This window comes from Heterocephalus glaber, unplaced genomic scaffold (genome assembly GCF_053883595.1).
Source record: "Heterocephalus glaber isolate CG9 unplaced genomic scaffold, H.glaber_assembly_v1.0 deba00001461, whole genome shotgun sequence".
In the NCBI taxonomy this organism is placed as follows: Eukaryota; Metazoa; Chordata; class Mammalia; order Rodentia; family Bathyergidae; genus Heterocephalus; species Heterocephalus glaber.
In genome coordinates this window covers 7,943,513-8,015,601 of record NW_028258308.1, presented here as the reverse complement: position 1 = coordinate 8,015,601, position 72,089 = coordinate 7,943,513, and the positions used below count along the sequence as shown (strand labels likewise).

At 43.4% G+C, this 72,089-nt stretch overlaps 1 protein-coding gene and 1 long non-coding RNA gene across 5 annotated transcripts; one reads left to right on the top strand and one right to left on the bottom strand.

The window, feature by feature from the left end:
- Positions 1–33,600: 33,600 nt before the first annotated feature.
- Positions 33,601–42,154, bottom strand: LOC101706762 (uncharacterized). Of its 4 annotated transcripts, none has more exons than XR_002397645.2 (4): positions 42,007–42,154; positions 41,476–41,587; positions 35,642–35,763; positions 33,601–34,587 (listed from the first exon to the last, which is right to left on the bottom strand). It is a non-coding gene; the product is annotated as an uncharacterized LOC101706762 (long non-coding RNA). The 4 variants fall into 4 exon arrangements; XR_015453426.1 differs by lacking the exon at positions 42,007–42,154 and adding an exon at positions 41,778–41,921; XR_015453428.1 differs by lacking the exon at positions 42,007–42,154 and adding an exon at positions 41,889–41,913.
- Positions 42,155–43,170: 1,016 nt separating this feature from the next.
- Hand2 (heart and neural crest derivatives expressed 2) lies at positions 43,171–62,775 on the top strand. Its single transcript, XM_004852942.4, has 3 exons — positions 43,171–43,817; positions 45,075–47,181; positions 62,159–62,775. The coding sequence occupies exons 1-2, from the start codon at positions 43,263–43,265 to the stop codon at positions 45,171–45,173; spliced, it is 654 nt and encodes a 217-aa protein (XP_004852999.1). The 5' UTR covers positions 43,171–43,262; the 3' UTR covers positions 45,174–47,181; positions 62,159–62,775.
- Positions 62,776–72,089: the final 9,314 nt, after the last annotated feature.

Sequence of the window (72,089 nt, the reverse complement as noted above, 5' to 3'; positions counted from 1 at the left end):
CATGCAATTCTGAAGCTCTTCCAATCCTTACTAAACTCATCTTCATCATCATTGGTTGTAATAAGTACGTATTTGAGCACCTACAATGTGCTGAGTACAGTGCACACAGCATCTCGTCTCACTTGCTGCTCACATAGCTGCATAAGGTTGATATACCATGCCTATTTTAAATAATGAACGTAAGACCAAAAGCCCCTAGATTTAATGAGGATTATGCGATTCCAGACACCTCCTTCTCAACAATGAGTAAATGGAATGACTTGCAGAGAAGGAAAAGGCAAAAAGATCTCCAGAGCATGAGGAATGAGGGTGGAAAATAGCAAAGTACGTTATGTACAGGTACAAAAATGCCAGAAGATACCCACTGTCATGCATAATATGAACTAATAAAAAATCTCAAGGTCACAAATTTCATTTGATACAACACTGCTCAGTATGAACAGAAGTAGCATGATATGCCTCAAGGGCTTATAGCACTGAAGATCTCAGCCTGCCTTAAGACACCTAGGTAGGCAAGGTGTGCCAGGGCAAACGTCCAACCTCCTCCTAATGAGAGCAGGGTCTATCCTTGGCAAAGCCCTTTCCTTTTTGGAGCTTTGGGTGTACCACTGGAGTGATTTTTCAATAGAAGGTGGAGCCTTTCCTACGAGGAGATGTGAGAGGAGGTCAGGTGACCAATGCTGTGAGCCTCTAAGCCCCTCTGAGGGGAGTGGTAGAAAATAGCAGCCCAAGTGAACAGAGGAAAGCAGTCACTTCTGTGCTCCAGTCCTTTCTGTCTCCAAGGCCTCTGAGAATTACTGTAATTTTAGAAAGGAAATGAACTTTTAGTTGTCCTGGGGATTGTGGGTTTGTGAATAGTGTGGGAAGCTACATGAGGCCTCCGAGAATCCACAATAAAAACATTTCAGAATTTTTTGTATCATTCTCTTAGTCTCCATTGCATTGATTTCTCCACTGATCTTTATAATTTCCTCCCTTGTATGAGCTTTGGGGTGGTCCTGCTCTTCTTTTTCTAGAAGTTTGAGGTTCAGCATCAGGTTGTTTAATTGGGCTCGTTCTGTTTTCCTAATATGCATATTCACTGCTATGAATTTCCCTCGAAGACAGACTTCATTGTGTCTCATAGATTCCGATATGTTGTATTGTCATTGTCATTTAATTGAAGGAACTGTGTGATTTCTTCTTTAATTTCCTCTGTGACCCACTGGTTATTCAGAAGTGTGTTGTTCAATTTACATGTGTTTATGAAATTTTTTGAGTTTCTTTTGCTATGGATCTCCAATTTCATCGCACTATGGTCTGATAATGTACAGGGGATAACTTCAGTTCCTTTGCACTTACAAGCCAAGAGTTGGTTCTTCGAAAGAATCAACAAAATTGACAAACCCTTAGCCAACCTGGTCAGAAAAATGAAAGAAAAGGCCCAAATCCATGCAATTAGGAATGAAAAGGGTGAAATTACAACAGACCCAGTGGAAATACAGAGGATCGTCAATACCTACTTCCAGAACCTATACACCAATAAGATGGACAACACAGAAGAAATGGACAGATTCCTAGATACATATGAATTACCAAAGTTGAACCAAGAAGATCTAAAAATTCTGAACAACCCAATATCAACCAATGAAATTGAAAATGTAATTAAAAACTTATCCACTAAGAAAAGCCCGGGCCCTGATGGCCTCACTGCTGAATTCTACAAGACATTTAGAGAGGAACTGCTGCCACTACTGTTTAAACTCTTCAATGAAATTGAAAGGGAAGCAATACACTCGAATTCATTCCTGGAAGCAAGCATCACCTTGATCCCCAAACCAGAGAAAGACCCAACTGAAAAAGAGAACTATAGGCCAATCTCACTAATGAACATAGATGCAAAAGTCCTTAATAAGATACTGGCAAACAGAATGCAGAAGGTCATCAAGAAGATCATATACCCTGATCAAGTGACATTCATCCCAGGGATCCAGGGATGGTCCAATATACGAAAATCGATTAATGTAATACACTATATCAATAGAGCCAAGGACAAAAACCATATGATTATCTCCATAGATGCAGAAAAAGCATTTGACAAAATCCAACATGCATTTATGATAAAAACCCTACAAAAAATTGGAATAGATGGTCTCTACCTCAAACTGAAAGAAGCCATCTATGAAAATCCAACAGCCAATATCATACTAAATGGTCAAAAACTGAAATCCTTCACACTAAAATCAGGAACAAGACAAGGATGTCCACTATCACCACTCTTGTTCAATAGAGTTCTGGAAACATTAGCCACAGCAATTAGACAAGAGAAAGAAATAAAAGGAATAAAGATAGGAAATGAAGAAGTCAAATTGCCATTATTTGCAGATGACATGATACTCTATATAGAAGACCCCAAGAACTCCACCAAAAGTCTTCTAGACATAATAACCACATTCAGTCAAGTAGCTGGTTACAAGGTCAATACACAAAAATCAATAGGTTTCCTCTACACCAATGACAGACTCACTGAGAGAGAAATAGGGCAAATAATTCCTTTCACAATAGCATCCAAAACACTGGAATACCTAGGAATCAACCTAATGAAAGAAATCAAAGACCTCTTCTCTGAAAACTGTGGCACTCTGAAAAGAGAGATTGAAGATGATATCAGAAAATGGACAGACATCCCCTGCTCCTGGGTAGGAAGGAGTAATATAGTGAAAATGGCCATACTTCCAAAACTGCTATATAGATTTAATGCAATTCCAATTGAGATCCCAGTAGCATACTTCATAGACCTCGAGAAAACAATCCAAAAATTCACTTGGAGCAAGAAGAGACCCAGAATAGCAAAAGCAATTCTAGGTACCAGAGACATGGCAGGGGGTATCACAATCCCCAACCTGCAACTCTACTACAAAGCTACTGTGATAAAAACAGCATGGTACTGGCAAAGAAACAGACTTGAGGACCAGTGGAACAGATTAGAAGATGCAGAAGCAATGCCAGACACACTCAGCCATCTCATCTTCAACAAAGGAGCCAAACACACTCACTGGAGAAAAGATAGCCTCTTTAATAAATGGTGCTGGAAAAATTGGGCTTCAACTTGCCAAAGATTAAAACTAGACCTGTATCTCTCACCATGCACTAAACTAAAATCAAAATGGATTAAAGATCTAAATATTAAAATAGAAACTCTGAACCAGTTGGAACAGAGGTTAGGTAGAACCCTTGAAGACATCGGTGTAGGAAAAGATTTTATGAACAAAACCTCAGTGGTCCGTGAACTAGCACAAACAATCAACAAATGGGATCTCTTCTTATTAAAAGGCTTCTGCACAGCAAGAGAAACCACCAGCAGTGTGAAGAGACAACCCACAATGTGGGAAAAATTCTTCACCTGCTCTTCCTCAGACAAAGGTCTACTATCTCAAATCTATAAAGAACTTAAAAAAGATCAGACCTCCGAAATTTAAAGACCCAATCCAAAAATGGGCATCTGAAATGAACAGATATTTCTCAGACAAAGAAGTAGAAATAGCAAATAAATACATGAAAAAATGTTCAACATCACTGGTCATTTGAGATGCAAATGAAAACAACGCTGAGATTCCACTTCACTCCACAAAGAATGGCTGCTATCATGAAATCAACCAATAACAAATGCTGGTGGGGCTGTGGGGAAAGGAGAACTCTGCTCCACTGCTGGTGGGATTGTAGACTGGTGCAAGCACTGTGGAAATCAGTATGGAGATACCTCAAAGAACTAGGACTGGAAGTCCCATTTGACCCTGCTATTCCACTGCTGGGGATCTTCCCCAAAGAATTAAAAGAATCAGACCACAGTGATATATGTGCACCCATCTTCATAGCAGTGCAGTTTGTAATAGCTAAAACTTGGAAACAGCCCAAATGTCCATCAATTGGAGACTGGATCAAGAAAATGTGTTTTTTTTATAAAATGGAGTACTACTCAGCCCCAAAGAACAAGAAACTAGAAACATTTATAGCTAAATGGATGCATATCAAGGCCATACTCTTAAGTGAAATAAATAGGACACACATGTGTAAATACCAAATAGTTTCTCTGGTGTGAGAAACTGAAAATGTAAATAAGGACTAAATGTATAATAGGTAATGTGAAATAGGAAGAAAAGGGGCAAAGGGGAAGGAAGTGGGAGGGCTAGGGGAAAGGATAGAAGGGAATGGGATTAATATGAGAAAATGGAAAAATAGGAACAAAATCTTTGTAAATAGGGAGGAATGGAGGGGTTGAAGGGAGGGCTGGACAAGGGTGAAAAATAAGAACCATGAGAGACTATGTAAAGGTGCAAATTTCCAGTGATGAATGTCATTATATTGGATACCTAAAATGTACCAATGATTAGAATGAATAATTGATAACGTAAAATAGGAAGAAAAGGTCCAAAGGGGTAGGGGTAGTGGGAGGGGCAGGGGAAAGGAAAGAAGGGAATGGAAAAAATGCTGAGAAATGGAAAAAATGGAAATAAAGTCTTTGTAAATAGGGAAGGGTGGAGGGCGTGAAGGGAGGGCTAGGAATGGGGAAAAAATAAGAACCAAGATGCATTATGTAAAGGTACAATTCCCAATGAGAGATGTAATTGTGTTGTATACCTACAATGTACCAATAAAAGAACTTAATACAAAAAGAAATATTTCAGAAAATAGCCATTGCACAGTAATTAAGTTATTACACCTATTAAGTTCTCTGGAAAGAGAACACTCGGGACAGCCAGGCCCTTCACCACTAAGATTTAGGAGTGGGCACTGTCTGTTCTTCTTTTCCTCTTCTGAGTTTGATCACAAAACACAATAACATAAGTATCTGATCTTGGGCCACATGGATAGCTACTGAGATAATGCAAAAGAAAAGATAGCCAAGTGTTTAATGAATGATAACTCATTCTTTTTTTGCTGTAGACACAAAATATGCTGCATAACTACATCCTAGGAATTATTAAGCGCTTTCACAAATTTAATTTTTTGTCCTCAAATAGTCTATGAGAGATGATAGTATTAATCCCTTAGACAGAAGAAACATGTCAGAAAGAAGCTATGTGACTTTCCCCAAGTTCCCAGAGATAAAAGACTGAACTGAGGTTTTATTTTTGTTTTTTGCTTTTGTAGTACTAGGGATTGAATCCAGGGCCTCAGGCATGCTAGGCAAGTGCTCTAACACTGAATTATATATCCAGCTCTCTTTATTTCTTTATTTTGAAACAGAGTCTCGTTAAGATAGCCACACCTGCCTCAACCTTGGGATCTTCCTGCTTCAACTTCCTAAGTAACTGGAATTGCAAGTGTGCACAGATGGAACTGAGTCTTCTGATTTTAAAACTCTTATTCTTTTTACTTCAGCATCATGACAGTTCTGCAAAACAAATAGTTCACAGGAACTTTGCAAAGAATTTTATAGAAAAGGTCATTATCAGGCATGGGCTTGATTCTGACAAAACCTCTAAGTAGGTACAGGTTGCTAACATTAGTAACACCCACTGCCTTTAGGCCACATGGATGTAAAGATGTATCTTCATTTTTTTCTTCTTTGTTTTTTTTGGTACCGGGGATCGAACACATTTCCTTGCACTTGCACAGCAGGGTTCGAAACCACTGAGCTAAATCCCCAGCTCCTATCTTCATATTTTTAAAAATTGTTGTTGAACAAACTGGAATATGCTATAAAGATCAACTGTCGAGTCATTCTATATAGTCCAAATTTACCTGATAATTTGGCCTTATTCCCTATGGTCATTTGTTTTAATAAAGTCTCTTGTTTTCAATAGTTCATGAATACACACAAACCATACAAACACAACACACATACAAGTACACATTAACTAATTGGATTTGAGCAAGAGGAAGGAAGAACAGTAGGATTCAAGGCCAACTCTTGTTTTGTATTCTTAAGGTTGGAATTAATTCAGACTAATTTTTAAAATTAGTTTCCAAGTTTAAGTAAACTTTGAACCTCCTCTGCTAAAAAATTTATACAAAGAAAAGCAACAATGACAGCAATAACACACAGCCCCCAGAGATGACTGTGGAAAAAAATTAAACATCCTTTGATCTACATTTTTGTATTAACTACACACATGTAAAAAGAAGCTGGGCCAGAGATTTAGCTCAGTGGCCCCAGGGCGTGCCTCACAAGTGCAAGGTCCTGAGTTTGATACCCAGTACCAAAAAAAAAAGTTGGTGTATATTATCATCTGAATTGATTTTTCAGGGAAAAATATAAAAATCTTTTTGATGAGGAGTTAAAATTTATGTTGCAAGTGACCAGGCGTTTAGCCTGATGTCTATACCAGAAGATTTTATGCCTATATCACTCTCCTTTGCTAGCATATTAAACATGTAAACCCTCAAAAAGCGTTTGGAGAACAATTGGTCCTAAAGAGTGAATGTACGCTATCTGACAGAGTAGCAGCTTTATTGGTGAGAACCAGAAAGAAAAGAACTGGCAGAGGGTCCCTTTTGAGGGTAGGGGGCACAAATGGAGTGCTGGTAAGGAGAAAGAGAGTCCAGGGGAAAACATGTTCTTGAGCTACAAAAAGGCTTTTCAATTTCTAACAAAAATCCAATTCAAGTTACAAGTTAACCTTTTCTTAGTTCACTAATAGTCTGAAAATAATGTCTACATTAAGCTAAAAAATAAAACCATTCAATTAAGAAATTAAAAATATCAACTTTTAATGAACTAAAAACTTTCTGATGGTAAATGTATAATAGCTCTTTTGTGAGTTTGTAAAAATAAGTCCAGGAAATATTTTGATAGATTAATACTCAAATGAGCAGCAAGTTAAATTTTTTCCCGCAGAGTAGTACAATCTGCTTTATTGAGCACGAAACAGAAAGTCTCAAAAAATATTCACTAGACAACAATCTCTACACTGTTAAATTTTAGCAGGTGGAATTTCAGCTTGCCAAAGACTCAAAATTAGGAAACTGCTCTTCCAGCCATCTCCAGACTGCTCACTCTTTATTTGGTGAACTGAAAACTGTAGGAAGATTGTCCTTAAGTATGTGATCAGATCTTGAAACAATCTTTTGTCTTCTACTACCTTCCAAAGAAGTCTTTATGGAAGGCAAATAACTCTAGAGTGCATTATAAAATGGATAAAGGAGGACTGACAGAATGTCAGAAAATGTTAATCATGAGATTTATGAAAGCTGAATCTTGCTTCTTCATATTCATCTAGTTTACCCAAAAGACAATAATGAAAATTACTAGACACATCAAAGAAAGGAGGCCCCTATATTGGAGAGAATAAAATACAATAAATAAGCTATATATGTAGGTTTGCTTTACTATAGTTATTCTCTTCTATAATGTTGTAAATATTACATGCCATTAAACAACATAAAGAATTTTTTACTCCTCTTGGACACAAAAAAATAGCCATAAATGTTATATTAACTCAGTGAGCCATGAAGAGATGAGCTGTAAAACATTTAATATAGGACCACAGTTGTTATTCACAACTGAATAATGAATTGCATGTCACACAATGCATGATAGTTATCTGTGTTGCTGAAGTTATAGCTGAGGAATTATTGGTCTCCCTTATCTGAAAGACCAAATGTAGTGTGAGATCAAAGGAGGCAATAATTGTACAGGAAACAAAATCTTTAAAAAAATTCCTCTGAGGATGAGAAACTGATTTATAAAGTTCAAGATTAGTAAGTACTGAGTATCATTTCATGTTACTCAAGTTGGATCAAATTTTTGGCAATATTTCTGTAAGTATTTGCAGCAGAAATAAACACTTTTTAAAAATTACCAAATTGCCAAACCACTGATTCCTTCTTGAAACTGAACAAAACAGAGCAAAAAGGCATATGAAGTTGTTCTCAGCCATTTCCAAGCCATAGGGAAAGGAGTCCATACAATAAGTATAGTATGAGCACATAGATTTATTTCATTGAAAAGAGAAGATGACCCATGAAATTTATCCCAGAAGCCACACAAACCAAATTAGATCTCCACAAGCAAAGTTAATAACAGGGGAGTTCAGGCCCCTGCCCTTTAATGACACCCAGTATTTCCTGAATCAACAGATCTGGCAACTCATAAGTGTAGGCACAAAAAGCCCTTGAAGCAGATTGATGTACAGATCAGCAGCTACTAGCTGAATAAGGTACCAAGCTAGACTATTTCCCCTCCTTACCAAAGCATGCCAACAAAGAAAACTTGGAATTCATTAACAACTGATTTCAAGACATAATTTACTACCATGCTTAAAGACCTTTGGAGGCAGAAAATACTCCATGGCTTTTCCATCCTGCATGGGCTCCTCCAGCAGAAAAAAATTCTCTCAAAAAATTCCTCATTCAAGATTCAATTAAAGACATGCAAAATGCTATCATACAAAGCTCTAGAGACCAATATTAACTATCTAGACATTTAAAGCAGTGTTTGCAAAGAAGAAAAAAATAACTCTGTGTAGGATTAAAAGGGATTTGGGGGTTTTCTTTATCTTCTCTTTATTTTTCTAGATGAACATGTTACATTTTCTGATTATAAAATCAGAAAAGCAAGAAGTTCTAGGAAGCATCCACAAAGAGGATTTGAAGTGTAGATTATAAAGGACTTTTTATTTCTCATTTTACTTATATTTATGTCTTCTTTACCAAACACAATCATGTTTTTTAATACTATTTCTCTCTGTTGGCTCTTTTGAATCTTCTAGAAGCACCTGGGTCTCATTTGCTTTACCTATAATATAATAGGTATTATAATGTAATAGAAAAATATCTCTGAAGATGTTGTCATCCAATACTAGGTTAAGATTTAAGTAAGCCAAGTGAGAATTTCATCTCCCAGCTATACCTACTAATGTTCCAGTTATACCTCCCAGCTAATGTTATAGTAACCATTACTTTTCTCCTGGTTTATATGTAATCTAATTTAATCATTTAGCCTTCTGTTATCTAACAATACAACTTTAATATTAAGTAATTTTATGCAATTACCATCCTACAGGAAAGGAAAAAAATCCTGAAACAGACTACTTTTTTTTTTTTTTTTTTTTTTTTTTGGTACTGGAGATTGAACTCAGGGCTTTTATTCTGGGCTACATTCCCAGTCTTCTTTTTTTTTTTTCAGACAGAGTCCCACCAAGTTTCTCAGTTGTCCAGGCTATGATCCTCCTGCCTCATCCTCCCAGAGTGTCAGATTGTGGCACAAGAATGCAAAACCAACTATGGAGCAGAAGCTTGCTTTATCCTAACCACTGACAAGTTTGAATGACATTGATATCATCTTTACCTTCTGTGTTAGACATTTTAATAAGTATGGGTTAAAGCTTGTCTTATCCCTGAAGCTCTCCCTGATACTCACTCACAGGTCTTTCTAAATACCTTTATCCCTGCTTGGGGTTTGCTTATCTGTTCCATGTGGACTATCTTCTACCTTGTACCAGGTATGTATGTTATACTGGCATAACCTGAGAGAGATCATGGTGCAATCAAAAGCCTTCGAAGCTTGGAGTCAGGACATCCAAAACCAGGTTGCAACTCTGTTTCTCAATGCCCATGTCCCCTTGGACAAGGTATTTCACCATCTGGGCTTCAGCTTACTCATTTGTAAAATCACAGTGCCAGAGGAAGTAAACTTTAAAGCTCTGCTCCAGCTCTTAAATGCTACTACTCTGTGTGTTCAAAACCTTGCTTAGAGCTGTACTGTTTAAGACATCAGCCACTAGCTCACATGGGGCTGTTTAAACTCAAAGCTCTAAAATTAAACAAAACTTAAAATTTAGCTTATCCACTGCATTAGCTCCATCCCAAATACTCAATATGACTGCTGTAGTGGCTACTGTATTGGACAACAGATACAGAAACTATCTATCCTTGACAAAAGTGTAATTGGACAGTCCTGGCTACAGTGGTATCTTAAATATCATAGTTGTTCTCCCACTGGTATGCAACAGATCAAATCAACTTTACTTAAGCATATTATTCTCATTGCATTGCCAATTTTAATTCTCATAATTCACATATGACAAACACAACATGTATTTTAAATGATATTCAGTTATTTACAAATACTCCTCTTGCTTGGGAGAAAAAACATAACAAGTCCTATTTCAGCAGCAAGCTGGAAACCTGAAGCTTGTAACCCACGTCTACCATGCACATTGCCTAGTTCTTCTGCACTAAGCTCTGTCTCCCCACTCCTCACACTTGGCAATTTCCTATTTGTATCACTTTGCTTGTCCTGTTCCTTCCTCTTAGAAAGATTTCTCTTTCTTCCCATGCCCCTCCTGAGGTCCAAATTTACCAAGATCTTTCCATAACTGGGCTGTTGCAAAACTAGGAAGAACCGCATCTGAATGCAGCTATGATGGTTTAGAAATGGGAGGTCACCATGGAAAGTTTAAAGAAATCACATAAGAAAAATGCCTAGGCACTGTGCTGCCTTGCCTCAACTTGCAATCAAATATTCTAAAGCTACCTGATGAATTCATGGAGTGTGACACCTGAGAAAGTCCTCGCTCCACTCACTAAAATATACACTGATGAGGGTGTAACATAAACTATGAAAGAAAGATCCTTTGAGCCATTAACAAAGCAGAGGCCACCTGCTGTTCATGTACATCTGGGAAAACACCAAAATCCTCTGCCCAGTGGCCCACCAGCCCCAGTTGACAACATGGAACCAGACTGGAAAGTGTGTAAAGTTGTTAATTCTGGTCCCAAGGAACAGTGAGCAGCTGGTGAGGTGGTGGTTCCTTCATCAGGCTCTGAGCGAGAGTTTCCACTTGCAAACTGCTAATGTAGCCCCATAGTAAACCACTACATTGGGTGTAAATCTGTTATGTTGTTTTTGTTCTCCAGTTGTTTCATACTCCAAGATAAATGCCACCATCTCCTACCTATGAAAAGGGCCGGGGATTTAGCTCAGTGGTTTCACTGCCTGCTGTGCAAGTGCAAGGACTGGAGTTCAATCCCTGGTACCAAAAGAAAAAACAAAAAACGTAGTCCTACCTATAAAAAGTGCTATCTTCCTCCATGGAACTGTCATAGTAGTTTATATCAAGCTTGACTATTCACTGCGCACTCCTACTGTATCCTGCCCATTGCTTACTTCCCTTTCAGCACTTTAGCACAATAAATAGCGTACTACTAACCAAATAGATAAGAAATTTAACAAAGAATAGATGAGTCAATGAAATGAATGAATGGATTTATGAATGAATGAATACTCTATAGTGTGTCTGATTGGTATAGGCCCAAAGTAACACAGGTTATAGTGTCCCACCTTTCCCCAGTTTTTCATTCATGACTTTCTTAAATCCTCTTTCTTTAAAGGGAAGTAATAGGAATGGATAAAGAAGATGTGTTTTTTTATATACAATAGAGTACTATTCAGCCATAAAGAAGGATGAGTTTCAGACATTTATAGCTAAATGGATGGACCTTGAGACCATCCTCTTAAGTGAAATAATTTGAACACACATGTTTAAATACCACATTGTTTCTCTGGTGTGAGAAACTGAAAGTGGAAATAAGGACTAAAATGTACAGTAGATATCGGGAAATGTTCAAATGGGAAGAAGAACAAGGAAGGAGGGAGGGAGGAGAAAAGCAAAGAACAAGAAAAAAAGTGAAAATAGAAGGAAAAAATGGAAACAGCTTTTGTACATAGGGAAGGGAGAAGACTTAAGGGGGAGGGGGAAGGGGAAAAAAGAGGTGGGATATACCATGTACAGGTACAAATTCCTTATGATGAGTGCTATCATTATGTATGCCTAAAGTACACCAATAAATGTTTTACTATATTTTTTAAAAATAAGTAAATAAAGGGAAGTCATAATGTTCATAGGTAACAGTAAATATCTAGCAACAATATTGACTGCAAGGACATGTGCATACATACAGCATATTGAGAGCTACCAAGCAGTGATGTTTTTGGTCGCATTCCCTGAATTGTACCTCCTTTTCTATTTACTGATTCTTCATTTAAAATAATTGTTATGATTCTTGATATCTTAGTTGGGTTCAAATTTATCCAAATGTAGTACTTTTTAAAATTGTACATGCCAATATTAATTATTAGTAGCACTAACTTATTTTCTCATACGATTTCTAATTTAGTAACAGAAAAGTTTTTCCCTACTTTTTCCAAAGTTAATATTAAACATATCCAAAATTTATCTATAAGGGCAAGAGATTTAGCTCAGTGGTTCTGTCACCTGCCTCAAAAGCGCAAGGACCCGAGTTCAATCCCCAGTACCAAAAAAAAATAACACAATTTATCTATAACTGAAAAATATTATTTATATACAATTATTTCACTGAAATACTTATCATGGACTCATGGATTTTTTGAGTTCTTTTTTTTGTTTGTTTTGAGTACTGGAGATTGAACCCAGGGTTCATGCACTTGGCTACACCCCTAGTCTTCTCTTTTTTCTCTTTTTTTTGAAAGAGGATTTCACTAAGTCACTAAACTGCCCAAGTTGGGCTCAAGCCTGCCAGAGTGCCATACCCAGCTATGGACTCATACTTCTCATCTAATTCATTTTTTATCCTTGTAAGTAGCTTACACAGACTTCTCTAATTTTAAATTTGTTTATGGCACTGATATTACCTAAAGGACAATTATAGCCTTCTGTCATAATCCACTGAAGTTTCTTGTTGTATTTCTCATACCTTTTAAATTTTTATTATAGCTCAAGTACTCATACCTGTCGAATGTTTATATTATGATGTCAAGGGAAAAAAAGCAAAATAATTTCTATTCCACAACCAGAATAAAAACATTTAGAGACAGTGGGAGCTTATAAATGAAAATGTTTAATGTGATAAATGTTTGACAACTTATGTTATTAATATTTCTATTTTTATTTTCAAATCCAACATTAAGGAATTGAGGCTATACATTTACTTGCACATATGAAAGATAATACATATATAAGGATATTGATTAGGGTATTGTCTATAAATATAAATGATTGGAAACATAATGTCCATCAATAGGGGACAAGGTAAGTAAATTATGATAGCCTTTCAAAGGAATGATATGCAAATGTTAAAAAAGAATGAGGATGCTTTCTACTTCCTGCATTCCAAAGTAATTCATTACATTGTTGTTTATAGTAGAAAATATTACCAAATATACCAAGGCCCATCATTAGGAAACTAGATAAATTATAGTCCATCAACTTAGTAGAATAGTATGCAACCATGAAAAAAGTGAAACTACTCTTTTTAGATGAAAACACCTTCAAGATTAATTTTCAATAGAAAAAGTAAGATTCAGAAAGATATTTGTAGTGCAAACTTTTGATTAAAAGAGGGGAGAACTTATGACATTTTAGCATAAAGAAGTCCTGGAAGAATACACAAGAGACTAATAAAAATGACTAAACAAAGGAGGTAGAATTGGATATTTAGGGGACACAAGAGGCAGTAAAGCTTTTCATTAACATCATTTTATCTTTTTAGTTTTACTCTTATGAATATATTGCCTATTGAATAAATTTTAAAATATATATTTCCATTATCATGGCTATAATGTTTGTTTATTAAATATATTTTAAAAGAATTCCAAGTATATCATTCTCTTGCCAAATGTCCCTTCTGTTCTCCATCATTCCCCCTCTACATCAAATGACTTCTTCCACACTAAAAAAGGCCCAGCTGAGGGAAACAGCCAAGGAAGAGCACTTCAGAATGGAGTTGGTTTTAATCCAATTTGAAATCTAACAAGACCTGATGCTAAATAATGAAGTAGTTTAGAAAACATGTCTTAGCTGAGGTTACAAAAAAATTTTTCAGGTAACAGAATTAATTGTACCTTCTTCCTAACATTTAACGGTGTAATTATCAGAAAGTTTCATTAAAATGTTTTCACTCTTGGGCTGATGATTGGGCTTAGTGGTACGGCTAGCATGTGTGAGGGACTGGGTTTGATCCCTAGCATAGGAAGGAAAGACAAGAAAGAAAGAAAGAAAGAAAGAAAGAAAGAAAGAAAGAAAGAAAGAAAGAAAGAAAGAAAGAAAGAAAGAAAAAAGAAAGAAAGAAAGAAAGAAAGAAAGGGGAAGGGAAGGAAGGAAGGGAAGAAAGAAAGAGAAGGAAGAAAGAAAGAGAGGAAAGAAAAGAGAGAAAATGTTTTGTTCTTGAATGAAAGCAGTGATTATCAACCTCTGAAGAGCTAGTAAATTTTTCATCTCACTAGTCTAAACATATTTTAAGAAAAAGGTAGGTTAACTGAATAGATATATTGAACTGTCTCTTTTAACATTAAACCAACTTCTGGTACAAACACCCAATGATAAATGTAAATGTATTTTATACCTAAAATGTACCAATAAATATATATATTTTAAAAACATTAAACCAACTTTTGAAATATTAAAGCCATTAATCAGGGAAACTGAAATCATCTGAAGTCTTGTATGACCTTTCATTTATTAGAAATGAATTCACACAGCTGGGTGTGTGATGCAAGCATGAAATCCTAACACTCTGGGAGGTTAAGGCAAAAATTTCAAGTTTTAGACTACACTGGGCAAATGAGCAACTTAGTGAGAACATGTCTCAAAATAAAAAAGAAAAGTGTAAAAAATGGGGGTAGTAGGTAGGTATATAGCTCAATGTGAAGGCCCTGGGTTCAATTCCCAGCAGTGCAAATGAGAAAAAGAAAAGAAATTCATACTCAAAAATCAACAATATTTAAATTTGATGTTCAAAAAACCCTCTCAGCAAAAGGTAATAAAATGTCAACCTCATTTAAATGTGACATTATTGACCCCCATTAGTAAGACATGAGCTTAGCTTGGCTTTTTCTAATGGTGGTGATGGATTTGCTCTTGTCCATCCACACACTCCTGCCCTGTCCTCATATGACCCAGGGCAGACATATGCTAGACAGCTGGCTGGACCAGGTCTGTAACCACTGAACAAAGCAAATCTTGCTAGCCCACACAAAGACTGAACCTGTGACCTTGTACTCATTAGCTCAATGCCCTAACCACCTGAGCTAAGCAGCTACAAAAAAAAAAAATTCAACTCTGTGTAGATAGATGTCTGTGTGTGTGTGTCAAAGCCAAGTATAAAATAATATATGACAACAGGCCAAAAAAAGCTAATACTAAAGTATTAGATGAAAGTATTATATCCTTCTATGAGTTATATATCTTGTACCCCATACCCCAGTAGCATTTTTTAAGCTAACAACCAAAATATGATCACCTTAAAAAGAATTTGATTTCAATTCTGAAATACAACTCAATATGTTACCAACTCAGAAATAAAGAAATTTACATTGAAATTAGTAATTAGCCAGCATGTATTTGGAGGCCATTATTTGATCTGAGTTCTAATAAGCTTCGGTCTAAAAGGAAAAGTAGAGATAAGAATAGCAGTTGATAGAAAAAGAATTAAAAACAAGAGCCAAAGTTTGTGAGCAGATGACAACAGAAGCTGCTTGCCCAAGCAAAGATTAATGAAAAAATATCTTTGCTGAGTCAGTCAACCTAGAACTTCTAGTGAGTATGCAGTGTGTTTTGTGTGTCTCTGGACCTGTGGTTACAGAGTTCTACAGACAGGGAGGGACTCCTTCCTGAAAGAACACACAATCATGGAGATAGTCACTGCCATTCAGTTTCTCTGGTGCCAATTTCTAAGGTCACTAAGACTGTGGGCAGAATGCATACTCAGTACATATGGGAAATCTAAGATCAGACAAGAAATTTAAGCACAAGGGCAGTATGAATAGTTTCAAAATGAATATTTTCACTTCAAATGAGATAAAGCTCACCTTTAAGCCCCTCTCCTTCCTCATCTGAATAGACTGCCTGTCATAGAAATGAGCTGTAACAGAATCCTGGTCACAGCCTTCAACCTGTAGGAGACAGCAACTGTTTTTGTATCTTGGGTGGCAAGAATTATGTATATTCTATGTTAACCATCCAAAAATAATCACTGTCAAGCTCCTCCCCTCTTGAAAGATAGACTTCTCCTGAGGATAAAGTTCCAGTTTCTTACCTTGACATATAACAGAAATTCAGGACAAAATCTTTGTCTTTGCAGCTCCGTGGCTACAAGATTCCCACATAAAAGAGCTCAATAAATTATTAAATGTGGAAACAAGTGAATGACTGAATCCAAACTTAATTGATCTTTCCATGTTATCTCACTCCACCTCTCTTACTTAATCCTTCCCTCCATTCATAATCTTCTTCTCAGTGTTCCATAAACATGGCGGCCCTCTCCTCCCTCCATGCTTATTCAAGATCTTTTCTCCAAGTGAAGAAATTACCATTTATTGACTATATATAAAATATCCATTTTATATCCACTATTATATCCATTTTACAGATGTTCAGAAAAACTGAGAAATTTCTCTAGATTATAGGGCTAGAGAGCAATGAAGCCATTAGAACCCAGGTCAATGTGAATCCAAAACTTACCTTAGAATTTTCCCTACATGTCTCCAAATTCCACCTTTCCAAAATTGTCTGTCCTCAAGTTCTAGTGCACGCTTCAAGAAGATGAATCCCTTCCAATTTACTCTATCTCATAGTGTTTTTTCATTTTTTAACATAGCAATATCAACTCAATGTATCAGATAACTATCAATCCTGACCTGCCTCAACACTCTATCTACTGTTCCTTTCTTATGTTCTAGCTTTTCAGTAATCTTTTCCTTCTCAGCCTAACTAAACTGTAAGCTCACTAAGGGTGAATTCTTCAGGGTCCAAATTGCATCCTGAAACTTCTGAATATAGTGAGCAATTTCTGGGTATAGTAAACACTCATCAAATCCACATGGAGACATCAGATCTTCCCACTTGAAATTTTTGTGCCAGTTCCAACTGTTATAAAGTAATACTCTATAAAGTATTATTGTAGTAAAGAGAGAGACTGAAAAGATTGAAATTTAACACATTTTTTTAAGTATTTTAAAGTTTGGGGGTTGGAGGTGTAGCCCAGTGGTAGTTTGTCTAGCATGTACAAAGCCTTGGGTTTCAACCCCCAACACCAATATCTATCTATCTATCTATCTATCTATCTATCTATCTATCTAACTATATGCAGGTAAGATAGAGATTTCAAAGACTTTAATTATTAAATTTCTAGAACACCTCTGCTTCTAAGAAGTCTATCACACCAGTGTTAGTGAAATCATCTTGTTAAGAATTCCCTTGTTACTTCAAATACCTCATTTTCAAAGGTTAATTACATGGTTGTAAAAGTGACTCTAGAATGTAATTTAATCCATGAGTTCTCCATCTTGGGATAAATATGCTTAGCTGTTCTTTTTTAAAAAATAAAATACCATCTGTTTAACCAATTTAAATACATATTTACAGAAGAATGAAATAATGGGAATACAGAGGTTCATGGACTTTAAGCACTTTTTAGTATTTCTGAGACACATTATGACTTTGATGCTTGGAAAAAATATGAAGTGGTGCTTTCAGTTATAAATCAGCACCAGTAACTAAAGCTGGGCTGGGAGTAGGGACAGGTTTAGGACAAAATTTTTTGATCATCCAAAATGTTGATTATTTGTGGCCCATAGAACAGGAGGATTTATTATTTTTGTATGGCTCAATTTCTTAGGGAGATAAAGAACACATAATTTGAGAGAACATCAAACAGAATGTGGTTTTTATTAATATCACATAACCTTTTCTACAAAATTTTTCCCTTCTCCAGTGTAGCTTGCATTAGAACCAAACCAAACATGTTGACAGCTACAAGTTAGGAAGGTGTTAGGCCAATGGTCTCTCCTTTTGAGAAACTAAATCATTAATTCAGTATCATTTTAGTAGTTTTCCTCATGAGCCAAATACCTGGGGACAGAATCTATTCAGTAGAGCTTAATCACACACAAGTGATAAAACCCACCAAACACAGCTCCTAATCAGTTGGACCTTCAACCTTGGGCTCACTCTATGCACATTGTCATGCCCATTATCATGAGTATGAATTAAGCTTTGACATTTGCACATTCAAATGAGGCTGGATCTCAATGTTCATTGTTTGAGATGGTCTCATAAAAATTATATTGTCTCATTATCAAATGTGTTTATACCTATTACTGTGTTTTAGAATCGAATGTTCTCCTCCAGAGCAGAACAAATCATGAAATCTTTCCTGAACAATCTTCAAATAACACTTTTCTGTCCCTACACTAAAAAGGAAAATCCTAAATTCCCCTCCTGAGATCATTCTTGAGTTAGTGAACCTAGAGGCATATTCCAGAGTTGAACACCAGATATGCAAACAAAACAAAGTTGAGTTAATACAAACAGTGCATTCTAAGATCACCCACCCCCAACTCCCAGAGCTAGTGCCACTGCTACTGTGTACAGCAGTATAGTGTGCCTGAATGCAGCAAGTTCTTTGTACAGTGAGCCATTAGCTTTTGCCCAATAAGCGGTAGGCTCAAAGAAGGCAGAGCCATCTCCCTGTATTCACCTAAGTTCTGCCTGCCTAAATACAATGCCTTTCATATGCTAGATGCTCAGTTAAAATGGGATGGAGGAGTAAATGAGAGCACATTAAGGAGCCGGTCTGTATGGGTTTCATTCTTGCCTGTATTACACTGTAACCTCTTCACTAATCAGTTCTTCATTTGTTAAATACGAATAATAATACTAGTTTAATGAGTTTAAAAAATAATGAGTTAACAAAGAACTAGAACTACAGGTCCCATTTGATCCAGCTATTCCCCTATTGGGTATCTTCTCAAGAATTAAAAGAATCATACCACAGCAATATATGTGTACCCATGTTTATAGCGGCACAGTTTATAATATCTAAAGCTTGGAAACAGCCCAAGTGCCCAACAACTGGAAACTGGATAAAGAAGATGTGGGGGTTGTTTTATAAAATGGAGTACTACTCAGTCATAAAGAATGAGAAATTAGAGACATTTATAGCTAAATGGATGCATATTGAGGCCACACTCTTAAGTGAAATAAATAGGACACATGTGTAAATACCAAATAGTTTGTCTGGTGTGAGAAACTGAAAGTGTAAATAAGGATTCAAATGATTACAATGAATGGTTGATAATTTGAAATACGAAGAAAAGGTCCAAAGGGGTAGGGGAAGTGGGAGGGAAAGGGGAAAGGAAAGAAGGGAAAGGAAAAAATGGAAACAAAGTCTTTGTAAATAGGGAAGGATGGAGGGGGTAAAGGGTGCACAGGGAATGGGGAAAAAATAAGAACCAAGATACATCATGTACAGGTACAGGCACCCAATGATAAATGTAAACGTATTGTATACCTAAAATGTACTAATAAAAGAATTTAAGCAAAAAAAAGTAATAATAATAATGAGTTAATATGAGAGTCACGTTTAGATCAGGGCTTGGCACATAGTAAATGCCAGTATCGTTATTATCACTTCTATTACCTGTAATTTCTGTGCAGGGTGGGCAGGCTTTAGCCAACTTCCAGAATATCATGCAATCCCACAGATGCTCACTGCCCTGTGAGAACCTTCACCTCTACAGTAAATCATCCTCCTTTGGTGAATGAAAAACGTTCACCCTTTGATACAATGAATTCTCCAACAGGCCTTATGTTTTGTGGTGTTCAAAAAGATTCTTCAGAATGAGAAGCTGAGCCACTCTTGCCATAGCTCTAAAAAAAAAGGTTGTATCTAATTTACAACCTCAAACCTACTGCTATTGCTATTAAATATAAAAATTAACTTCCCTGCACATAAAGTTTGTACTAAATGCCATCGGTGCTTTTACTACACTGATGTAACTTGACAGGTACATAGAGACTCCCAATATTGCTAATTCTTCACTGGGCTTAACCTCAGATGATAGCTCAGCTAAATGCTATATTGGATTTCAGCATCTCCCATCCCCTGCCTGTGCCATAACTCTGACGGTTTACGGCTATCCCGAGTGACCCATGTGCCTGGGTGTGCACACCTGGGTCATTCTGAGAGCTGTGTGAGTGCAACAGGAACAAGGCCATCTTAAAACAAAACAGCTGCATCAGAAGTGGGTAAGACTCAGCTGTAATATGATAGCTGCTATTAAATCTGCCTTTGAGCTTCTCTGCCTCTGATGATTTCCTTCTTCTTCTCAAAAGTTTACCATTCTTTTCCCAACTTCAATTCAATCTCATAAAATCAGTCCAATTTTTGTTTGGTTTCATATTAAAGTTTTGGTTGCACTGTTATTAACTGAGAGGATTATGATTGTCTGTGTTCTTGTTGTGTTTCCTTAGTCTATTTGGTCTGAAAATAAAAACTCTAAAGTGAGGAGGACCAACTACATGAAATTTACCTCAATCAACATGGGGCTAGGAAGGTTTGTTCCCCAGTGTTCACCTGTTTCATAGCCCCTGCCTTCCAAGGCACTTCCTCTTGCTAAGCTCCTGGAAATGCCCATGTGTTCTGGAATATTTTTTTCAGGCTCTGTGGTACCAATCACCTTTCCTGATGCTGCTCATTCCACTGTGAAGTTGTTGAATGAAAATCTTCATTTCCACATTCAGTGGTATAGTTTAGAAAAATGTTTAGTAGTCACTATTGTAAGAGAATAAGAGCTTCAGTGCATTGTTGGAATAAAAAAAAAACTTCTTTTTTGTTCTGACAATTAAGAATTTAACACACTTTAAATTCACTGAGGCAGTTCTTGAGCCTTCTAACCCTCTTATTCGGGAAATCATTTAAATGAAATGTTCCCTAGATTAATATACCTTAATTCTACCATTATATTGAGCACACTCTTTTCTTGGTGTAACAATTAATAAGCAAATGCTTGAAGATTATTTAATGAGGCTGAAATGAAACCAAACAGTCAGCCAACTCATTGGGACTCTTTCCAGCTCCTCACTACCACCTGGGATTCATCTCCATTCTCTGATTCTGTGTTTCAGATCAGCCACTCAAAGACACTATTTGCTGTCAGCAAGTTCCCTGATTTATTTAATCCTTTCCCCAAATATGTCCTGAAATTCTCACAATTTAACCCCTATTTGTCATGACGGCAGCTCCCCTGCAATGGCTAAACCTCCCTCCAGCACTGACCAGCGCGTGCAGAGTGCTGGCTGCACTGCTGGCCTGGAAAAGGGAGCCCAACCCTCCTCTGTTATTTCATCTTCTCACAAACCATCAGTAAATTTTGAAACATTTAAAATTTCTACCACTCCTCTCTGAAAATAAGAACACCCAAGCATACTGCAAGCATGTCGGTAATGAGTGGAAAATCTATATTTTTATATTTCTTGTTTTGTTAATGGTATTACTAATTTAATGAACAATAAAAGCACAGATTTTAAAATTAAACAGCATCATACAGTAAATTATAAATTCAAATAGAATAATGGAAATGAATAAATTAAAATTAGCAAGAGATGAAGCTATTAATTCTTCTTTGATTGACTTTAAAAATAGATTTGAGATATACCTGGGTGTGGTAGCACATGCCTGTCATCCCAGAATTCAGGAGGCTGAGGCAGGAGGACCTGGGATACATAGAAAGTTCAAGTTCACCCTGAAAGACAAAGCAGGACACTCTCTCAAAAAAAAAAAATTTAAAAATCAGTTCTAATATGACCTAGTTTCATCTTCTAATATAAATAAGTCAGCTGATAGATTTAAAAATCCTATGCTAAGCAAAAAAATCTAACAGAAAGGTAACATTTTTTTATTCCCCAAAATAAAAGTAAGAAATTAGTGGTGCACACCTGTAAACCCAGCACTTTGGAAGACTGAGGCAGAAAGATCACATGTTTGAGTCCAGCTAGGTGAGAACTTGTCTTAAAATATATATATACATGGGCCGGGGATTTAGCTCAGTGGTTCTGTTGCTTGCCTTGCAAGTGCAAGGACCCAAGTTCGATCCCTGGTACCAAAAAAACAAACAAACAAACAAAAACAAAAACAAAATTATATATATATATACTAGGGCAAAGGCCCTGGGTTCAATACCCAGTCCTGCAAAAGAAATAAAATAAAAAATAACAGTAAGAATGCACTACAATCTATAATAAAAATTTAGAAATTAGAAGGAAATTGCTCAGAGGAGTTTGATTAGTGTGCTGGAATCATTCTTTTGGTCTACAGCACCTATTCCCAATCCCATCCTTCCCCTATTTTCAGGTCAGTTCTAGAGGGTACAGAATTGAACTCCCTGAACATCTGTTGGCCTTCTTAGAAAGCCTTTCATTTGGAGGTAATATGAAATTCCCACAGACTTGTAGGAAATAATAGAGCTCCCAGTTCCTCCCAGCGGTAACATCTTGTGAAAACATACCACAATACCCCACGCAGGACATTGACACCGACACAGTTAAGATAAAGAAGTTCCCCATTGTCACTAAGATCCCTTTTACTTGTGTTTTGTAGCCATACTCACTTCCTCTTCACCCCACAGCTCCTTGGCTCTTGATAACCACTAACATCTTCGTTTCTCTAATTTTGTTATTTCAAGAATATTGTACAAGTGGAACCAGAGAGTATGTAACATTTGGGGCTTGGTTTTTTTACCATCATAATTTCCTAAAGACTCGCTCTGAATTTTACACTTATTAATCATGTTTCTTCTTACTACTTAGTAGTTCTTCATGGGATAGATGTACCATGACTAAGAGTATTTGCTTCAATTTTAATAGTTTGTTTACCCATTGAAAGACATCTGTGTTGTTTCTAGTTGTTGACTATTATGAATAAAGCTACTATAGGCATTCTGTGTGAACTTAAGTCTTCATTTATCTGGAATAAATACTCAGAAGCACAACTGCTGAGTCATATAGTAGTTGCATGTTTTAAAGAAACTGCCAAGCTGTCTTCCAGAAGTAGACCATTTTAAATTCCCACCAGAAGTTTGTGAGTGATCCAGTTTCTCTGCGATCTTGCCAACATTCTATGTTGTCATGGCTGATTTTTAGCCAAAGCCAGAGATCAAATGTGGAACAAAAACTCACATGAGGGCCAGGGATTTAGCTCAGTGGCGCCACACCTGCCTTGTAAGCACAAGGTCCTGAGTTAGATCCCCGGTACCTCAAAAAAAAAACCTCACCTGAAGACAAAAATTCAATGTATTTTGTTATTTTAACCATACCTTAAGACTTAAAAATATGTTTAATATCAGCTCCCTTTCGTTTAAACTCTTCAACTTAAAAGTATCTACTTTAGGAGGTTGGAAAATGGCATGCTAGAAGCAGCTTGAATTCACAAGTAGCTCAAGAATATTCATCCACAACAGCAGATTTAGACAGGGTCACATTCAGAAGCCCCCCTTGCCTCAGTAAAAGCAGCAAGAGGAAGACTAAGCCAGAATTGGGACGGGAAGCCATGTTGAGTAACTCCCTCTGCCTACACTCAGAAAACCTCTGCATTTACTCGAACTCCAAGACATAACTGCCACCATGGAACAGGAAAGAAGCAAATGCCCACCCTAGTACTTTGGGCCCAGGAACTAGGTGAATGTGACCTGATAAAACTAAAACCACAAGATCAGGAAAAAGATCCAAGCCTTTGGCTCATGGGAATCCAAACTCTACCCTGAGAGGAACCCAGTGCAATGTGAAACAACACCAGTTTGGATATATAGTTCAGCCACATGCGGTTTTGCAGTGGAAATGGGTCTAAATCTGGGGCCACGCCTCCAGGGACCAACAGGAGGCCAGACACCCACAGCCTTTAATAAAAATACAGAGCCTAAATGCCCATCCCCCTCAGATCTGCTCAGAGGCAGGCAGAGTAAATATAACAGCATGGAGATAATGACCAACCATGCCTCCTAGCTCAAACCAGAGTCTGAAAACTTTCACCCACCCTCCAGACCCACATACTGGAGAGTGACAGACAGGCCGGGAAGACATAACTCCCACATTCCTGGAATCTTTAAAGGTCAGGAGAGCTTGGAATGAAGTTTTTAAACCACTGAAAGAAATAATTGCCAACCCAGAATACTACATTCTGCAAGGCTATCCTTCAAAATCAAGGGAGAAATAAAGACCTTAGTGATAAGGATAAACTAAAGAAATCCATAGCCATCAAGCCCTCATTGCAAAAAATACTTACAGGAATCCTAAACACAGATGATGAGGACTACAACAACCAAGAAGCCAAGGAAAAGAATAAATTTCCCTATGAAAGAAGTTAAACAAATATGAAACAGATGAATCAAATACTGGAAAAACAATAACAGGAATTAGTACATACCATTCAATACACTTAATGTAAATGGTCTTAACTCTCCAATTAAAAGACACAGACTGGCAGATTCAATTTTTTTTAAAAAAAAGACCTATCTATATGTTGCCTGCAAGAGAAACACCTTACCTATGAAGATATACTCAGACTAAAAGTGAAAGGATAGAAAATGATACCCCCACCAACTGGATCCCAAAAGCAAGCAAGACCAAATATACCTACATCTGACAAAGTAAGTAATGGAAGGAATGCTTCCAAATTCATTCTGTAAAGCCGCAATTACCCTAATATAAAAACCAGATAGGGGCCGGGGATTCAGCTCAGTGGTTCTGGCACCTGCCTTGCAAGTGCAAGGTCCCGAGTTCGATCCCTGGTATCAAAAAAAAGAAACAACCAGATAAGGATTCAACAAAAAAAGAAAACTACAGACCAATATCCTTGATGAGCATAGATGCAAACTCCTCTATAAAATTTTCGCAAACAGAATTCAACAACACATTAAAAAGATCATTCAAGGGCCAGAGATTTAGCTTAGTGATGCTCCCGCCTGCCTCGCAAGCACAAGGTCCTGAGTTCGATCCCTGGAACAACAAAGACAACAACAACAACAAATCATTCAATATGATCAGGTTGGTTTCATCACCAGGACACAAGGATAGTTCAACATATATAAATCAATGAATATAATGTACCACACAAATGGAATCAGGAGTAAAATATCACCTGATTATCTCAACCAGTGCAGAAAAAGCCTACAACAAAATCCATCATCATTCATGATAAAAACCTTGATGAAAACAGGTATCAAAGGGTCTTACCTCAAACTGATGAGAGACATATATGACAAACTCACAGCCAACATAATACTGAAGGAGGAAAACAAAGCACTCTCTGTAAAATCAGGAATGGGACAAGAGTGTCCACTCTCACCACTCCTCTTTGATGTAGTACTGGAGACTTTAGCCAGAACAATTAGGCAAGATAAAGAAAAAGGATACAAACACTAAAAGAAGAAAGATTAACCTTATTTTAAATAATGTGATTATTTACATAAAAGACCCCAAAAGTTCCACCAGAAAACTTTTAGATCTGATAAATTCAGCAAAGTGGTCAGTTACAAAATGAACACACAAAAATCAATAGCATTCCTGACCCCAATAATGAGCCCACCAAGAAAGAAATCAGAAAAACAATTCCATTCACAATAACTTGTTAAATACCTGGGAATAAACATAGCCCAAGAGGTAAAAGACCTCTGCAATGAAAATTATATAACCTAGAAGAAAGAAATTGGAGAAGACATTAGAAAAAAGGAAGAAATCCTGTTCATGGGACAGCAGAACTAATGTTGTTTTAAAAAGTCATATTACCAAAGCAATCCACAGATTTGAAACAGTTCTTTTTTTTTATCTTTTTCGGTATTGGGGATCAAACTCAGGACCTTGCTTTTGCCAGGCAGGCGTGGCCCGGCTGAGCTACATCCTCAGCCCTCAAAGCAATTCCTATTAAAATACCAACGACATTCTTCACAGAACTAGAAAAAACAATCCTAAAATTCCTAATCATAAAAGACCTAGAATAGCCAAAGCAATCCTGAGTAAAAAAGAACAACGCTAAAGGTATCACAAGTCTGGATTTCAAGGTATACCACAAAGTCACAGCAACAAAACCAACATGATATTGTCAAAAGAAAGAAAGAAAGAAAGAAAGAAAGAAAGAAAGAAAGAAAGAAAGAAAGAAAGAAAGAAAGAAAGAAAGAAAGAAAGAAAGAAAGAAAGAAAGAGAGAGAGAGAGAAAAGAGAGATAGACTAATGGAATAGAACAGAAGACACAGAAACAAACCCATGCCCATACAGATATCTGATTTTTTTATAAAGAGGCCAAAAACATATACTGGAGAAAAGACAGCCTCTTTAACAAATGGTGCCAGAAAAACTGGATGTTCACATAAAGAAGATTGAAACTAGAACCCTATCTTTTGCACTTTTCAAAATGGATCAACGACCTAGAAATAAACCAGAAACCGTGAAACCACTGGAAGATAGCATAGAGAAAGCACATGAGGCCATAGGCATGGGTAAAGCTTCATGAATAGGACTCCAATATCATAGGAAATAATACCAAGAATCACTAAATGAAACTACGTCAAGCTAAATTTTAAAACTTCTGCACACTCAAGGAGACAACAGAATGAAGAGAAAATTTACAGAATGGAAAAAATATCTTTGCTAGCTACTCTTTTTATAGAAAATTAATATCTAGAATATATAAAGAATTCAAAAAATGAGCCCCCATAAAACAAACGACCCAAAGAAGTGGAAAGATGAACTGAATAAACACTTCTCAAAAGATGAAATACAAATAGCCAGTAATGAAAAATCTTCAACATCTCTAGCCATCAGGGAAACACAAATCAAAACTATTTTAAGATTCCATCTTACCCCAGTCAGAATGGCTATCATCAAGAACAGAAAAAGCAATGAATGCTGCAAGGGTGAAAGAGATTGCTCCTACATTGTGAGTGGGAATGTAAACTAATACAACTGATCTGGAAATTGGTATGAAGTTTCCTCAAAACACTAAAACTAGAAATGCCATTTGATCCCGCTATACCACTACTGGGTATAGGTTTGAAAGACAGCATATTATAGTGATACATATATACTCATGCTTATAGCATCACAATTCACAATAGCTAAGCTGTGGAAACAACCTGCATCCCAATATCAACAGATGAATGGGGGAGAATGTGATATATATATATATCAGAAATAAATAAGAATAAAATCACATCATTTGCAGGAAAATGGATGGAGCTGAAGGCCATCATGTTAAGTAAAATAAACCAGACTCAAAAAGTTAAATATTGCATGTTTTCTCTTATATGGGAAACATAAAATATAAGTAAACAAGCAAACAAATAAAATATAGGAGAGATGATAGGAAACTAGAAAGTAAACTCTTAGAAATAAGAAAGGACAAGGGGAATAAATGGGGTAAAGGAATTGAAAATATGTTATATTCATGTACCAATTGCCCAAAATAAACATCAGTACTCTGTACTACTAATATGCACTTTTTTAAAAAGCTATATACTTTTGACAAGTGATTTAACATCTCTAAACCTCAATTTTCTTATATGTAAAAGTTGCTCCTCCAATTTAAGACCTATATTAAAGAATAATGTATGTGAAGATCACAGAATACAATAGGTGCTCAATAAATGTGAATCTCTTTCCTCCACTTTGCTGTTATGTTATTTTTTATGTGTGTGGTACTGGGAATTGAACCCAGGCCTTTGCACCGAGATACATCCACAGAGCTTTTTTGATTTTTTATTTTGAGACAGGATCTTGCTAAATTACTAAATTGTCCAGGCTGGACTCCAATTTGCAAACCTCCTGCCTCAACCTCTCAGAATACTGGGATTATAGGCATGCACCACTGTGTGTGGCTTTCTATGTGATTCTGAAGTGTTCTAATATATGTGCTTCCTTTTAAACCATTCCCAGCATCACTTGAAACCATTACTTCTGTTCAGTTTTATAGATCTGTCTCTCCTTTCAGATGAATATGAATATTATTTTTTAAAAATTAGTTAACGTGATGGAACAAAAAACAACATATTGCTTTCAAAAAACAAGTTCTAATCCAGTTTTGGCTACCAGCCATGTGAAGTGGGCAATTATTTCACATTTCTTCTGATGAAGCATCATCTCTTTTATCTTTAAATAGATAGAACCAGATGTTTTTACCTGCCTTACATCGATGTTGAATTCAAAAGAAAATGATTTGTGAACAATAAAGAGCTACACCATTATGTGGAAATAAAGTGAGGCAAGTTATGGAAAATAGAGTTCAGTGCATACGTAAGGGTCTCATTCACTCTGCCACAGAATATCAAGGTTGAAAAATGGCAGAAACCACAATGACTTCTGAGTCGCAGATAGTGGAGCTCCAAGAAATGAGGTGCGTGAAGATGATGTTAGAAAGTCCCTTAATTTTTTTTTTCTATAAAGAATCAGAAATGATGCACCACTAGTCAGTATAATCATTGGCACCAGCACCCTCACATGGTCCTATGTCAACGGCCATCATGGACATACCAGGCTATTCCAGAGAAGATCCAGTCTCCACTCCACAGGGGTTTCCAGTGACCCTCTCACAAGCACACAGCAATGAGATGTGCTACAAATTACTTGCCTCTGTGAGGTGGAAGCAGAAAAAATAATCTAGCTTTAACCAAGCAAAACTTCGTCATGGATAAGAAGTTTAAAGAGACTCCTGCCAAGAACTTTCAGTTAAAAGTCATTCAAAGAATGCCAGGATAACCCATCAGCAAGAGAATGACAGACTGCACACTGCTCCTCTTCACAGATAAGAGGTTTTGCCAGCACCAAAACAGGCCAGAAACTGATAACATGAATCAAACCATGAATTAACCCAAGTATTTTAAATGGCCAAGACAATGTGAAATGTGGGTTTGTACCCACTGCTGATGACGCTGAATATCACTTTAAAATATTTAAACCTACTGTCTAATTGTTTGTTTTACCTTTCATTAGTTTATTATTTGGCATGAGTTTATAATATACATAATATATCACTAAAGGAGCACAGGATCATAATTTGCAAAGAAATATACTTAAAGTGTTTTACCTCTGGGTTTGAGGTAAAAAGTGGGGAAACCATTGGCAGAGGGTACAATGGTACCTCGGTTCATGAACTTCATTCTTTCCACGATTCTGGTCACAGAATTTGTTCGACAGGTACCACTGTATTTCATTTCTTCAAGGTGTTATTTTCCCCAGTCTAGACCTTCATGTCATGTACCAATTGACCATATGGCAGACGAAGATGGCAGAAAGCTGGATTTCATGGACCACTGATGGGTTGCTGTCACTAAGAGCATCTCCCCATGTCTTTCTTAAGCCTCTAAAGACACAGAAGTTTGCCATCACCCTGTTAACCTGAGGGCTGGAGGCCAATGCAGCTTCCTCATACAAAGCTCATGAAGTCCATGGGCTGTCAACATTCTCACACATAGTGGCTCTGAGTAAGGTAGCTGAGGGATACCACTCTTTCACACTGTAGAGCTGTACGAAAGCAAATGGCTGACATTTATGAGGTACTTACTACATACCAGACCCTCTATAAGAGTCTTGTGTGAGTTCATCTCACAAAATGTTCCTTGTGACAGTGTGATAGAAACTGCAAGTATTTATCCACCTTTCATGGATGTGGTAACTGAAGCAGGGAATGGCTAAATCATTTTCCCAAGATCACACAGCTAGTAACTGCTACAGTCGGGATGCAAAAGCGCACCTCTAACTCCCAGGACCCTGCTCTTAATCACAGTGTTATGCTTCTTTACATGCAAAATCATAGTTTTATGGAATGTCATTAAGATTTCTCTGCAATAAAACTACTTTTAAAAATTTGTTGCATTCTAATTTATAACCCTGTTTTCTCTTGAAACAAGCATATTTACCAGAACAAATCGCTGATCTTGTACTAAACATCAAAAGTAAATTACAATTGTGTTGACAGGAATGATTCTTACAAACAGATTTGGAAAAATTCATCTTACCAATTCTTGAAACCACTGCTGTAAATTCTTTTTGACACTAAGCAGATCATAAATAACAACACAACAAAATGCATACTATTTGCTCAGTGTATCTGAAATAAGTCAGCTAATGTCCAAAGCAACAAGAAGATGACTGTTGATCCAGACATTTCATATAGTTAACACAGAAACAGCTGGAAGGACTTTTTAATCAGTACTTTAGCTATAATAAATAATGCCATGTAATACTGTGTGTTTAGGCAGAGAAAAGCCCAGTGAGTTGTAGCATCCACTCCTAATTCTGTAGCTTTCTAGTAAAATACAAGTAGGGCCAGGTATTTAGCTCAGTGGCACTGCACCTGCCTCATAAGTAAAAGGTCCAGAGTTCGATCCCCAGTACAAAAATAATAATAATAATAATAATACAGCAAGTAGAAGTATTGGAGGGGAAAAAAATTGGCAAACTCTATAGAAAAATGCTTCTGAGGGCAAATTCCCTTACATGACTGTGTGTTCTTGGCTGTGCAAATGGAGGACTCGAGTTTCTCTTCTCAGATGTCCCCATTATAAACACTTAGGACATGATTTTAGAAGTAGTATAATTTTACAAAGCACAGCCCACACTGCACAGACTCAAATGTTACTTCGTTACTGCAGCTATTTTATCTTTGATAAACCATCATATTTATCTTTATAAGCACTTCATTAACTACCACTCTAACTCAAAAAAGAAAAATTCAGCATTAAAACAACTAAGCAATTCAACAGCTCAATATAATACATAAACTTTATAATAAAGCAAAAATAGTCACTTGATTAGATTCTGTAATTTGATTACTGACATCATCTTTACTTGAATAGCATAAGATGCCTAGAACCTAACAATGTTTGGAAAAGATGAAAGATTTACTACAAATGTTCGGAAGCAGTTTCCTGCTTTATTTATCCCAGATTAATAATAGTTAAGTTGCCTAGTTTCATCCAAAAAAGGCTTTTTCACTTTTTTCTCAGAAAGTTGGAGTTTATGGAAGTCATTTCATGAATACACTTTATTATTCCAGTTTAACCCACATTTGAAAAAAAAAATCAGTGCTTTTTCACACTAATTGTTGCATCATGCATTTGTTTAGAAAGAATAACGGGATCATAAAGATATTTTAATCTAATATTAAAAATCACAATAAGCTAGTATTCTCTCATATACACAAATTTGGATATATTTTCTTGGTTAGGTTTCTTCATCCAGAGGAAAATATTTTTAAAAATCATTGAATTAAAGAAAACAATCTATTGACTTATGTGGATCCACACTCCTCACATTCCTATTTATAAACAAAGAGTCAGGTCCTGCTTGTGCAAATTTTCTTGTTCAGATTTTGTGTTTCTGTCTTCTTCCTGTATTATTTTTATATACCTTTTTAAGCCATCATTTCATGTCTCAAGTTCAAAAAGCACAATTTTCTCGGATTTCACACTTTAAAATGAATTTGTAGATGAATTGTAAGAAATTTCATAGGAAAAAAACTCCATTTTCTTGTAGATTGTGAAAAGGTTTGCAGTCTGTCCAGGTTACTGTCTGTCACCCAGCACAAATAGAGAAAACTATCTCCTACAAAGGTATTAGGAAAGTGGCCCCAGCTGAAAACATTTATCCAATTCCAATTGTTTGAAAGTTTAAAATACTGAGGATGATGTGGTTCCAGGAGCTACTGTTTAAAACAATGCAATGCCTGTTCAGAGTGAAAACTCAGTATTTGAAAATCTAAGTTGGTTTAAAAAACAGTAACTGTGTATCCAAAAAAGAATTCCTAAAGAAGCATTTATATGCCAGGCACATGTTTTTAATTTTTAATACATTGGTTTACCTAAATAAATGTGTAGAACTTAATAATTATTCTTTATAGGTTGATTTTTAAAATATTATTATGTTTTGATGGGTTTGCAAAAAAGCTAATGAATAATAATGCAGAAATACACATATCTGTCAGTATCAACTTACAGTGGTGTATGGGTATTGCAAAGTGCTGTGCTAAACAAAATTTCTATTAAAAAGTAATTGAAAATCCAGGCATGGTGGCACATGCCTATAATCCTAGCCCTTGGGAAGCTGAGGCAGGAGGATCACTTCATCTTTGAGGGCAGCCTGGGCTACATAGTAAGTTCAAAGTCAGCCTAACTACATAACAAGACCCTGTTCAAAAAACCAACAACAACAACAACAAAAATCTCCAACAAAAGTAATTTAAAACTGCTCTGATTTTAAAAGAAATGAATGTAGTCATATCCTTACAGGATAATGTCAGATAAAAAGTAAGTGTGTTCCCTGTACAATTGTGTTTGTTGGTATTTAGATGAGAATAATAATGCTTAAGGTCATTTTCATAGTTGTTCACTTAATATAGGATTAACATCAACATCTTCATAATTATCTGAGATCACCCATTTGAAAGTAGTATGGCAAGACATGTGAATGGTTAAGGCATTCGACTAGTTTTAATACTAAATAGATTAACACATGTGAAAGTAATAGTATAATTTGTGTGCTGAATCATATTCCAGACCAATTCTCTTGCTAAGAAGAGAATTCTTATAAAATAGTTCCCTTTCTAGCTACCGCTTCCTATTTCTTGAAATACTAAGCAAACAGTTGGCTAGAAAATTATAGAGATATACACAATGACTATGTAGACCTCAAATATTCTATGGCTTTGTTGTTGCACAATTTTATGAAGTCATTATAAATGACACTGAGATTTGCTTTAAATAAGAAAAACAAAATATTACAACAGGAGGATGATACAGAACAGTGAAGATGTAATTCAAATGGGATTATAAACCAAAATAGTTTTAGGTATGAAAGAAATTGCTTCTTGGCCAGGATGGCTATGAATTAAATATATGACCATGAACAGACAAATGTAGGTCTGTACCTTACACATTCTTGAAGAATAAAGAAGCACATTTTATTATGCTCTCCAAAGCTTTTCTCACCAAGATCTTTCTCTGCCCACCTCCTTCAGAAGTAGACATGAAAGGAAAACGGGTTTTCATTTAGAAAGTAATATGGTATCACAAAATAATTACCCAAGTCACACCCATCTTTCTTAGTCCATGTAAGAAGTAGACTTCACATCCAAGTCCTTATGATTTAATAATCCTTGTTATATATTATATGGATCAGGGTGGGATGTGAAACCTTGGAACTTAAATGAATGTAACAATGCAGGTGTCTCCCCAAAAAGATAGAGACCATGTTAAAAAACAGTATCTTATAACCAGCTGTGCTTGAAAATGCGGGCAGAGTTGGTGAAGACTTAAATCATGTTCTTTCCACTTATGTAGAGAGAATCCATAAAAAGAGATTTATTATCATATTTTCTTTTTGAAATGTAGTATTTGCTTTTTACTTTAAAAGTGCTCCTCATGTAGAGAGCAGAGTAAATATTACAATTTTGTTCAACAGCAGCCAAGATTTAATTGTCTGTGAAATACAAGGCTTAGGACCTGATTTGAGTTGACTACTGTTCTGCTGATACAAACTAGGCTCGTCTGGGCGGTGAGCAAGGCACCAAGAGGCTGATTTACACAGAAGAGCTTCCCTGAAAGAATTCAAAGTAGACTGGAGGCAGCCACATGCGCGCAGGAGCCTATCCAAAGGACTTGGGATTGAGTTCTGCAGCAGATTTAAAGAGACTTTCTACAAAAAGTCAAACAAGAATAAGCAGCTATGGAAAATATAACAAATCATGCTAGCAGTTTAACAGCAAGTGAGAAAGGGAAATGTAGTAACCGCTAACACAGACTGAATAAAAATGCACCGAAGGCAGGAGAGGGGAAGGGGGCGCGGGACACAAAGGAAGCTGGTAAGGACACACGGCTGTTTTCCAAATGTGAATCATGCTCTTTATTATCCTGTGAACCTCAGTGGCTCGCTCTGGAACCTGAAGTCTGTCTCCCTCGGCACCGCCCTGCGCGGCCCTGGCGTGAAGCTTGGGAAAGAAAGGCCTCCTCTCCCGCGCCGGCCCCGGCGCCACCTCTCCCGGGCCACCCCCCACCCCCCACCCCTCTGCCGCAGGGCTCCGCCGGTCGCTTCCCGCACCGCCCCGGGTGCAGAGCAGCAGGCGGACCGTTGCAGATCTGCCCCGGTGGCACCGCAGCCACAAGCCAACCCGTAATTGCAAAGCAAACAAGACTGAAATATTGGATTGGTCTCCATCGTGACAAGAGCTACGCTCTTGCCGCCAATTTGTTTGTGCAGCTCTATTTAAAGACACTTGATTGAGGAAATGTTGAAAATAGCGGTGAGGGTTTCCCTAATGAGATCCCACGAGGGAAACGGTGGCCTTCGCCCAGCGCCAGGGGCTTGAAAATAAGGGTGGGAGAGAGGCGCGTTTAACCCCTTCCTGCCCTCCTCGAGCGAAGAAAAATCCCCACAGACGCTCGCTCGGGGGAGACTGAGGGTCCAACCTTCCTGGAGCAACGACCTCGCCCCGCTGGAGCGGCCCAGAATTGGCTCTGGGTTGCTGGGAATCCACAGAGGGTTGGAGATCAAAGTGGGAATTGAACCAGGATGCCAGGGGCGGGGGAGCGCGGTTTAAATCGGGGTGGTGGCTCTGGCCGCGCCTCGTCCCCCCAGCATTCCTGTGCTGCTGCCCCGCCGTCGCGCGCCCCGCTGCCCAGCGCCCTGCGCCCTTCGAGGCCCGAGCCCCGACGATGGCCGCCAAGCCGCAGTTCTGCGGGGCTCGAGGGACCAAGGCTGGATGGAGGAGTTGGCGACAGGAGATGCCCCTGGATCGGTGGCGCGGGAAAGGTACACTTGGTCGAGCTGGTACCCATCGCTGTGAGGCTGGCCGGTCTTCAGACAACTGGAAGAGAGAGAAAACCCCGAAAAGGCAGGGAGAGAAAAATGCATGAATATTTAGGGCAGCCTGTGTATTGGGTGACTCACTGGAGAGTGCCTTGGTCCCTTTCACCTAGCGCATGCACCCCAAGGGCTGTGCAGTCATCCCTACTGTTCGAGGAGGGAAACTAAGGTTTAGAGAGCTGAACCAGATCTTGCAGCCAGTCTGTGAAGGGCAGGGAAGCCCTGCCCAGCTCTGACTCTGGAGCTCAGGATGCTGAGCACCGGTATCAGTTGGGCCAGCCTGGACTAGGCCTGCTGCAGGCCCACCTGATCAGGAAGAATCTTTTCCCAGTTCTTCCAAAGGCTTGGAGATGAAGGTCTAAACCCGAGTAAACCACTTCAAACCCCTCTACCAGCTCTAGTCACTTTCAAAATAAAGGAAAATCAATCAGACTGCACTACTGCACTACATTTCTCTATATCTCTTTTCCACAGGCTAAGTATCTCTTTTTGCTGCAGTTCATTAACTGGGATGTCAAGGAATCCACAGTTGAAGGAGGGAGGACTACAAAGGGAATACTAGTGAGAACACCAGAAAGGAGTTCATAAGCAGAACTAGATTTGGGGGAGCAAGGGGGTACTGATAACCTAGAAAGGCTTCCTTGGGCATTTCACTTGGGCCTAGAAGCAACAAAAAAAGGTGTGAATTCTCCCACGCAATACGAGAGAGGGAGCACTCTGGGTTGTTTGCCAGGGATACTTGCAAATTAAGGAATGCCAGACCCACAACTGGGAATAATGCAGGAGTCACACTTTCACCACTTGTTGCCATCTCTAACTGCAGGTTGATCAAGCCAAAACTCCTATCCCTTTTAGGATTGAAAACCTAAGGCTTGGAGGCAACACTAGTGGTAATGTTTTGACCTTTCTGGAGCCTTTGTACTGCAAGCAGGCCCAACAGACCTGCTAGGAGCAGGGAGTGGAAAATGACACTAGGGGCGCTCTCACCAGCGGTCCTAACTACTAGAGCCCCACATTCCCGCGCTTTTCCCAGGAGGATCTGAACTGAGAAGTACCTTGGCCCCTGTGAAGTTTCTTTCCGAAGTCACAAGCTGATGTAGACCGGGAAAGTGAAGACCTCCAGGAGGATGGGGAAGACTGGTTTCAGTTGTACTTTCCTAAGAATGAACTGTGCCTTCTGTCAGCAAAAAAAAAAGAAAAAAAAAGCATCAGTCACACCCATTTAGTGAAGTCTCCAAATGTATTCGAAATGGAATTCTGCTTTTTCTGTATGCAACCAATTTCTTCGTTTGAAATTGGATGCTTTGCAAGCAGATTGCAACTCCACTTTTTGTTCCTCGAGGTTTTGGCCTGTGTTAACTTAAATGGGCACTCACACTGCATTAAAAAAGAAAACCATTCTCTTATGGAAAGTGGAACAAAGTAGTGCTTCTTCAATCACAGTACAGATATATAATCTGTAACAACAAATTAGCTTGCTAGTGCTGCGCATTTCCAACAAGCATCCTGCCTTCTCTGTTTATATTATAACTTTTCTGCCTGCAATTATTTTTATTTTAATTTTCTGTCACTTTAACAAAAACCAGAGTCTTTTCTTTTAATGTTTTGTACACAACATGTTCATTTTGATAAGATGTTCTTTCCTATCCTCTTTTAGCTTGCCTTTCCTTGTTTAGAGTTCTGTATCAGAAGTTTCTAATATTTCTCTCTCTCTTTTTTTAAGAACTTGTCCCTGTCTTGCTTTATTTGTTTGTGTGAAATTTAGTTTGAAAGGAGATCAGAGAGAGCAGGAGGGGTTTGTAATAAGAGAATGACCGAATGACCCAAAGGCTGATTATCTATCATTAACTGGAGACTCGGTGTACCCAAATTACCAGGGAGGCCTCAGTCTGCCGGATCCTTACCCAGCCAGAAAGGCTAGCATGGAATGCACACGCCGAAACTGCCTCATGGCATTGCAAATGAGGGTACTCCGCGCACACGCATTTTCTTAAGGAATTTTCCTTCAAAACTCAATTCGAGTTGAGTGGATAAATTTAATAGCTTCAGAGATCTTGTACCCAGGTAAAAAAAAAAAAAAAAAAAAAAAAAAACTCTGCCAAAAGACTAACCTTAACATTTCTGTAACTAACTTTTTTCGTTCTTTCTTTAGGAGCGAAATTGCAGTTAATTGTCTAAGCTCCAGAGAATATTGAGAAATGAAGCTAAGCTGCTTTTGATCTGCTCATGCTGCTAAACCCAAGCCTTGTAAAAATCGAGGTTTGCCATTAATATTGACAATAAAAGTGTTTCTTTTTGTTAACCTGAAACCTAACCACCCTGGCTTAAGTCCCTTGTCTATAAGCAAAGACCCTAGAAGAATGTAAAAAAGGTTTGGAAGGAACAGTCAGAGCTAAAGAAATCCATCCATGTAAATTTGCAAAGGAAGCTACAGAACAGGATTTCCCAGGAATGTGAGCAACATCAAAGTTCGAAATGGCAATGCGCTGGGGCCTCAAGTCACCAGCAAATCTTTCAGTCACATAAATAGTTTCTCCAAAGCCCCACATTTTAAGTTGCCATTTCCATTCATATTTTGTTCTGAACCCCTGACTACATTGCGTGCTTATACTGAAGTCCATTACCTACTCATTCCATAGAGCAAAATACGCACTATAACATTTATTTCCTCTTTTGAATTCTGACTGATCTCCTTCTGCTTTATAAGAAATATTTCTTTTCTAATATTTATTCATTATTCATTATTTATTTTTCTTTTTAGCAATGCTGACAAATGAAACCCAGGCCCATGAACATGTGAGGCACATGTTGTAGCACTAAGCCATGCCTCTGGCCTTGAAAATATCTGTGTATATAATTTGCTTAAAACAATAATGTGGATGAATATTTAACACAAATTCTGTAGGGTGTATTTTATGCCATTTTTGCTTAAAACTCTATATTTACTACAAAGTAGCAAAGATTAACAAAGATCAGATTTACCATTCCTCTTAGGACTAGTATGATAAAACTAAAAACAACTCCTGTGTATATACAGTATGCTACTTTTTGTGAGGCCCTTTTATGGCATTATCATATGTTGCCTTTAGTCTGAATGAGTATTTCAGTTTTACAGACTTGAGTACCTATCAAAGTATTTAGTCCTTTTATATCAATGAAAACTCTCCAGCACAGTTACACATCTACCAGTTAACATGGCAACTTAGTCATAGATTATTTGGAGAAAATGGAAATTCTACAGCTTGTAGTACTGAATATCAAGATTTTCTTAAAGGATTTAGGAATAAACCAGTAGGTCATTCTTTCACACCAGTCACAGGTTCAGTGACAAGAAAAAAAAAACCCACTTGTAAATCAAAACATTGATGAAAAGCAAATTACAAGGGAAGGAAGGAAGAAGCAAAGGGAGAGAGGAGAGAAGAAAGGAGCAGGGAAAAGAAGAGGAAAATGTACAGGCATTTTGCAGGTCCTGATTTTCTCTACTGACATATTTCCTAACAGAACTGGACTGAAGGATTCCTAAGAGCAATCAACCCTTCCACAGTCATCCCTGTAGCTGGACCAGCCCCTCCTCCATCCATCTCCCCAGGTCTGCTCCGGGTGGGGAACCCTAGGGAAGATGGCCCTCTTCCCAAAACCCTGCCCCACAGCAAATCCAAGAAGAAATTGCTAAGAAGAAATTAAACCACATAAAAGTCAAGGACAGCTTTTCATGCTCTTCATTTTTGAAATAGACATAAAAGTCTATCGAACTCTATTCTACTTTGTAGATGTGTACTTTGAACTATTATCACTTGTCCTGTCTGTAAACAACTATTTCCCAAAAGGAAAACAAAAAAGGGAGGAAATGCAAGATCACAGAAGGCCATCCTTGCCGCCACTTGGACAACACGCCTTGTTCTGGATGTCCCAAACATTCTGGGACAAGTGGCTAACATGTAAAATGACTCAGTCCCACCCTGGCAGAGAAAAAACACAGAGTCACAGGAAGCACTGTCCTTGGTACAGGTGGGGCTGAGGGTACATCTGCAAGAACACGTTGCTTTATTCTGTCACCTTCCGGGCATGATATTCTGTCTGGGGTTCTTAGCATCTTGTGGAGTTTTCCTTTTTATACAAATTTAGGATAATGCTCAAAATCATCTCCACTGCTTTTTTTAGGAAAACAAGGTAAGAAGAGGTTTGAAAGATGATGAAGGAGATTGAGCCATAATTCCTGTAAATATAAAATGTGTGTTTATGGCCTTCTGGCCTGGATCATTTCAGGTCCAGTTTATTTTGAGTTCTCATGAACAAAACACAAGATACAAAATTACCCTTGCCTTTGAAATAATAAATACCTCAAAAAGATCTGTATTTTCCCTAAAAATAGACTGAAGTTAAAAAAAATATTTAGTTTAAACTAGATTGATTTTAAAAGTAATATCTCACAAGACCAAAAGGTATGCAAGGGAGTGCTCAGCCTCTCTCGTGCTCTTTGAATATTTTCCAGGGGAAGCGGCAGGAGTAAAGCAAAGACAAGAGACATGGGCTGGAAATAAATATTTGAACGGGATCCTGTTTGTTCGGCTGGCGCAGCTGTACTGCACAGCCCAACAGGTACACTACCAGCTACAAGGAAGACTTTAGACACAAAGTCATAACCCCTCCCCTGCACCTGGGCTAGGAGGGTCTCCGGGTCCAGTGAGGCGCAGCCCTCTGCCTGGAAGAAGAGGTGCAGTCTCTGGCTAGGATTCCTCCCCGGATACCCCAGGCTGCCCTGTCAGCCTTGTTGCAGTTCCCTGTGCCCTTTGAGAACTCCGAATATGTATTTTTTGAGGAGCAGTGCGCTAGAGGCCACAGTAACACAACCCAAGAGAGGGGTCCCCAAGCTGATATCCCAATTGAGATCTATGCCCGGCCTCCTGCTTTCCCCTTATCATCAGCACCCACCTCTCCTCCATCACCAACACTCCCATTACCTCCATTAGCACCACCCTCATACACACAGCCCATCTCATTTGGGGACAAACTTGAGATAGCCTCTGAGCCTCACAGCTTTCCCAAGCAGCAGACAAACAAAGCACCCCAGGATTCTCAGAGCAAAATGTCCTGAAAAGACACTGAAAGGAAAACATGAAGTGCTCAGTTGTGCATTCAGAGTGGAGCTCCAGTGGTCGGGGCCAGGGTGGCCTCTCTGAGACAGTTACTACAGTAGAGGACATTCCTAGAGTTCACTCATTTGTCCCTTTTCTCCAAGCCACTTACAGAACACCTTTCTAAGGCTCCAGCCTCTGTGTTTGAATTCTGAGATACATAATGCTTTAGATTTCCTGGATCACAGTAATTAACTGATAATGATGCTGTAGGTGGATTGACGTTCAGATTAGCATCTTTTACTACTCTTCTCTGTACTGTGTTGTCTATTTCTTGCATTACTTGTAATGTTACCTGGGGCCATGAATGAATTCACCCATTTTTTTTTGTTTCAGATTAAAAAGCTAAATGTGGCAAATTCCAATCCTTTACAACTGAAGGGGGCAGCTTCTCAGACCCCAGGCCAGCTCTCCTCTAAATTCTTCTTCCTCCCTCCACTCCCCAAAACTCTGTTTCTAAAAGGAGCCAAACAACTTTCCCTAAAATTTTATCCATTCCTTGGTGCAACCACCTTACTTAGTCTACCTGCTCCCAAGACCTAAATGTGTTTTTATAAACAGACTTTTTAAAAACTTATCAAATGTCAGAGAATGGAACTACCAGTATTTATACACTCAGCTTGCCTCCTGGTAAAAATGTAAACAGAATTCCAGACTAGACTACCTGTATCCTTTCTTTGAAGAAGCAATTCTTAAAAAGACTCTTCTTGTGCCCAAAACAGCAGATCCACTCAAGTTAGGAGTTTCTATACAAGCCCCTGGCATGCTCACTGGCACCTCCTTTCAGCTACTCCCCATCCTGTTCTCCAGGGCTCTGCTGGGGGTGTCCAGGGAAACTGACCCGATATGGAGAGGAAGAACGCCCCCACCGTGGTCCCCCAAACCAGGTTTTTACATCTGTGTCTATGAGCTCCCTTCTTTCTCTTACTGTACAGCAGCAGCAAACCTAAAAATACATATATTTCCTGACGCTGCTGCCCAGGGCTCTGGGGACAGCGGGAGCTTGGGCCAGGAGCCCATCGCAGCCCCCAAGTTGGGCAGGCTTCCTTCGCTCTGACCTGGCTTTCCAGCTTGAACCAGCACAGAGCTGGCGGCAAGCACTGGTGGGTAAAAAGAGAACTGCCCTTGAGGAGTCCTTTGAGTGGTGCCCCTCCTGCAGTCTGGAGCCCGACTCGTCTTGCCTCCAAAAGGCGATGCCCAAAGTGGAGTCATGGCTGTCCCTTGGGCTACTCTTGCCAGGTCTGAGGCCCATGAGCCTGTGCTGCCTTCTGCACCCTCTGCTTTGGAGTCTCTGTAATTTACAGCCTGCGAGGATCCTGCTGACACTTGCACAGACAGAATCCCATAGACACATCAGCCTCTCATTGCCACTGAGGCCAAATCTCCAGGGTGACTTCAGTTGTAGCCACTGACCACCCCACCGCTCGCTCGCCTCTTGGGAACCGGCTTGAGCTGGAGCCATAGGGGCGCTTTGGCCAGGGTGTCCCACGGCTGGTGACTTACAAGTGGAGATCCACTTTCCGTTATAATGCGTTCAAGATCAGCAAGGCCAGCAGTCTAAACATCCACGAGTCGTCCTCCTGGCCTGCCTCTTAAACTGGTGTTTAATGGTTCCCCTCCGATAACTAAACCTGCTTTCCACAGATGCCCGCTTTTATGGGAGAGACAGGAATGCAGAGATATATTTATATGTTTGTTCATAAAAACTGGAAAATAAGCTCTGAACACGCTGTAAAAAATATTCAGTTACTTACCAAACAGGCTAGTTAAACCAGGGACACACATATCCCGGCCACACCAAACATTCGGGGAATCGAGGTGCCCGCACACTGAAATCGTCCGAAGTCTCCGTTGGGGTTGATGTCCCTGAAGAATGAGAGAAATAAGAGCATTTTCAGTCGTCTTGACCGATTGCCCCGGGGTTCTCAACCGTGATCTCCACCAGTTGGCACAGTGACCTGAGCCATCCCCAGAAGCTCTGAGCCAGATAACGCGGTGCAGCAGCAAAGAGCCGCCACGAGCAGGGTTCCCAGCCAGTTCCAGCTCAGAGGACTACCTTCCCCAGGCGCGCCGGGCTCCTCGGCGGCGAGGAGACCGCGCCCGCCAGCAGCCGCCCCTTTCTGGGGTCCCCACGCCCTCGCTGGGCTCTCGGCGCCCCGCACTCAACTGCACGCGTCTGCCTGGGATCATTTTCCTGCCTCTGTTACCTACAAAACACTTGGAAAAGCAGTATCTGCGGTATTGGTTTTTTCCCCAACCAGAAGAGAAAGCACATGATACTATACCTGGTTTAAGATTCTTCAATATTTGCGAGTTGGGGGGAAAATATTTTAATAGTGAAGCATCTGTTAAACACTTGCATTAACCTCTGGATGATAAAAAAAAAAAAAAGTTTTTTAAAAACTCCTCCCCCCCCCCGTTTTAATTATCTTATGGTTATGAGGGGGCAGCCAATCCTGGAAGAGGACCTCGGCAATTAGCAACGCGAACATCAAAAAGTTTTATTGCGGAGAGCTCAAGGCGCCGCCCCCTCCGCCCCGGGATTGGCGTGAGGAGCCTCTGACGACATATATTAACCCGAGCGGCCCTAAAGATGTAGCTGTACATGGAGATCTGGCTAAGAAAATCCGCTTGCTCCCTCACGGCGTCCAGCCTAGGAGAGCCGCCGCCGACACCCGCGAGCTGCTTCGGCCACCCGCAGACCCGTCCGGGAGCCCACGCCGCAGCCTCCGCTCGCCAAGGCGCTTCCAGGGCCCCACATCCTTGCCCCAAAAGGAGAGGATCTGAGAACATGGATGCACTGAGACCTCTCTGAAAACCCTCCGAGAGATCCTGAGAGGAGCGAAGACACGTTACTTGCAGCTAAAACTCACATTCAAGAACCAAAACAACAGCCAAAAAAATTTTTTTTCATTAAAACAATAAGAGTCCAAGAACCCAGATCGGGCTGGTGGGGGAGGGGAAGGGGCGGGAAGGGGAGGGTCGCACGGAGGTAGCTTTGCTGTGAGAAGCCGACCCCGCCGCCACCCCGCAGAGCCGGGCCGCTCCTCCAGCCGCGGCTTGGACTCGCCCCCGGATTCCAGGTTAGCTTCGGTGCCAGGAGCGCGGCCCGCGCGCGGAGTACCGGGGCTCCGCGCCGCAGCCTCGCTGCAGCCCGGGCACCTTTGCATGAGCACTAGAGGATTCAGCCTCCGCGCAGCAGCAGCCCGGGAGACAGGAGCCGGCGCGCGGGCTGCCGAGCGAGGCGGGAACCGGCGGCGAAGGCGGCGGCAGGCAGGGGCGCACGGTGCCGGGACCAGCTCGCCGCGCCCCATGGGGAGCCGGCGTCCGCAGCGCTGCTGAGGCAGGCCCGGCTGGCCAGGCGGGGGTCCGGGGCCCGGGCTGCAGCAGCCCCCTCTGCGGCTGCCGCGCGGGCCCGGGCGCCCGGGGTCTGGGGGGTGGGGGGTGGGGGAAGACGCCGAGCGCCGAAGCGGGGTCCCGGGCAGAGGGCGCGGTGGGGCTGCGCGCACGCTGGGGCGCGTGGAGGGCCGCGGAGGGCGACATGAGTCTGGTAGGGGGCTTTCCCCACCACCCCGTGGTGCACCATGAGGGTTATCCGTTCGCCGCCGCCGCCGCCGCTGCCGCCGCCGCCGCCGCCAGCCGTTGCAGCCACGAGGAGAACCCCTACTTCCACGGTTGGCTCATCGGCCACCCCGAGATGTCGCCCCCCGACTACAGCATGGCCCTGTCCTACAGCCCCGAGTATGCCAGCGGCGCCGCCGGCCTGGACCACTCCCATTACGGGGGAGTGCCGCCCGGCGCCGGGCCTCCAGGCCTGGGGGGGCCGCGCCCGGTGAAGCGCCGGGGCACCGCCAACCGCAAGGAGCGGCGCAGGACTCAGAGCATCAACAGCGCCTTCGCCGAGCTGCGCGAGTGCATTCCCAACGTGCCCGCCGACACCAAACTCTCCAAAATCAAGACGCTGCGCCTGGCCACCAGCTACATCGCCTACCTCATGGACCTCCTGGCCAAGGACGACCAGAACGGCGAGGCGGAGGCCTTCAAGGCGGAGATCAAAAAGACAGACGTGAAAGAGGAGAAACGGAAGAAGGAGCTGGTCAGTATCGGGGGCAGAGGGCGGTTGGGGGTGTGGGGTTCAGGGGCTGCTGCACTGGGCTTCTTTCCAGTCGGGCTGAGAGGTGGCACCCCGCATTCTTTGGCTGCGTTGATCACACCAGGTCGTGCTGGGGACGGTTTCCAGCAGAAAGAGATGCGGGAGGAATTCTGCAGAAGGAGGGGAGGTCTTAAGAGAGAGGCTGGGCACTTCTGACAGTCCCTCTGGGCACTTAGGAAGAGCTTCCCAAACTCTTGATCCAGGCTGATGTCGAACTAGCCTGGACCCCTCATTCTGTCCCCTTTGGAGCCTTCATTTAGCCTCCAATTTGACCTTGCTTTCAGGTATTTCTAATGAAAGAAGCTCTCAATTCCAATTATTCCACCCTCTGAAAATGAGGTTGCCACTGATCCTGAACCCTAAGAGAGTTTTATAATTGCTCTTATTTCTATGCCCAAAAGACATAAAGGAAAATATTAGATAAGTACTTTGAACCTCACAATACAGCTCAAGTTTCTCTTTGGCTGTGATGTTTTACTTGAGCAAATCTCTACATTTCAAGACAAAATTTAAATATTACTACAGTTGTTGTTATTAGGAGTAACCCCAAATTTTACTGAGTCATTTAAAATTTCCTCAGGTTCCTATCAAGTGACCACAGCATGGTAGTGTTCAGGACACCAGGCTATTGCCATGAACACCTGAAAAATAATTCCATTTCTTGAGATGGTCCCCTTTTGGGCATTTGACCCTTGATGGCTGCATAAGCAAATGACCTTCCAAATGACCAGAAATTTCACAGGCCTTAGAGGAGCTTCTGAGTTGGAAGCCCAAAGCCACTGGCTGAAAGGCCCTGGCTGGAGCAGAGTGGCCTTTGGCCCATTTTTCTTAGAACATGGATCCGGAATTGCTATTGAAAACAGAAGGCACATTTAGTGCCCACCAGCCCCACTGCAGCCCCTACATCTGGAGTCAGGAAAAAAAGGGCTCCTCTATAAAGGACTCAAAAGTGGGCAATTGTTTATAAACTTGCCACTCTGGTAGTTGAGTGCTGCAGTGTGGAGGCCACGGTGGTAGCTAGAGCTTTGCAGACCCTAGCTCACTTTTCTGCAGGGCCTGGGACTTGGAGTCAACCCTCTTCCTAGTCCTCCCTTCCTCTCTTCTTCTCCTCTGGCCCAGGAAATGCTGGGGTGGCTTGGGACCAGGTATCTGCTCTGATTTTCTTTCCTTTTTTCTCCTTCTCGCCTTCCTTCTATGCAGAACGAAATCTTGAAAAGCACAGTAAGCAACAATGACAAGAAAACCAAAGGCCGGACAGGCTGGCCGCAGCACGTCTGGGCCCTGGAGCTCAAGCAGTGAAGAAGAGGAGGAAGAGGAGGAGAGAGCGAGTGAGCAGGGGCCAGTGTGCCAGATGCAGACCCAGGACTCCCGGCAAGCCCTAGGCTCCGCTCTGAGGACTACTTGCATTTGGATCATACGGTTTATTTATGTGCAATTTCCATCCCCCTCTCTTTGCCCCCCTTTGAGGCATCTGTTCCCCACCTCCCCCTCCAAAAAAGTGGATATTTGAAGAAAAGCATTCCATATTTTAATATGAAGAGGACACTCCCACGTGGTAAGGGATCCCTTCGACTCGTAGATTTTGTGTGTGTGTGAGTGTTCCCTGTCGGCTGTGTAGACACCACCGTGGCCCCTTCTCACCTAACCAGCTCCTTCCAGATAAAGACAGCAGACACTAGTGCATATGTGAAGTGTATCTTTAACTCCTGGCCTTTGGATATAAATATTCCTGGGGATTATAAAGTTTTATTTCAAAGCAGAAAACAGGGCCACTAACATTTCCGTTGGGGTCGGTAACTAGTGCTGTCCTTTCATGTGATCATTCCCTATTCAAAGATGTTTCCAATAGCTACTTGTTTTGTGCACTTCCGTCCTCTAAAACTAAGTGGAATTTAATTAATATTGAAGGTGTAAACATTGTAAGTATTCAATAAACCACTGTGTGTTTTTTTTACAAAAATCCTAATCTTTTAATGGCTGATACCTCAAAAGAATTTTGAAAACAAAGCTGTTATACTTGTTTTCATAATATTTAAATATTCAGAAGTAAACTAAATTATCATACTTGCCTCTAACTTTATTTGAAAGAGTCAGTGGTTCCGATCAATCAGCACGTCTGTGGTCCCTGTCCGGGTGAGGCTAAGGAGGCACTGTTAAGAGAAGTGTCCTTGGTGAAAATCCTGCCATCAACCTGGGCAAGATCTAAGTCCTGTCCCTTTGCTTTTCCCCCAAGCTCCCAGGAGGCCAGGGAGTGCCCTATAGGACACGTGTCTGGGCCAAGGAATGGCCTGCGGTTGTCTCAGGAGGTGGAAAGGTGTCCTTATTTTCTTGAAATCAGTCAGATGCCTGCTTGGATTTGTGTTTGGTGAGAGGTTTTCAGTGGAGGAGGTGTAAGAAGAATCTCAGGCATTATTACAGCCTCAGGAAATACTCCAGGGTGTCTGGTTTAAAATAGGGGGGGGATAAAAGGAAAGGAAAGGAAAAAAAAAGGTTTTGATTGTAGTCTAGGTTGGGTGGATTCTCTTCTGAGCTGTCCGGCCTGAGGATGGTGGGGGGCTTTTGAAAAAACCATATGATTAGGTAACAAGGAATTTTACGTCAAGTAAGAAATCGTGAACAAGACCACAGATTTAAAGGGGGGCAAGAGGTGGGTTAGATTTACAAGGAGCTACAAGGAACTCAATATTAACTGTGCGGTGTCTAAAGTCTTCCCGGCAGCAGCACACCAGAGCAAGCTGCAAGCTACCCCTACTACCAGCCACCAAGGTTTTCACCCTCTCGGGGTTCTGGTGTCCCAGAGTCCAGTAATGTCCCAGAAGAAAGCCCCTGCCCCCCGCCCCCCGCCCCGACTTGTCTAGAGCTTGACTCTGCTCTAGAAATCAGAGAAACTGAAGTGTTGTAAAGTTCTAACTGCAGACCGGGGAGGAGGGGGAGGGAAGGGGTGGGAAGAGAGCAGGGAGAAAGGTAAAGCGTATTAAAAAGCGGTTTGTTTCATGAAAGGCCATGTATGTGACTGTTGTTGGAGAAGCTGGCCAGAGGGTTTCCATCCTGGAACCCATCCCCACGTGGTGTCTGCACCTCGCCTATGGCCACAGACCCTCCTATGACATCCCAAGGGCTCCCATGCCTCACTGGTGCCTACTGTGACCCGGGTGCCCGCCAGGGGCTGATCAGGCCCGAAGGGGCAAACTCGCAAGTGCCCGGGAGAGATGAGGGAGTGGCTTTGCGGACTTCTGGGGCGGCTGACAACAGGAGGGCGCGGGGTTAGAACAACTCGGCCAAAGCGATCTGAACTTTCTCCCCACAGGTCAGCCGGCGCAGAGCCGACCTGGTGGGCGGGGTGGGGGGGCTGTGTTTACTGACACTTGCCTTTGTTTATAGCACTGGGAGGTGGGGGGAGGCGCGCCCTGCTTTTCTGCTGCTCTCTCAATCCTTGTCGGTCTGGCGAACTGGCTTCCCCTTTCTTGCCTCCAGCTTCCTTTATTTTACCCGCTCAGGAGAAAGACTCCAGGTCCTAGAGGTGAAAGAAGTCCACCAAAGTGATGGGGTGGATAAACGGTGGAAGCTGCAAGGTTATAAAAACAAGAACAGAAAGAGGTTATCTTCACCAGGCGCGTGTGTCTGTGGGTGCCTTGGGTAGCTGGTCTTCCCATCTGGGCCTTCAAGCACTTGGGCTGGTTTAACACTTTTTCTGGTTTATTAAGCACCCACATAAGGGAACCCAAAGATCCTGGTGCACCGTCACTATGCAGCCCCTTGCTAATACACAGGCCTTTTAACTTGTGCTCCAGGCACCTGGCTCTTAGTCTGGCAGAGGTCAAGCACTGCCAGATTCCTCTTCCTCCTGCCGGCAGTCTCATCCTCACCGCCAGCAGCACCAAGCCTGGTACCCTATGCTCTTTGCCAGTCCAAACTGCTGGGAATCCCATTAGACTCAATTTACCCCACACCACAGAAGGGTTCCAGCTACCCCTCACCTCTAGCAGCCAAACCTGCTAACGGGAAGCATATTCCAGTTGGCCAAAGACCAACCATCGGGACACCCCAAATTATCGCTTCCCTCAGCAGACCAACATCCCAGCGCCCCGAGGCTCCCAGCCACCCAGCATTCCCAATGCACGTGCAAGTTCTGAGCAGTTAAGCAGCCATTTCTCCTGCATTTTTGTGCTTTTCTTTTCTACTCAATTTGTCCTCTTTTAACTATTCTTCTTTGTTAAAAAAAAAAAAAAGTTTCCAATCTCCTGCTTTGCCAGACTGGCTAAAAGGCCCCTGTTTTAATTGCTTGGATAATGTAGTTGCTGCCATTTTGTTAAGAGCAATCACTCCTGCAGCGAAATCACAAGCACTCTAGACAGGCCGGAGCCGACAAAAATGTAGGATTTGACGTTAAAAGCTAAATGGGAAGCTGGGGCGGCGGAAGGTAAATTGATGGTAGATCTGGCTGTCAGTACTTGGTCCCAGACTGCTGCGCAGGCTGAAAGCCTGATAACCTTGCTGCAGCAGCAGGCGAGGGATCGGCCATTGTGGGTGTGGGCGCGCATGCAGACCGTTCTCAGCTTGGGAAGGGATCTGGCAAACTCCAGATTGTGGTCTAACTCTCAACTTGCCAGGACTTTCGTCCTCAGCCCGGGCACTGACAGCAGCTTTGGGGGCTTTTTCCGGTTGAGAACTCCCAGTGGGCTTGGGATTCTGATTGCCTTCCAAATCACAAAGGAAACCTCACTCTGAGAGCTGGAGGTACGGGAAGCTCCAGAATCCGGGTGTGTCAGTCCGTGGGCTGGAACATCTAACAGCGATGGGCCTCTTAGCCTAGCTGTCCTCAGGTGGAGGGTACCTGAGGCCTGGTTTGCCTTTGCTTCAGCGATGAGATGACTGCAACAGTGGAGCAGGGAGGCCAACCCCTAAGGCCCCTTGGAAAAAGTGTGCGTGTGAGTTCGGGGTAGACGGTGGCCCAATTCCCTTCCCTCACCTCTGACTGCTGGCTGCTGCCGGCAGCAGGGGAAGATTGCGGAGCTAGTGGTCTCTTACTCTTATTTACGTAGGGGGAGAGCGGGCGCTGGACGCTCGCAGAAATAACAGGAAGGGGTATGGCGGAGGAGAATGAGCCTAAATGCAAAGCCACCGGGAGCCAAAGGAGGCCTACGAACTCCTTCCCAGACTAGCTTTGCAGAGAGAACCCGGACACGTTGCAGTAGCCTAGACTGCTTGTGCAAGGAACAGTAAACAGAACAAATAATGCTTTTATAAAACCCAAGATTGCATTTGTAGAACTGGTCTACAAAAAGCTCCCTTCTTGGAACTTTAACCAAACCTGTTTCTAACTCTGCTCACTGTGTTCTCTTCCACAACTGCTTAACATCATCTCTGCTTTGCCCTGTGCCTGAATCCCACCCACTCAGCTTGAGTCACAAAAAAGACGGGCTGGCTCATGGGTTCCCAGGGGAGATGGTCTGCAAGGAGGCTTGTGGCTGAGCCCCAGAGAGAACTGAATCTGGACCCTGGGCACGGCCTATCTGCCGTATTCAGAATCTGTTGACCGGAGGGAAAACATTTCTTTGATTGGGCCCAGCCCTTAAGATCCAGTTCTCCACACAAGGAGGGGGCGCTAATGAGTCTGAGTCTTCCTGACGTGCAGGACTCCGGCCCGAGCCCTCCGATCTCTCGGAAAGAAAAACCCAGGAGCGGGGCTAAGAAACCTGCTGGAAGCCCCAGCAACCTTCTCCCTAATCATCTCAGGGCAATGAAATGCTGCTGTAGGGAATAGGGGGCGAGGGCACGCCTATGTATTTTTTAACTGTTTCCAAAAGGGAGAGGGAGAGAGGGGCCGCTCCAGGAGAGGAAACCCATCCCACGTTTCCGGGGGCCGGACAGTTCTGAGAGGGCCGCCTTATCACTCAGCCGCGCAATGTTGCAACAGTCTGTCCACTTCTAATGAGCCTGTAGCTGCTAAACGGCTTCGGCCTGGCAGCTAATGGAGGGTGAAGTGCTCGGAGTATCTGACTTCCGTGCGCACAGAAGTTGGAAGCTTTTGTCCCTATTCTCGCCGCTCCACCTTGCCCAAGTCGGTTCCCATCCAAGAACGCGCGCCCTACCTTTCCCCACAAACGCTTCCCCCTACACACATCCCTCCAAACTCTCCAGCCATTGGGTCCGCTTTGATGATCAGATGGTGGAGCCCTGATTACAGATTTATTCCTGGGCTCTTCGTCCGTCTTTATCTCCGCTATTAGGGACATCTGGGAGCGATTAGTGCCGCGCCCGAGCCCGGACCGCTCGCCTATCTCGCTGCTGCGGGGCCAGAGTCCCGCTGACGTCAGGGCAGACGGCTCGGAGCCATCCCGGCCGGCCGAGCTGGGTGTAATCGGCGGCTGCGCGGCCAAGTACTCCCTGGGCCAGGCCGGCAGCTGGAACGCGCCGCCCGCCTGAGCGCGGGGATTTTCTAAATATGTATTTTTAGCTCAGAAGACGGTTTTGTTTTCCTTGTTTGGGGCGAGGAGGGGCCAAATGATGTTTCTAGTGCCCTCTCCCCACTCAAATTTTCCAACCGGCTAAGTTTCCTGCATTACTCTTGGAAGAAACCGCCCAGCTCCGGGACTGATGAGCTTTTTTGCTATCCCTGAGCCTGGGCACTGCTCTCCTACATCAAGAGCTGCAGCCTGGGAGGCAGTGACAGTCGAGCTGAGGGTGGGGAGCTGGCCTTCACGGGGTCAGGCTGCTCTTAAGACAGCTCCCAGGTCTACCTGCCCCACCTGGACACCCGTTGGCCCCTATAGCCTTCATGCAAATAGTGGGATCTTCTGCCTTGTGGAGAGGGCTGGCAGCAGCTGATTATAGAACATAGTGTCATTGCACCTGCTATTGAAACCTAATGGATCTATGAGTTGCTGTCTAACACTTCTGGAGGGAGAGCATGCTTGCAGGAAGCTTTATCCTATACCGTGCTGTAGTGTTCAGAATTCAGATCAGCTATGTGCGCATAATTCCTGGATGAACTGTCAGATGCCCTGGGCCTCTGACCCTGGCGCCCTGTGGGCTCGCCTGGTTTCTGGTGGAATTAGGGGTGCTGGGATGAACCTCAAACCCTTGGGGTAAGGGCTTCCCACTCCCCAGGGAAATTACAAATCCAGCCCTACTTCACCCCAGCTTCACCAGATTTTCTGACTCTGCAGGTCTGGGACTTGATTCTAAAGACTGATTTTCAAAAGCTAACACAGAGGATTCCAGAACCCCTGGCTGAAGCCACACCCACCTGCAGCAATTGGCCCTCCACTTTGGCATGCTTTCTCTGACGGATGTGAAACACTGAACCCTGTGGATAGGGGGATAGGAGTGACATTATCAAGAATAAGTGAGGAGTGGGGCAAGGTCTGCATTATTTAAAGTCTCTACAGGAAGAGAATTTGCTCTATCATGCATGAGCTATACACCTCGATGGAATTGGGCAATGCAAAAATTCAAAGCAAATCCAGACAGCTAGAGGTGTAGCTCAGTGGTGGTTTTGCCTAGCATGCAATTTATTCCCACAGGGACCAAAAAAAGCCAAGCGAGGGGTGTTCAGTCAGAAGTGACAGTGAATGTGCCTAGAGGGAAAAGAAGACAGCCTCGTTATTTCAGTAGAATGACAAAATTTATTTTGTAACCCAAGAGTATTAAAACTAAACTGGGAACCCAACAGTGAAAAATTCCCCAGAGTTCTCTTTGTTTCAATTTTTCCAGGCTACACTATACACCAAATGTCAAAGTATGTCCATGTAATCTAAGACAGAAAGGGACATTTCTCCCTAACTCAGGGAAAATGTTACATGATAGTGTGGCTTTCTCCTCCTACCCATCTATATCTTCAGACAAAGGGGAAAAGAAACCTTGAGCCCTATGGTTTGGGGCTAGGGATAAGGAATAAGGTTTTTAGATAATATTCTTTTTTTTTTTTTTTTGTACCGGGGATTGAACTCAGGTCCTTGTGCTTGCGCAGCAAGCGGCGAAACCACTGAGCTAAATCCCTGGCTTTAGATAATATTCTTAATGACTGGAGGACCAGGTCTATCTGTGCTTCTAGATGGAGGACAGACAATGGCCATCTTCCATAGTGCTGCCTTAGGGGGTCTGTGAAGATGAATAACCAGTTTTTTGAGTCATTCAAACCAACTCAAAACAAGAAAACCCACATCACTTCTGCCATAATACTTTCAGGCTCAGAGTATATGTGAACTTTTAATTGAATTAGATGGGATAAATCAAGATGGGTCACAGGCTCAGAAAGCCTGTTTATATTTTCAGGCAAAGAAGACAGACTTGCAGGCAAGTAAATCATTTTTGTAAAGGATCAGAAGGTACTCACCAGTCCCTTTCCCCAACCTATACCCTAGCTGTTTTCTCAAATAGTATTTAAAATATATAAAATGTATTTTTAAATCCACAACAACATAAGAAACCAACCGCCATCATGACCAAATGGGGTGCTTCAAAATACCATTCCTTGTTCTAACACTAAACCATCTTTAATCCATTGGTGACCAAGAACTGAAGAATCAGAGAGACCTGCAGATTTCTCTGTAAAAGCAAGTTATTTGGTCCTCTGCTGTCCTGCCAGCTAAAGTGATTTAGACCAAACAGTGCACTTAGGAGCAGAGTTTGCAAACTTAATTATTTAGATTGCCTACAGGAGAAGCCAAAAAAGATATTCTAAATTAAGATGACAATAAATCCATCCTTTGTAAAAAGATGGAAGCCAATGGATATTGACCAGGGCAGCATAACTGCCTTCCATTTGAAGTGAGTTATTATTGTCATTGTCTAGAGCTGACATTTTTGTCTTCAGGACTAAGCAGAAATGCGGGAGGGGGGAGGGGGGGGTGTTTGTTGCTTTTGTTTTTTTAAAGAAGAAACCTGAAAATGCAATGAGTAACTAAGCCTTGGGGAAAGAAGGAAAGCAGTGTGGTTTTAATGGAGGAAAGTGGCTGACCATCGCCTTCTCTAGCAAATCTGGTTTTCATATTCTCGCTCAGTAATCACCCAAAGCCATAACTGTCTCTGAAATTATTCATTAAAGTCATTTTCGGGGATTCTCACAGGATGACTCTTTTACGTTTATGATCTCCTGAGAGCAATGACATCAGCCTGTCTCTCTTCCGTTTTTAATTAAGGTGCCGGGGAGACAGGGGCTGGGGCTGTGTGCTGTGCGTGGGGAGGGGCGGGCCGGGGTGGAATCCACAGGCCCTTCTGCTCACGCGGTCAGCTCTGCTCCAGCGCAGACACCCTTTGATTAAGGAGGGTATTTCGGGGAGTGAGGCTGTGCGGAAGATCACGCTGTGCCCTATGGTGCTGTCAGCAGTGACAGTTCCCAGATGGGGCCGCTACTGTATGGCAGATTGAGTTTCTCAGCAGAAAGCTCACCCTGCCTCCTAAACGTCTTCAAAACCTTCTCCAGATACACCAGGTCGCTTCGTGTGAAACCGAAACAGTCCAGCCTCAGTGTTGGTTTTGGTGCTTTATGTTAGGGGTGGGTTTTTTGTTTGGGGGGGGGGGGTTGTTTGTTTTTCAGCCTTCTTTTTCTCGCCACTTCCTCCTCCTCTGAGCATCTTCGACTGCAGGCCTACCCGGCTTCTAAATGCGTAGATGTGGCGGGCCTGGGGGGATCCTGTGCGCCTCGCTCACGGCGCCACGCTGCCGAAGACTCAGAACCGAGGGTCCCCAAGGCAATCCGGTGGGTAGGAGCGCCGCATCCGGGACGCGGGGGCAGCTGCAGAGCACGGGGAAGCGGGCTAGGCGGCACTGGCCAAACCGTGCAGAGACGCCGCGAAGCAGAGAGGGTGGGAGCGAGGGCGAGGGGGGAGGGGAACAAAGGAGAAGCTGAGTTTTCTGGGGCCGATTCTGGGCAGCCGCGAGCACTTTCGGACGGGGCAGCGCTGAGCCCAAGAAGGGTTGGCAGTGGCTGCCTGTTGGGAACGGGAGTAGAGTGAAAAGTGGGTCGGAGGAACCGCCTGGGGCCGAAGATAAAGACTTGGGGAAATCGGGGCCTCGACAAGGTCAGAGGGGTGCTTCCAGAGCCACGTTTGTGCATAAAACATTCGCCCGCTTCAGGTTTGCCAATCTGGGCCCCGAGTTTTACATTCCTGGACCCCCTTCGGGTTTGGAAGCTCTTTGCAGAAAAACATTTGGATTTATTTTGAACCTTTACTTAAAAAGTAACTTCATAAAGGAGTGGCCTGGCCCCCTACCTCTCCAGAGGCGAGGGAGACTTTTCCAATTGCCCTGGTCCCCACTCTAAACTGCCAAGACAGGCTCCCAGATCCGCCAGGGTGAGAGAGAGAGAGAGAGAGAGAGAGAGAGAGAGAGAGAGAGAGAGAGAGAGAGAGAGAGAGAGAGAGCGCTTGAAAGGGAAGGGATGAAAGGCAAGGAAGGCGGCTTGGCACCTGGATTCCGAAAGGATTTCTAGGCTCCACCCATCCCAGCCCCCGTGGCCCACTGAACTGTGGATCATGGCGTGTTCCTGTGGGCGAAACGCGAGAAAATCAGAAGGTGAGGAATCTGGAGAGAGCTTTGATTTGTTTTAATTGAAAAACAAGCATTTTTCCTATAAAATACCCTTGCAGCCTCACTACACCCTACTCCTGTCACATCCTCTCTGGATAGACACCTGAGTGAGCCTCCTTTCGAAGGATCCCCCAGGAAATAGAAGAGCTTAAAATACCGCCGACGCCAGGCCCGAGGTCCACACTTGCCCTGGCCAGGCCCTGCCCTGGAGGGGCCACCTCCTCCTACCGGAAAGCCAGGCTGGGCTGCAGCGTCTCGCCCTTCCTTTGAGGCCAGGGCCAGCGCCTCGGTTGATCTAGAGCCCCACACTGCAACCACCGGGCGAATTTGGCCTTCTCTTTGCGTCCCATTCTGCTTTGGTTGCCATGCCATTTACTCTTAGAGGAGAACTGTGTTCCAATCTGGTGAAATCAAATGCCATCCTTCTTACGATTTTCAGTATTTCTCGTCCACAGACTCAATTCTTTTTTTTTTTTAATTAAAGAAAAGAGGTGAGACCACTATGCTTTTTGTTAACAACAATCCATTCGCGCAAGTATTCTCCAGTTTGTGTAATGAGACATCTGGATGTATGCAGATGCTTGCAGCCCTGGTACAGGATCTGATGTGGGGCGAACCTATTAACCTCTTATGGCCCTCTCCCCCTCTCCCCCAAAACTTAGCAGTTATTTCTCCCACAACGCTTCCCCCAGTTACAGGGTGTTTTTACTATATAAAAACACACACTGAATTTCAAAACTCCCGCTCTTCTCCTCTAAAGGCAGCTTTTATTTTCACTGCCCATGCTGGATGAAAGTAGTTTATTTTGATCCCCCCCCCCCCCTTGTACCCACACGCCTTGTAAAACGTTCCTGCGCACGGGCCTGGCCCCCCTCTGATGACCGCAGGGCCTCGCTTGCAGACTGCAGTCCCCGCCACTTAGTTTTAAGTCCTTGCCTGGAGCCGAGGTGTAACTGTGACCCCGCCCGAGCCTCGATCCTTCCCCGGGGGAGGGTGGCGCGGCCAGTGTTGGGCCGGACCTCCCAAGTGGTGGCCTGGGCGCGCGGAGTCGCGGGGTCTCCTCCTTCCCAGCCTCCACCCCTTTTCCTTCCCCTGAGGACTTCGCTGGATTTCTCCTTGGTTCTCGTTTGCTGTACGGAGGAGCAGGGCGTCTCTCTTTCCCTCCTTTTTTGGTTTCTTTCTCTTGCCTTTTACCCCTCTGGCCTCTTATTACCGCTGTGTCCCTCGCCTTGAAGTAGAAATCTCACGTCCAGGGTAGCAAAGCGGGTTTCGATCGGAATCCGGGGAGAGGAACTAGGAGCCTCCTGCCGCCTCAGCGCCGTGGCGGAGTCGGAACTCCGCGCGCTTCTGCGTAACGTCAGCGCGCGGGGTAATTTACCTTCCCTCGCGTCTGTCAATATGACTAATTTCCACAGGGGTCAAAAAGCCTCTCTCTGGCAGTCCATCTTGAAGCGCTCTCTTACGCACTAGACGGGGTTGGTTGTTTTGTTTCCAGTCCTAGAAATAAATACTCTTGGGGCTGTCCCTGCCCGAGCAGTCTGAGGCGAGCAGGCGAATATACACCGTGTCAATTAAAGGCAGTTTGCCTTGAACTACGAACTGTGATTGGGCTTAAACGACAGCGACTAGTTTGCCTTCTAATACACATTGCCAAACTGGTCCAGGATACCAATGCTTTCTTTAGAAATGGAAAATCAAAAAGGAAGAAGGAAATAATGATTGCTCCAGTTCCCTGTCGAGTCAGGCACCTATTGAAACATTTTCTCTGCGTTTCAGAGTGTGACTTAAACAAATGTTATACGCGTACGTACATTTTACTAATCTGGCCTAGACAGACAATATATCATCGGGGTGGTATTTTACAATAATTTCAAAATTGATACCGACTTGTATGAATCAGTGCTGTGGAGTTAGACATTCTTCAGGATTTGACAGAGGCAGCCAACTGATGCAGGTTGCACAACCCGGACTCACTTTGAGAAATGTGCTGCAGGAAACCCGCGTGGCTAGGGAGACAGGCCGATTCTCTGTCCCAACGTCCTCTCCAGTCTGGAAAAGTGAGCAGGAAGTGAGCGTTCACTCATGAGGGCATTTAATTAGGTCCTTGGATGTTGCAGGAGGTAAACTTCTCCGGTCCAGAAGTTGCCCTGACAAGTGTGTCTTCAAATAACCCTTTTCCTTCCTATTCAGGCTCAGGCACAAAAGACCCAACTAATAAACTCCAACGAGTTAAAATTTTAACATTCTATGGCCTTTGGCTGACGTGGTGCACTGCACTTAGGAGCTTCAGCAAAACCCATGGGAAATCAAAAAGCTAGGAACTGGTGGCAGAAGCCCTAGGAAGCCTCACTTAGGGTGACCTCTGTTCCTGGTCCCTGGACTCTGCCTCGGAAGAGTAGGTGCACACACCACTCCCCAGGATCCCACCTTTCTCCACAGCCCTGTGGGTCCTACCTGTGCCACAGTAGGGCATGCATACACGCACGCGCACACACACACACACACACACACACACACATACACACACCACTCTCTCCCCTCTCTTCTGTGCTGGTGCATTTATGACCTAATGAAAGCATGTCCTTTGGGGAATGGGCTGTCTATAAAACTCGAAATATGAAGAACCCGTTGGGATGTTCCCTCTCCAGGCCAGGCCCAACCTTGAAGGGCTGTTTTGTTTTGTTTTAGCACAAACCCCTTGACTCTCTGTTGCTTCCATGATCACCCTGTTATTTTTACTAAATGATGAGAATTTGTTCTAAGTGGTCTCTGCTCATTCCCTCTGAAAGGGGCAAAGTCTCCAGCCTGGAGACTTACTTTTATTTGGGGGAAGGCATTCTTAAAGAGAAAGGAAAAGAAATTTACTATCTTTTGTCATCTTTGAAAAAACCTGGCACCATATATTCTGACTTCTGCAAACATCTAGAGAAGCCAAGAGCTCTTTCAGCTTCCTTTCATTTCCTTCCTGCCCCACTGTTTCCCCCACTTGCCACCTTTTGGGGTTTCACAGACATGGCCTCATTCTTTCTCCTGGTCACTACCTGAAATCTCTTCTAGCTTCCAATACAATGAAGTGAGTAACTGGGGAAAAATATGTAGACGATCACCTGCTTTTGTGGGAAAAGACAATCTGATTTTGTGTTTGGAGCAGAATCTGTTTATTAACACAAATGGATAAAGCAGAGATTATTTCCAATGTGATTTTTAAATATACCATACCTTTAAATAGATAGTTTAAAAAGTCCCTTTCATTTTGCAATTTGACCTTTGCCATACAAGTAATTTAAGTTGTTTACTAGCAGGGACTATGCAATAGGGAAAACTGCAGGAGACATAAGCATCAATGTGATATGTCCTTTGGCTGGGTGGGTTTGTTTATTTGCATATTTCTTGAAGAGCATAGCAGTTTCAACTTAACATATTTTTGGCTTCCAAGAGCTATTTAATTACCTCAAAGTGGAATGCATCAATTGTTCAAGTCCATACTTAGTTGATCCCTCCTGTTTCTGAGTTTACATCACTACCCTGCATAGTGTTGTTTGTATTGTCTTTTAAAATTTAGGTCTAAGGCATGTTTCCTGAGTAGAATTTGCCTAACAAGAACTTTTACACCAGTTAGAACTTAGGGAAAGCTGCAATGTTGAATCCACCCTGAGAAATGTAAGAGCATGTGTGTGGAAGGAAAGTACTCTTGAGAAGCAGACATTTCTAGGCAAAGGTCTTGTTCTCCTTGTGGAATAAATTGTACATTTTCAAACATCTGTTAGAGAATGTGAAACCTGCTTTTCAGTTACATTCTACCTCAGCCTTTCCATGGGGATGGAAAGCTCAGCCAGTCCTGCCAGCCAGGCTCCCCTGAAGGAGCAAATGGTATGCAACTGGCAAGTCTTCCCATTTGGGAAAATGACAAAAAAGAGGGATAGTGTGTATTTTCCTCGCTTAAACTTATATACTTCTCCATACAGATAACATTTTCTAGTAAGACTTCAATTTGTGACTTATTGAGCAAAGCAGAAACTGTATTACATGTTTTCCAATACCATATTCTCAGTAGATAACATCTTTCTCAACATATGATATTTCTATTGATAGCATCTACCATCTCATGTATATCCAGATCAGATTACTTCCTAATAAACAGGCAAAAATATACAAAATGTACATGTGAAATCTCTCTCTCTCTCCCTCCCTCCCTCCAATTCCTCCACTGTTACTTATTTCTTGTCCATCTTTTCAGAGCTTCCTAATGCATGGAAAAGCAAGCAGGAATGACATCTGTATGGTTCTAGAATGATAACAGTTACTTTGGTTATATCTGTTTGCTGATGGGGGTGGAAGCTTTGAAGAGACTCACACCAAATACAATCTGGCCATGGTGTAAGGTGCCTTCTGATCATAATTTAAAATATCTGGAAAAGAGAACACATGCAGAACAAATGATCCCTAAAGCTCCGAATTGGATTGTCTTTTCTCTGTGTCTAGGGCCAAAGAATAAGGAAAAAAGAAAGGAAGAAAGAGAAGCAATCAGAAAAACCAAATTTATCTAATTCCATCTAAAATTGTGGGAATGAGTCTCCTCATTTTCTGGTGTGCTCCCACCCTCTAACTCAAATTGCTTTTGGTTTTGATTTTGTTTGTTGTTGTTGATTGATGCTGGGCAGACTTCCCAATGCTAGGCATGCCCTCCACCATTAAGCTACATCCCCAGCCCCTCAACTCAAATTGGAAAGGTCTAAATTGTTTTAGATTAAGTAAATCATGAATAAATTTTCTGTATTACTATAAGAGAGGTTTTGCTATATTCTGGTTTGAAGTTAATTTGTATGGGTTATAAATGAAAAGGAGAAGGACTGGGAAATACACATTTATTATAAAATAACTGAGATAAATTCTGCAGTGTCATAAGTATGTGTAGATTTGATAGAACTCAAGCATTTTGTCTTTCACAATGCAACAAGAGATGAAGATGTAAAAGGTGACTGCTTTCTATAAGGAGCAGCTAACACCCTCATTTACATCACTGTGGCTGTGGGAGAGGCTTCAAATTGTTACTCCAGAGCCTAATCTAAACAGCAACTTATCCAGACCATCCCCAAGTGAAAGTCACAAATGGATGGAAAAGAGGGTGCGTTTGGTAGGAAATGTGCCATGCATGGGGTTCCTTGCAGGGAATGGATGGGGGCAGATCTGTTTTCGGGATGTTCTGTGACTTCTGATACTTGGCCAAAATTGTGGTTAACTTGGCCCAAGCCACCATTCCTTCCCATATGCTTGTAAATGGTATTGGAAGCAGTCAGTTTCAGCTTCTGGATGGATGATACCCACCACCACCACCACCACCCCCAACCACCCCCCACCCCTGGCCCTGAGACAGACAGACAGACAGACAGACAGACACACACACACACACTATGTTTGCATGCACACTGGGGGAGAGGGTTAATAAGTATCCACGCCTTCCCTTAATACCAAAAATCTCTTCTTTCACTTTGGGCTTCTCCCTACTTCTGTTGTATAAGAATACTAGAAGTAATAATAACAACAAAAACTCAAGGCTTGTTCTTTTTTGGTACCAGGGATTGAACTCAGGACCTTGCGCCTGAGAGGCGGGCGCTGGAACCACTATGCTAAATCCCCAGCCCTCAAGGCTTATTCTTGTTTCCTCCTTTGAATAGATATTTGCCTGTTCCTATTTGTGGACAGGGTCTAGTCTTAGTTACCTAGATTAAGCTACCCTCAGAATGGGGTTAATTTTGAGATCACCCACTGTGTCCAACTGATGCCCCGGTGAGAATCAAGGTCATTCTTCGGTGGGGGAAAGGGATTCCAAGCCCCCCCTGCAGCCCTGGAGCTGTTCATCAGACTAGAAGCCTAAGGCCCAAGTCACTCTAATTAACGTGCAAATGTTGGCCAGCCTCTTGGCCAGTTTTATGGGGTTTCACTGGCAGGGTCACAGGGTCTGATGCTAGGGCTATCATGAGGATTAAGGGTCTCAATGAATCATGTGACTGTAAGTGGACTTGGATGGTGACTGTTTTCAGGAGACCTAACCCCCACCTTGTGCTTTGCACCCTGAGGGTCTCTTTCCATTCCCTGAAGGGAATACCAGTCTTCTAGGAATTAACAAAAGAAGGCACTCTCAGAAACTTAAACTGTTCTCCCCATCTGTATCTTGGCACAGATGTATATGTGGATGTATACCTTGGCCTGTTGCATCTAACCACTTTTCAACAAATGAGAAGACCGAGGTGAAGATGCACATAATGCCTGGTCATAATGTGCCATTAGTGAAATCAAGCTTGGTAACCTCCTCTCCCCTCCTGGGGTAGTTATTTCTAAAGATCTTTTGTTTATGAAAAATAAAGAAGTACATACAGAGGAAGTTTCAGCAGGAAATATTTTGAGGGAGAGAAAAAAAAAAAAAAAAACCAGTTTAGAGAGCCAGGCGGGAAAAGAGGCAGCCAGAGAAATGACAGGGTGGAGGTCAGTTAACTGAACAGACCTATCTCCACCATTTCCGGAAAGTCTCCACTCCAAGGCAGCTGTTAGAAGCTGGAATGATCATACCACAGATTCTGTGTCTTGGTTATTATTTTTCTAAGCGAGCCCAGGAGAATGGATTCTATTCTCCAAAGGAAAGGAAATAGTGACTCCAAAAGGGAAGCAGCTCTCAACAAAAGCACTGGTGGATCTGGTGACAAGAGGGACACGCGCCTCACTTACAGCCTGGATATTGTCTAGGGGAGGAGATGGGATGCCAGCAGCCGGGACTTCAGGGTGCAGGATGAGCCCGCTGGGCACAGGCTGCTGGCGGGTGGCTGTGTTCCTGGGCTGGAGAAGAGGCTGTTACCCAGCTGGGGGGATAGCCTAGATTCACAAGGAGTCACAGAGGCAGGTTGGTGGATAACCTTGATGGAGAAAGGTGAAGTGGTAGAGGAGACAACTGGAGAAGAAAGATTGCTTAGCTAAGAAATAAGGCTTCTGAATATCTGTAGGGCACCACAGTCCTTCTGCAGGGCAGCCGGATAGAGTCCACTGCCCGGGCTGCCTGGATGTGCCAAGGTGCCTCTCTGTACACAGTGAGGACACCAAAGTGACTCTGGGTTTTGCAAGAATTCAGGCTTTAAATCTGTGTGTGTGGGCAGGGTTCTGTGGGGTTGGAGGCTGCAGATGCCTTGGCCAGTTACAGAGTGGCCTCAGGAGCCATCAACCATCTTTCAAAACAGGACAAAATTTAAATCAGCCAAGTAAACCAAACAGCCCCCATTAAGCCAGCCTTTCATTGCTGGGGAGCAGTATTCTGCTCTCAGTGCTTAAGTTCAAACTCTGAATAAATGGAGCCAGATTCTGGATTACAACCCAGGGACAAAGTTTTAATGTAAATGTAAAATATGCTTGTAATAATCACTTGTGGACCCCGAAGCACCACTAGAATCTGTTTAATTATAGGGCATAAGAGGAGAATTACCAGCTAATTAAATTCAATCTTATTTGTAATTCTCCCTCTGCTGCTGCCGATTTTAAAATGGGAAATTGCTTTTCAAATATGCCTGCATATGAATTTTTAAAACACAAATAAATAAAACACAAATGAACTAAAATGAGAAAGGAGGAAACAAGAAGAAAGGAAAAGAGATGCGGGCACTGGGTCCTGGTGAAAGGGGCATTTATTGCATCGCCTAGGCCTTCCCAGCCTTCCAGGCCGTACTCTGAGTTTGGTCACAAAGAAGTCTTATCCTCTCATTTCACAGGTTTCCACTTCCTCTTTACTGCTCGAGGAATCTCACTTCCCAGGCTTCTCCCCAAGAAGCGCCTGGGCATGAGAGGTCCACTGAGAAGGCCGGAAGCCCCGAGTTCCAACGCAACCCTAGGCGACCCGGGTTAGCCGGCGACCCGGGTTAGCCGCCGGCCCGGGTCGGAGCCGGCTCCAGCGGACGGACGGAACGGAGTACCGGGAGGAAGAAGTGAGCTCACCGGGCAAGGAAAGCAGGAGGCTCGGCCTGGCCGCCGCGGCCCTGGGCGCCGAGCTCTGAGGCGCAAAACCTGGAGGAGAAGCTGTGCGCCCAGGTCCTCCGCGGCCGCCCTCCGAAGAGGCCGCCCAGCCCGACTCCAGCCATTCTCACAGCTCCCTCAGAAGGGGAGCGCCAGGCGCGACCTGCAGGTTCCGGCCTGGAAGACTGAGGCTGGAGTCCCAGGGTGCGCGCTGGCTGCGTTCTGGCCGAGGCGGCCTTCGAGTCGCCAGGCTTCCCATCCTCCCTCCGCGTACGCGTTTCTTTCTGAGCCTCTCGCACCCGTGCATGCTCGCTCTCTCTCTCTCTCTCTCTCTCTCTCTCTCTCTCTCTCTCTCTCTCTCTCTCTCTCTCTCTCTCTCTCTCTCTCTCTCTCCAAGGCTCTGGAAAAAACCAGGTCCTGCACCTGTAATTTGCGATTAGAAGTTTATTTCCATGTGAATGCCAGTGCCCGAAGTTTTTGAATCCTTCTCTACAGGAAAGGTAGAATAACGTGCTGCGCAATCTGTTTTCCAACCTCGCGCCCTCTACACAACTGCGACATCACCAGGGTGCTCCGACGCAGTTCGGCCTACAGAAATGTATAGAGAGGGCTGCGATTTCACCTCGGCACCTGGCCCTGTAAGCGGAAAGTTTGGGAGTGTAGGACAAGCATTTCCAAACTGACTTTGGGCTGAACGAATGCCAGGGTGCCTGTCGCCTGGGGAGGATCCGCACCGTTGGTTCTCCGAAGCAGTGCTCCGGCCGACCGGCTCTGCCGCGGAACAGTCACTCGGCGGCCGAAACACGGGTTCAAGTGTGAGGCGCGAGGCCTGAGGGGTGGAGTGGGTGGGGAGGTGTAATTGTGCCCTGCACAAGGCAGATCTGGGCCCCTGGGTGCCTCCTTTACCTTACGGTGTGTGTGCGTGCGTGAATGTGCATGTCTGTGTGCGTGTGTGTGTGTGTGTGTGTGTGGCTGTCTGTGTTGGGGCGGGGCTGGGGGTCTCATCCGGAGAAGTGGCTTAGCTACCTAGTGCGAAGGCTGGGTGGGGTAGGCTGTCTAGCTCCCCCTGTCGCCTACAACTAGGGACTGCTGATCCCCGGAGTGTGGGAAAAGACCAGCCCCTCCATTATGTTGGAGATGAGGGATTCTTGTCTGAGGGGCGCAATGTGGGCATGTTTGCTGGACTTTGTACCCTCTAGACCTGAAGATGAGAGAAATTTCTATCCGTCTAGGATCTTGGCATTCCACTCCCATCTGCAGAAACGCCTGTGTACTTCCAGTCATCTTTTCCAGTGGGTTGATGGGTTACTTCATAAAATCAGTAAAATCTTGTTTTAACCCTTTCTACACCCCACAACTCTTGCTCTCTACACTGAAGCAGGAGGAAGGGAAGCTCTAGAAAGTTGCTAACTTTAGCAGTCAGGAAGAGAAAGCAAGCAGAGACTTTTTCCTACAGGCTGCCAGCTGGTTCCCCATCTCCTGCTCCATGGTATCTAAGCACACCTCCCTTCCTTAACCCCACTCCCCACCTTTCCTCTGAGGTTTCGGCCAGTAGCATCGACTCCAGGAGCCATGCAAAGGGCAGCAGGGATTCTGGACTTTCCAGGCTCGCCAGAGGGGCCTCACTGCCCGCTTTGGAAATTCTCCATTTTCCCACAGTATTTCACATTCATATTACTTTTCACACCCTGTTAGGCAGTAATGGTACTGAACCTGCTAAATACTTCCATGCACCAAGCAGCCTTCCCGTGACTGCTCCAGATTGTCTGACTTCTGGTGATAGGAAAGAGTGTCATTCTCTCCCAGTGTGTGGTAGTTGGCTTCTTCCTTCTCTCCTCCTGGGAATGGCCTCCAGAGCCTCTTAAGGTGGTGCTGGTGGGGGCTCTCAAATGTGGAAGAAATCTTAGAGCTTCCTTTTCAAGGGGGCAGAGGAGGCAGACCTGGGAAGAAAGACCATGAGGACAGTTCTGGTTTTTGGTAGTAGTGTGAGATTAGACTGGAGATTTTTAAAAGAACAGAGCCTGGCTAGGAACTTAGATCAGTGGTAGAACAAATGGTGATGTTCTGGGCTAAAGTCCTAACATGGGAAAATAATGAAATAATATTAAGTAAATAATATTTATTGCTTCAGGACTTGAGCAAGGAATAAAGCCTGGGCTTCTTAGTTAACATCACCTCTCAGCACCCTTCTTTTCTCTCCATGGGCACAAGGCCTGATAAATAACATGAGGGCACTAAAGGCCATGGTGCAGAAGGCTTTGCTCTGCCCAGTCCTGCAGCCCCTGCTAAGCCATAAGCTGAAACTTCTAGAGCTGCAAGGTTGCTTAGTAAACCTAAGGGAGTGAGGAACTGGGGTAGCTAGAGCCCTGATTTGAAGTAGGAGCAAGAATGCCTCAGTACCAAGGAGAACACAGCTAGCGGGCCCTGGGAGAAGCCACCCTTCCTAGAACCCAGAGTTGCCTGTTTTATTGGGTGCCTAGGGTGCTAGAGACATATAGCAGTAGGGTTCCCAGAGAGCCCAATTACAGTGGACTGGCCTCTAAATGGAGCACTAGACAATTCTGTCCTACCCCTCATCTTGACATGGGCTGGAAAGACCTGAGCCTGGAGGCCATGGAGCTTCTCCACAAGAAGTTGGGATGGTCTTTTATGGCTTCTCCACAACACTGCCTTCATTCTTCCATCAAGAGAGATAATAAAATCTGCTCACCCTCTACCTCCAGGACATGGGGCAAAGAACTAATCTTTACTGAGTGCCTATTAAGTGCCAAGTATTTTATGGGTTGCATATTGTTTAATCTTCACAAACTCCAGGGAAGGTATTTCCATACCTCAGGCACTTGAAAGGTAACTGTACAGAGACCAGTTTGGCCAGAGCCATAGATCTGTGCATCTGAAATAAATTCCAGGCTTCTTAGGACCTGGAAAGGGTCTCCTAGTAACCTGAGCGAGGAAGCTGCACTGCCTTCTATGAGCCTCTGCTCTATACCTCTAGAAGGTGATTTAAATGATACGAAATCCTTTTCTAAAAACTTGAAGCTATGGGCATCATTTTAAGCTGTAGTGTCCATATACCTATTCCTCCAAAAATACTCATGGTCGATTCAGCTACCAGGTCTCTCTTACTCAACCACAGGAACTCACAGATGACTACACATGCCCCTCAGGTGTCACTTTTCTTGTCTTATCTCAACAGAGTTTGAGAAGCCTTACATTCAGATAAACTGGACTTGAATTTCTTCCTAAACCATTTAAACTGAGCTTAAAGGGCTGGGGATTTAGCTCAGTGGTTTCACCACCTGCTGCACAAGCGCAAGGACCTGAGTTCAATCTCCAGAACCAAAGAAAAAAAAAAACAAATAAGCTGAGCTTAAAACTCTCCCTTGAGGGCCGGGGATTTAGCTCAGTGGTTCTGCCGCCTGCTCTGCAAGCACAAGGACCCGAGTTCCGATCCCTGCTACAAAAAAAAAAAAAAAAAAAACCCTCTCCCTTGAGACTAGGGAGGGAAAACTCAGGCTTAAAAGGCTGAGGCGTCCAAGAGGGAATTAACTTTGTTCCTATTTTGCAAGTGGCACCTCAGCCATTTCTCCACTTTTCAGGGCCAGGGGTTTGTCCAGGGAGTAAGTACAAGGCATCATCCATCCCTAAGCTGGGAGAGAATTGAGGCTGGGTCTCTGGAAACCCATGTGTCAGCCTTTGGAAGCAAAGCCCGAGGAGGCCCATCTTCCAAGCATTCTTATTTACATATCCCCTACAATTCCTGTTCCAGTAGTTGCTTCGTGGTCTCATGGACTTCTCTCTCACACATGGAAATGATGTCTGAGGACTGCTTACATTCTGGAGAAAATGCCTGGGATTTTTGATCTGAGGAATTGGCAGAAGGTAGGAGAGGTAAGATAACAAGCAAAGCCGGGAAGGAAGGAAGGGGAGTGTGCAGGCCTATGGGGAGGCCTGTGTGGTATGGGGGTTATTGGGAGAGATCATCCCATTTCCTCTCCTACAAAGACAGTCTCAGCAGAGATCTCCTTTGTCTAGCTACTCTCCCCTTTCCCTTTCTCTTCAGTTGGCTGATGCTGGGTCTGAATAACACTGGGGGGAGAGGGAAGAGAGAGAAGGAGGAGGGAGAGAGGGAGGCAGAGGGACCTCCCCTCACATTCTTCTCTTTGGGGAAGTCAACTGTCAGGATATCAGGGCACTGACTCCAGGTGGGCACTCTAAGCATGAATTGTTTTGAAGAATCCCTGAAGCCAAACTCATCCATGTCAGACCATCTCTTTCCCTTCATGAACAGATATTCTAGTGGTTTTTGGTGAATTTCCTAAATTTTTGGCTAGTCTAAAGCCTCTGGGCTCTAATTACTCCTGGAGCACTATTCCAAAACTGGAGATGACTAAATGAGCAGTCATTTAACGGGAATTTTTAACCTCACAAAAGTCTACTAATTCATTTTATAGTCCCTCAGGTGGGAGAGAGACTGTGGTGATTTATTTTCCTCAGTTTCAGTTATTGTCTAACTCAGTGGTGACAAGGGTGGCTGACAGACAGGTGAAAACCAAGTTTAAGAAGCAGCACTGCCTTCATGTGTCTCTATGACACCCTGCCAGTTTCTGGTGCTACTTGTGGCTGATGACACCACACTGCATTTTAGAAACAAGGAGAGGAAGAAGTTGATCACCTAAGGCCCTAGGGCTGGAATTGTGATGCCAGTTAGAATTGAACTTGGTCTTTCCTCCTCTGAGGAGGATGGCAATGACCCAACAGTGACATTTCCTCTTCTGATGGGATTCCAGGGGCTTGGAAACTCTAAAATCAAGAAATTCAAGAGGAAAAATTAAAGAAGAACAAGAAACTGTTTGAAGAAAGGAAGGAAAGTAAAAGAATTGTGTGCAAAATCCTAAGGGTGTTTGAAATTTCTCCTGAGTTTCCAGCAAAGGTAGCCGTAGCCTGCCTGTCTCTCTTTCCCTGGGTTTCCCCATGGACTCTCTGGTTCAGTATTTCTGGACTCCTTTGCCTGGAAACCACACATTTACAAACAAGCAGCCTAGTCACAGGGAGGCCTTACCCACTGGTGATGGGTAGGGAAAGCTGCCGGTGTGGACAAGGAGCCAGGGTGGGAAAAGCCCTGGGCAGGCCTGGCAGGGCTGGAGTATGGCCTTCCAGACCTGTCTGGCTGTAGGACAAAGGTGCTGAGCTCACCACCTGTAGGGGAGCCTCTGAGCTCCTGGCCATGGTGGGGGGGGCTTGGCCCAGAATGATCTTATTGCCGTTATTAATGACCAGAATGATATCTTAAGCTAAGACCAAAAGGAAAGGGATCCAAATGAGAAAACCAGCACAGCTCTGCCTCTGCTCAGAAGCTGTGAGCTTCACTACACCCAGTGTCTACAGTTGTTTCTTAGGTATCTACCAGTGGGCTCTGCACTCCAGAGTTCGGGATTGTACAGGCTGGAAGGCAATTACTTGAAACAAGTAGGGTATGAAATCCTTGAGAAGGGAGGTGGAAGATGCTCCCTGTGTAACTAAGACAACTTACTACCACTTCTTCCTCCACAGCAGATTTAAGATCTTTTTCTTTTTAAACTAAAAATGACACTGTCCTAAAAGCCATTGGGAGTTTGGACAGATTCTCTTGTAGAACTAGGACTGTCCCTAACAGTCACTTATCAGACTGAGTGGCAGGTGCTGAATGACATTCCAAAATCAGGCACACCGGGGTTGGGTCTTGGCTCTTGGATTGGCTTTGTGACCAGAATTCAACATCTTGGGCTGTTTTAGCGTCTGGCAAATAATGGGTCTGAAAGTACCACAGCTGTACCTGGTAGTCTGCATCGCTAGGCATTTCCTCGAGTCTTCTTGAAAGTCCACTCATTCTTTACCCAGAAACCCAGAAAATTTGAGCTGATTCACATCTCTCCTAAACAAACTGAGCTGTGGCTTCGCAGACGGGAGCTCCCCACTGCAAACACCAGTCCTTTCCAGGGATCTCAAAAACAGTTTCTGGTTTCCCCACTGTGCCTTTGTTTGCATTCTGCCACCCTGCTGGGCAAGGTCTCATCTTTGTATTCTTTTTTTTTTGTACCGGGCATCGAATCCGGACCTTGCACTTGCGAGGCAGGCACCAGAACCACTGAGCTAAATCCCCAGTCCTCATCTTTGTATTCTCGACATTGCCTGTCAGCCAATTCAATTACTCACCGGCTGCAGGTCGGGGAACAGTCCCTCAAACCTGGCTGGAACCCACAGAAAATCGCTGAGATGCAGGACTCCGTGATCCACCCTCCATTCTGCCCCAAGTGCCGACTAGAAAGCCTGGGAGGAAGAACGACACAGGGTCAAGCTAGCCCCACGGTCTAAGAGGTGACGTCTCAGCGGGCTGCCCTGACTGCTTGGGAGTCCCCGGGGACAGGACACGCCCAGAGATCCAGCAGGCCCAGAGACCCAGCAGGCGGTGAACCCTTAGATCTCAGCTCCACCACCCTTCCCCCAACCTTTGCTCAGGGGGAAAGGTTCAAGGTGGGCAGGTGCTGGGCCTTCTGGCGCGCTGCTTCTCAGGAGCCCCAGCTGTGTGCTCCAGGCTTCATCTGCTATGTTTTCAGCAAGGAAAGTAAATATCTTGTATATAGTTCCATAGTGGTCTGGCCCTGATTATGCACGATCACGTTCCAGAAATACGGCTGCTGTGGCTGGAAGGCGCCGGACTCGCGGAAGACTCTTGGAACTTCCTCTTTTTGTTTTTTAATTTAGTTTGAACGACTGGCTGGTGGTTGGAAAGTGGTCAGCTCGGATTCCTCATTCTGAACACAGCCTCGGTGTTACCATGCAGGTGAGAACTGGGAAGCAACAGCTCACTGAGCTTTCCACTAACCCCTGGTGGCCCCACGCAGCCCCAGGCCGACCAGACACCTCCCCAGCCCCAGGCCCACACTCAGAGGCATCCTCATTCGTCTGGGACCCAGTAAAATCTCTTAAACTTGAAGGGTTGGCAAGAGAGGAAAGGAGCCAGGCAACGGAATAGCGGAAACATCCTCTTGGTCACATGCATTTTATTGCAAATCAAGAAGCTATCTAACAGCTGCCAAATCTTCTGGCTCCAGTGCTCCAAATGTTGACTGTTCCTCACACCTCAACACAGGGTGCGGAGCCTGCTTCGGAGCTATTCAGATTTCCCATTCTCTTTCAGCTTCGATCTACCCCCACCTGCCTGGCTGCATTTGGAGATGATTTGCCTTTTTTTTCAATTCGCCAGACCATGTGGCTCCCATACTTACCTGAGTTGGCTGTTTCCCCTCCCACTCCCCTGTAAGGAGAATTCTGAATCTCCTCCTGAGATAGGAAAGCCGGGTTGAGGAAGGGTCAGAAAAAGGAAGCTGAGCACAAAGTGCAGGCGTGCAATATCATATTCTTCTCTGAGTGCCTTTGATTCATTCCAGAAAAAAAGTACAGCAGGAGAAGTAATTTTAATGGGTGTTCTCCAGCCCTTGGACTGACTCACTAATTCCCAGTTTTGAACCAGGCTCATGCACAGGAACCTAGCCTTATGGGCCCTTGCATCTCCCAAAGGGCTTGGCAAGGTTCTGACCACACTGTAAGCGCTAAGGTTCACAGAATGGATGTTGCTATAGACAAGGGGCAGTTGAGTGCAACTGGATGCTGTGAGTAGGCTGTGCCTGTGCGGTCCATTTCAGTATCCTACAAGAGACTATCTCGGGAGGGTCCTCACTCACCTTCAACCCAAAGCCCAAACACAGCTTGGGAAACCCGAGCCTAGAGGGAGCCCACTCCGAGGTGACTGGTAACAAAGCAGGGCATCACTGTGACCTCGGTGCGACGGTGCCCCTTTCCTGACCCTCAAGGGCCAGCGAGCAGTCCACCAAACTGAGTCCACGCACGCTCAGACAACCAGGAGCACTGCCAATCCCAGTGAATTTACTCTGGGTAAAGGGGAGCCCGGGCTGGGCCTCAGATGCCGTAGGTGCAGCACGTTGGCTGAGGCCCGCAGCCTGACCCCGGCTTTGCTGCTCCCTTGGGCCTGCGGGGAAGCAGCAGGAATTCTCCGAGCAGACGCAGAAGCGCTTAGGCAGCGGGGCTTGACCTTAACTAGACGGGGCTCCGGTGTCACCCACCTCCGACCTTATTAACTGCGTCTGTGACTGGTGATGCCTCCCTCAGGCGTTAACCTTAGCGCTCCTTGCGCGTGAGGCTCGGTGGGCGCAGTCCTGGCCGCGTGGCGCGCACCCCGGAAGTGCTTGCCGAGACCCGGAAGCAGCAGGAGCTCGGACGCCCTGGTCTCCGGGGTGACCCCAATGCACCGCCCACTTCGGAGGCCCCGGTTCGCCCAGCTGTGGTCTAGGGCCGGGTCCCCTCCTGGGCCGCTTCTGGGGTCCCTACTATCTGCTCGCCGGAGAGGGAGAGGGCAGCTCCCTGAAGAGACCTCGAGCGCGCCGATTTCCATCCCTCGTTTTCACGCCGCCGTTCTGCGCTGCGGTGGGTAGAGGGAGGCAAGGGGGAGGAGGGATTTACAATAGGCGCCGGAGTGAATAAACTCCCCGAAGATTACAGTGTAAATTTACTAGGGGGTCTTCGGTTGTGATTCATAATTCCGCACGTAATAAAATGTCCACCGCCACCTCCGCCCTTTACTTCCCGCCTGCCAGCCTCTCCCCCGCGAGCCGGGCTGGGCGCGAACCCCGGGAGCGCGAGAGGCCGCCGCGCACCCCGCAGCTTGCCGGGGAGCCGGGCTCGCGGGCGCCAGGCGGGCCCCGAGATCCGCCGTCGTAAGAATGCCTCAGATCCAACCCGGGCTCGTTTCCGTGACACAGGAAACATCTGGGAGTTTTCGCCGGGCGTTTGGGAAAGTACTTACTTCCGAACTTGGCGCTAAGGTGTTCTAGGATGCAGACAAAGCCGGGTCTGAAAGGGGGGAGGGGGCCGAGGGAATGGCAGCCCTGCCAGCTGCCTGGGTGCAAACTTGGCAGGGGGGGGCTAACTGGTGGCAAGCACTTGGGTGAAGGACGAATTAAACACTTAGACCCGCGTCCGCGCGTTCTGGCCTCATTGTTTTAATGTCTGTACTACTTAGTTGCAGTTTGAGAAAGAATAATGCCTTTACATTCAGAACAACTTCAAAGACCAGGGGTTGCTCAATATGGAGCACATATGGTAGTCTCCGAAGGTCTTGACTGCCAAAATATGTTTCTCAGTATTTTTCTCTTTTCTTTTCTTTCATTCCCTGCCCCCCCACTTTTTTTTTCTCCCCAAATGGGAGGGAGCTGCGGGCTCAGGTTACCTAGGACGGTTTGCGTTCACAGGAAGCAGTTGGAGGCTATGCCCGAGAGGCCTTTCAGGACCAGAATCTGCACTGGGAAGGGACTGTGAGGATGAGTGGGCTATAGGGACCAGATCCCAAAAGCAGCAACTTGCCCGGGTCCCAGGCTTGCCTGTGGCAGGGTTGAAATATTATCAGAGTCAGAGATGTTAGGTCGCTTTCTGTATTATACAATGACATTTTTCTGCAAACATTTTCCTGTTACTAACCGCTTCCATAGTTTCGTCAAGATATACTGGCTAGTATCCCCAGGCCTTAGCACGCTCCGTATATAGGGACACTTAGGAAACATTTACCAAATGAAGATTGAACAGACTAAGTGAAGGCAATAGCCTGTCGATCTACTTTTTAATTTCTAAGGAAGA

Bases quoted from the DNA above. Each gene is read 5' to 3' on its own strand.
- Hand2 (XM_004852942.4), top strand. From the start codon at position 43,263: ATGAGTCTGGTAGGGGGCTTTCCCCACCACCCCGTGGTGCACCATGAG. The intron at 43,818-45,074 runs GTCAGTATCGGG...CCTTCTATGCAG, and splicing joins AGAAACGGAAGAAGGAGCTG to AACGAAATCTTGAAAAGCAC.